This window comes from Ursus maritimus, unplaced genomic scaffold (genome assembly GCF_017311325.1).
Source record: "Ursus maritimus isolate PB19 unplaced genomic scaffold, ASM1731132v1 scaffold_12, whole genome shotgun sequence".
In the NCBI taxonomy this organism is placed as follows: domain Eukaryota; kingdom Metazoa; phylum Chordata; class Mammalia; order Carnivora; family Ursidae; genus Ursus; species Ursus maritimus.
The window spans coordinates 32158914-32231002 of NW_024423564.1; the positions used below are offsets into that span (position 1 = coordinate 32158914).

General features: G+C 41.5%; 1 long non-coding RNA gene and 1 other non-coding gene across 3 annotated transcripts; both read left to right on the top strand.

Moving 5' to 3' along the window:
* The first annotated feature begins 37663 nt into the window (after positions 1–37663).
* Positions 37664–37768, top strand: LOC121102171. Its single transcript, XR_005834259.1, has one exon. It is a non-coding gene; the product is annotated as a U6 spliceosomal RNA (small nuclear RNA).
* Positions 37769–42633: 4865 nt separating this feature from the next.
* On the top strand, positions 42634–53446 carry LOC103662933. 2 transcript variants are annotated; one of them, XR_005833990.1, is made up of 3 exons: positions 42634–43337; positions 44568–44656; positions 53264–53446. It is a non-coding gene; the product is annotated as an uncharacterized LOC103662933 (long non-coding RNA). The 2 variants fall into 2 exon arrangements; XR_568601.2 differs by lacking the exon at positions 53264–53446 and adding an exon at positions 46258–48417.
* Positions 53447–72089: the final 18643 nt, after the last annotated feature.

The following is a 72089-nucleotide window of genomic DNA, read 5'->3' on the forward strand; positions in this document are numbered from 1 at the left end:
GTCTGTTGGAAGCCTTTTTGTTTTCTTTTTCTTACTTTTATCTTCTGCCTTCCCTGTGGCAGCTCTGCTGTTGGGATATGAACAGTAGCCACGTTTCTCACTCTTTAGGCATGTTTTCCTTGGGTCCAAGGTTCATTCTTTAGCCTTAATAACTGGGAGAAGAATTCTTAACCTCGTCCATAAAATTGTATTATTATCCTATGAGGTTAAAGGCCCTTTGTAACTATGCACACTTAACTTCTGACCTTAAAGAGATTTTACATATGTAAAACTCTCGACAGGGGAGTCTGAAATCATCCTCAAACTAATCTATGCTGTTTTAACAAATTGGAATGGATATTTAAAAAGTACAGTGGCAAAATTTCAACTCTGTGGCTATTAAACCTAATTTGTCCTAAATCCCTGCTGATGGGTTTATGCCCCCTGTCTCTTTGGAATCAAAAGCTTCTCCAGAGGATAAACTAAAAGAGGCTAAATAAACATCACCAGACTGAATGGATGGCCTACTGCAATTCGGTCTTTACCGAGGTATCTAGCAACAGTACAAACTCTGAGAATGAAAAGTGAATCGCCGAGTATTACTTCACAGAAGATTATAATAAATTCTCTGTGGTGTATCCTTGCAGTTATTTTATGACAGTAAGAATCACATCGTACAAATATACTGTGGAGAATCAGCGTCTTCTTTAGTATTTAGTGGGGCACCGTATTTGAAGACATGAGGTGAGTTCACCTAAATAGAAAAGTTGGCTCTGTATCAAATGGATGAGAATCTGAGGGGCTGAATTTTCCGGGCTTCTGTTCAATATCTCCCCAGAAGGTGTAGGACTTCGTTTAGGAAAGCCCTGATTGCTCCTAACTTTGGTCGTCCTCTGCAGCGTAAGTACCTAATTACCTTTCAGAGAAGAGAGTGGCAAAAATTCAAGCTTGTTTGGAATAAACAATTTTACTTTCTCACTGAAAGGTTTATGTCCCTCCCCCACCGCAATAAAAATAAAGAAATAAAGAAAAAGGTTTTTGAGGGTCCGAGTAAGTGTCTTTGAGGCATACACAACCTATAAACAATTGTTTTCTTCTAGAAGGGACTTCTCTAACATTGTGTTCAAGGTGAGAATATCAGAAATACCATGACCACAGAGTTCAGTTTTCCATAAAGAGTTGTTGGTTTCTTTTTAGATTTTCTCCCATTGTGGTTCATTATTTATCCAATCTCCATTTAACCCATTTAAAAAATTAAACAGACAAATACAGCTGCATGCCCTGGCTATCCAGAAACTTAAAATTTGTAGACAGGTCCTAGAAAAGTTTTCTTACATTCAGTATGCTTTCTACTGCCTAAAACCGGAATCTGTCACAAGATACGTGACACCACAGTGGCGTCTTTGGTCAAGGAGCTAGACCACAGGACTGGACAGCTGCCCACATGGACAGTGACATTTGACTGATGAAAACACAGCCTTCTTGTTGTCCTTGTGTGGGAAACAGGATCCCGGATGGGAGCCATCCTGAAAGGATCTCTCAGAGGTGCTACTGGCTCCTCAGGAGAAAGTGAAGAATGGCTACTTCACCACGAGAAGGTGGTGTTTGCCCCTTGCACCTGGGATTTGTAAGTTAAGAACTGTGTGGCTACCTCAGCCTAATTCTAAAGAGATCGCTGTGAAAAGGAATGCTTCTGTCTCATTTACTAGACATTCCCAAGTTCTTCTAAGTCAAATTTTCACAGCCAAGTCTTCCTTCAAAAATGTCCCTTAAAAGAAGGAATATATGAAAATCAACTGTATTTATATATGTACTAGAAGCAAAAAACCAAAAAATCAAATTTAAAATTACATTTAAAATAACATTAAAACCCAAAATACTTAGGAATATATTTAACAAAAGATGTGCAAGACCACTATATTGAAAATTATAAAATATTGTTGAGTGAAACTAAAAAAGGCCTAAATAAATGAAGAGATATAACATAGTTGCTATGGGCTGAATTGTCTCCTCCCTACATTCACATGCTGAAGCCCTAACATGCAACGTGACTGTATTTGGAAATCGGGCCTGGAGGAGGTAATTAGGGTTAAATGAAGTCATAAGGGTGGGGCCCTAATCTGATTGGGTTGGTGCCTCAGAAGAGAAATAGGAGATACCAGAGTTCTCTCTCTGCCATGTGACAACATGGCCACAATGGCTGTAGGCAAGCAAGGAAGACAGACTTCAGCCGACACCTTGATCTCGGACTTCCCGGCCTCCAGAGCTGGGAGAAAATACATTTCTATTGTTTAAGCCACCCTGTCTGTGATGTTTTGTTACGTCAGCCTGAGCTAAGACAACAGTCTTGGATTTAAAAATTCAGTATTATTATTAATACTAACAATATTAGGATATTGAATATGAATATTATTTGGATGTCAATTCATCCCAAACCCACTTAGGGACTCAATGAAATCATGGTCAATTAGGTAGGTTTTCATTGGCTTTTTTCCAGAAATTGACAAGTTGATTCTAAAACTTCCCTGATGATAGAACCTAGAAAAGACAAAGCAATCCTGGAAAAGGAGAGTAAAGTTGAAGGACTCCACTTATCTCCTGATTTAAAGATTTTCTCTAAAGCCACAGCAATCAAGACAGCGTGGTATTGATGAAAGGATGGACACATAGGTCAATGCAGCAGAATAGAGGCCCCGAAATAGACCCATACACACCTGGTCAATCGGGTTTTGACAAAGGTGCTAAGGCAGGTCCATGGCAGGGAAAAAGCCTTTGCAGAAATTGATGCTGGAACACTTGGATAGCCACATGAAAAAATAAAACGAACATCGGCCACTCCTTCACACCACACGCAAATAGTAATATGACATAGATCATAGATCTACCATGAAGGCTAAAACTATATACTTTCTAGAAGAAAAGGACATTCATATCCAGAAAATAATTTTTCAAGAGGATGCCAAAAGCACTAATCGTAAAAGAAAAAAATCCTAAATAAAACTTCATCAAAAATCATTAAAAGCACTGTTAAGACAATTATCTTTTCTGTATTTTCTCATTTTCCCCATACCGGTTGTGTGTGTGTGTCTTGCAAAGGACATGTATCCAGCGTATATAAAGAATTCTTACAACTCAGTAATAAGACAAACCGTTCAATTTAAAAAAAGAGGAAGGACTTGAACAGACACATCACAAAAATTCAGTAAGCCATGAAAAGGTGCCCGCGTCACTCACTAACCGTCAAAGAAACGCACAGTAAGTCTTGGTGAGGTTCCTCTCCTCATCCACCACAACGGCCACAATTAAAAAGACTGATAACACTAAATTGGCAAGAATGTGGTGTAACTGGAATTCTCATATATTGCCGATGAGAGCATAAAATGGCACAATAATTCTGGGAAAACGTTTAGGAGTTCTGATGAAGTTAAGCATACGCCTACCCAGCAATCCCACTCTTCGAGATCTACCAGAGAGAAATAAATGCATATGTTTGCAAGAAGTCTTATACATGAATGTTTACAGCTGCTTTATTCATAATAACTGAAAATGGTAAGCAACCCACATGCCATCGCCTAGGAGAACAGATAAAGAGATTGTGGTATATTCACACATTGTAATAGCGTGCAGTAATTAAAGGAACAAACTAGCAACATACAATGATATGGAGGAATCACATAACCATTATGTTGATGCACCGTTAGACACAAATGAATACCTACCATACAGTTCCATTTATAGGAAGGGCAGGAATAGACCAAACTAATCTATGGTATTAGAAATCAGCACTGTGGTTGCCCATAGGGATGAGGATTGATCAGAAGAAAACACAAGGGAAATTTCTGGAGTGTTGAAAATGCTCTATTTCCTGATAAGGATGTTTGTAGCATGTGTATATATATTTGTCAGGATTTGTAGAATTGTACACTTAAGATCTGTGAATTCCAATGCACGTATATTTTATCTCAAAAGAAACGTGAAGAAGAAAAATAGTGAAGGAAAAGTATGCCAGAGGAGACCTGAGCTGCTCCCAACTTTGTAAAATACCCACTACTGCCCTCCAAAGTTCCTCTAAGCTCACTAAATTATTTCTTCTCCCCCACTCCCTTCCCATCTCAGGGGTTTATCTAGTCTCCAAAAGGAGAACCAGTCTATGAAATGGTGAAGTTACAGAGGAAAGACACAAAGGCCAGGCAGGAAGAGTGGACATATTTTATTCTATCACTGCAAATATTTAACACTTTACAGAAAACGTGTTTCTCTTACCGGGTGATGATGACAAATTATAATGATGATAAGTCATTAATATTTGTATAGTGCTTTATAATTGACAGAGTGTTTAATATGTGAAAGGAGATATGCCTTGGTGCTATTTTAAGATCTACACCTTCCATTTGTTCATTTACTTCTGTAAGTGTTTTAGCTTCCTTGGACTACTCATATTTTCAGCTAATGAATGAACATCAAAGGATGATTTGCTTATCCATTTATTTGTACCTAAGAATCCAAAGAGCTGCTTCGGTTTCCACTTTTACAATTACAAAAATCAATTCTGCTTTATTCCTTGGATTCTAAAACTTCAGAACCCCGTGAGTTGGAGTCATACTGGATGGTTCGGTACTTTAGGGTCCTTTTTTAACTCATTCATTCATTATACAATTATGTAAGTACTAAGTACTCTGTGCTGTGTGTTTTCTAGATGTTGGGAGTTTCGTTGTAAATAAATCCGGGGTCTTTGCTCTCAAGGATAATCTTGTAACAGAAATTTAAATAATATAATACAAGGATGAAAGTGTAAGTAAAGACATTTCAAAATGTCATGAGAGTCCAAATGAAGGAGGTCTGTGTAAGCTCCCTACCTTGAATCTCTTTGGAAGGAAGTGAGGTATGTAAAGAGAGAAAATCATGCAGAGGGGGAGAGAGTGCCATAGAAAGCATCAGAGACATTATACACAAGACATTCTTGAAGAAAAGCATGATTTAGCCCCGGGAAGGTGTATGCAAGCTGGAAAGGAGATTAGGGTGAAAAAGACTCGAGGCAGAAGAAGGAACATGAGCGAAGACATGGTAGCATGAAAGACTAGGTGCAGTCCTTTCTCTAAATGCACTGGGTGAGTAGCGGCAAGGTGCCCTGGGCAAGAGAGGATAAGCCCAGCAAAGGGACGGGGCGAGTCACGATGGACTTGGTATGCCAGGCAAAGAGCCTGGAGGCTAAGAGGAGCTGTGGCCAGTTTAAAAAGGACACTGATGTGATCAGATAAGAACTTTAGAAAGATGCCCTGGCCTCGGTGGGTAGTAGTGGTTCTCAGCCGGGGTGTATCCGCGCAGGGAGAGGTGCATCGAAAGCAATTTTGTGTTCACTGAAGTCAAACTGATGCCGTTTTGAGTGGCGTACTACTTTTATATGTATTAGAATAAAGATTATCATTCATTCCCCCGTTTCTCATTCACTCGCTTTGGAACACATATGCTGAGATCTTCCTTGTGTCTCTCTCCACCCTTCTCCCACTACCGTGTACTGGGAACCGTGAACCGCATTCATGTGTTCCCTTGCTTTCCAGCTGTCAGCTGGGTTAGGACAATAGGGGCATGAGCAGGAAATTGGAGGGCAAGATGATAAATCAGGAACTTTCTTCCTTCCCTGTTAGATTGGTGCCCTGTGCAGCTTGGCTGTGCCCCTCTACGGAAGGTCACAGCTCCTCTCAGGTCGTTCTCTCACACAGCTTTCTTTCCAGCTCCCAGCGATTGTTCCAGTAACTGTCCCCTCCTTTACCCACTCGGTCAACAGGTGTAAATGTTCCCAGCTCTTATGAGCCTGAGATCCCATGTGACCTTTTGCTCCTTTTCCTAAACTTTATCCACATCTTAGTAAACTGTCCCTTTATTAAATCTTAACATATCCAGTTTAAGGGTGTCTTCTGCTTCTGCAAGGATGCTGACTGATACTCATACGCTCTCTCGCACTTACCGTGAAGCAGGAGCTCTTCTTAGCCCCGACAAACAGCAGTGAAGATGACAAAGTCCCTCATGTTTTGAAGCTGAAAGTGAAGGAGATATTCAACGGTAAATACATGCATACATATAATATGATGCTTAGTTTAGGTGCTGGAGGAAAAAAAGGTAAAAAGAGTAGGAGGCTGTGAACTACAGGGGCTGGGTTTGGGGGCTGGCTTGGGGTCCTGGTGGATAAAGACCTTGAGCCAAGCTGATGTTGTTTTTCCCACTGATCTTAAGCTCGCACACACTCCTGGTATGTTTTCCTGATTGGGGGCAGAAAATAGAGAGGAAGAGACCCAAGACATATTTAGAAAGAAGATCCGACAGAGCTTGGTGACCCACTTTTGCTGGATGTTGGTTCCCAGTCAGGATTGTGGGATGGCGGCATTCGTAGGTAGGAAGCAAATGGAAAAGTTGATTTGGTGGGAAAGCTAAGTTTACTTGGGATATAATTGAGTGTAACTTGCCTTTGTGATATTCCACCAAATACACCAATTTATCAGTTGAAACTAGAGACATGGTGCTAAGGGCCAGAATCTGGGCTGAAGATATGAATACACATTCATCGTCAGCCCGGAGCCGTAGTTGACTCTTTGGGAAGAAGGAAGATGGTACAGGGAGAGTTTAAATGAGAAATGGGCCAAAACCAAATTAACATTTAAGTGTGTGAAGAAGAAGGACAAACCACTAAAAGAGAGTGAGAAAGAATGATAGGAGAAGGAGGAAGAGAAAGAGGAGAGAAGAGTCCCTGGAAACACAAGGACATTTCCAGGGTGTCAAGGCTGTCTGGAGATCAGGTGAGGTAAGGCCCGCACGGTGTCCAACGGATTGAGTGAGTGGGTTGAGTTCTGGTTGCGTTCACCAGAGCGATTGCAACAGCCTGGGAGCAGAAGGCTGATTAGTTTGTAATTGAAAGAGCCATGGCTTTGGACTCAGAGACCTGGGTGTGAGTTCCTATCCTAGGTCTCCTCTCGGTTTGTGGCTTAAGCAAATCACTTAGTCCCTCAGGGTCTAAATTCCTTCCTCAGGTGAAAACAGAAATAAGACCTTTTCCCCAACCACCCCATGTAGTTTTTTTGAGTCAAATGAATTAGACTGGTAAAAATACATCGTTAACTATAAATTATGTTCTGTAAGGTGAAGTATTGCTGAACTAATAACAGAGATGGCTCACTTTATGCAAATGAGTGATTTCCCAAAAAGTGGCACAAATCAAATAGTAGTCAACGGTTTAAATTAGTTTGCTATTTAAAAAACAAAACAAAACAAAAAAAAAACCAAACCTGCGATGAATCTTTTGAAAAGCGACAAGTCTTTCTTAATGTGAACAGTCATTCCACAATCTCCCTTCCTTCCTCCCTCCCTTCCTTCCTTTTTTTCCTCATTTTACCTGTATGGTTTCTTTAAACTACGAGGTAGGACAGAGCCTATCTTGGGAAATGCAGGACACAAAACAAAATTAGTACTTCTTAGAAAAGAAATTGTAATAAATTGGGATGGGATGGGACCAAGACTATACAGACTGAGGCAGGCTGGAAAAGAGAATACCTGCAACGATGAAGAGAAACAAACCGCCCTTCAAATACCCATCCCTACCAACGCCGCTACTGCGCGGAGGGCCAGCAGCCTTCTGCGCCCGGGGGCCACGGACTGGCTAAGAAACACTCGTAGGCATCTGTAGGGGACCCGAAACATCAGGGGAAAAGCCTAAAGATAGAGGAAAAATAAATCTGGAAAAAAAAATCAGATAAGAGACACATAAAGGGGAAAGAGGACCGAAGGAGAGGAGAGAGGAAGAGTGAAGAAAAGGCAGACAATAAAAGCAGAGAAGGAGAGCATGAACTTCGGCGGTCAACTTGGATGGGAATCCTGACTCTACCAGCTCCGGGCTTTTTGACCTTGAACACATTCTTTAGCCGTTCGGAGCTTCTTTCTTCACCCGCTGATGCAGATAATCACACACGCCGTATAAAGTGGTTGTGAGAATTAAATGCAAAGCTAAGTGTCTAGGAGAGTCTCGGGTCTGTCGTGAGAACTCCCGGAGCGGTAGGTGTGGCCGCTGCTTACGGTGCTTTCCTGGAGGAGCCCTTTGTTTCCCCGGTGGGACTGCGCGCCCCGCACCGACGGACCAGGAGGAGAGCAGTCTCGAGGACGCGGTCCTGCGGGCTCTGGGCTCTGAGGGTGCTTGTCCCGCCCGGAGCGGGGACTCGCTCAGATGTCCCGTGTGCCTTTTTGTCTAGTCTTTTTCTCTACCTTTACTAGAAATGAAGAACGCTTTCCACCGCATCTGGTTGAGAGATGCTGGATACTGTATGCACTGAAAACTACAGCCATAAACCGCTAAAAATTACCACATTATTTATTCAGAGCCATCAGCTTCCCTGCCTCTGATGACCCCATATTATCACACTCTGAAATTAGAAACCCTGCATTTGCAATTTGACTGTGTTGGACCTAGGTTTTCACAACATGTAGTTTGCACAGTAATAATACTTATAGATCTTTCATTTTCCTACAGAAATTAATTGCCTAAACCACAATGATTTATAGTCACACTGAACATGATTATTAATTTTCCTGATGATTATACCTGTGGGCGGCAACGAATCTACTTGTGATAGACCTGGCTTTGAATTGCTGCTAAAACTAAAATGTCCATAAGGTAATAACAACCAATTTTTACCTTAATCAACTTACACTTAAAAGATTTTAATATAGGGCACTTGTGCCTTGTGGGGAAACTTGTTTGAAATATAAGGTGCTGAGTTATTTATGAGAATAATTATATATTTGTTACTCTAGTTTGTACTGGGAAATCAGGATCTGAAATGAGTCTGAGATACATTAAAAATATAATGAACTCAGCGGAATTGTACACACTAAAGAACTTTTGCACTAAGGTAAATATATAACCTGGCATAGCTACTCTGGTTATGGGAAAAAAAAAAAGATTATTAAAGCTCACTAAACCGTACTGCTTTTTTTTTTTCTTTCCTTATCCTGCTAGTGCCTCGAAGTGCTATCACTGTTAACAAGAAAGGTAAGGCATTTGATACCTAAGAGAACAATCTCGTCCTTCCTTCCTCATTACTCGCTCTAAAATTATTTTCAAAAGGCCTTGCTCTTGTATTCCAATCAGTACAGGTCCCTATCAATCATTCATGACGCAGGAAGAGAACGTTGGTCTGGGGAAACTGAACCCAGACCAGGCAGTTTTGGGTCTCACAAGCGCTGCCCCCTTCATTACACGGTGCTGGGTGATTCATTCATTTTTGTGGATTTGTTTCTCTCTATTGGGATACAAGTTACAAAAAAGACAAGGCTCTGATTATTGGTTGATATGCATACCTTCTATAATTCTGTATGTTCATATCCCAGAAATATTTAAGGCTTTTTTCCTGATTGGTGGCATTATGCAGTTATGCAAATAATCTGTTATATCTAGGCACATTATGCCGTTATGTAAATGATCTATTTCATTTATATTTCCCACAGAGTAATGGGGTAGGGAAGAAATGCTCTCCCGCATTTCCCCTGGTTTTTAATGAGTTGTTCAGACATATTCAGCAGGTGATCAGTCTTGGGATTTCTGGGTGGTGTGCGAGGTAGCCTTTCTGATCGCCATGACCTGTCTCTAACTTTCTTAATCAATTCAGCAAATTTTTATCGAGTGCTTATTGTGTGCGAGATGTTTGTGTAGATGGGGATGACCCAAAGGAGCTCAGGTCTTGCTCAGGTCGAGTCCCAGAGGGATGTTATTTACCTTGGGATCGGCCCCCTCTGACCATCTGGACACATGATGAAGGTGGGTTTAGCTCCATCCATTTTAGAACTTCTTAGCCATACCAGAAAAGATTTTTAAAATTCAGAAAAAAATTTTAAAATTAAAAAGGGGAAAATTTAGAATGGCCAATTGCATGTTATGCAATGAAATATACAGAGTACACTAAATCATGTAATTATAGATATGGCCGTAGACAACAGGATACAATTAAGATACAAATCCATCTGCACTATGGGCCTGGGATGAACTAAAGTTCTCTTGCATTTGGAAGTGAGTTAAAGCCGTGCTTATGTGCCTTACACCTCACTTCTGGTCTCTTGCACTATCACACATACTCGTCTACATTCACCAGGAATTTAAACTAAAGCCATCACTTTCTTTTATCAAGACTGATACACTAACAGCAGAGAATATTCAGCCCCTCTGTCGACAACTGCTCCACAGTCATGGACTCATTTGACAAATACTTATTGAGCACCTACCCACCTAGACAGGGCTCCAGCCCCATGGAGAAAGAGTGATCCAAGAACGCACCTGCAGGCTGGGCCGTAGCTTGGGAAGAGAGGTGCCTAGGCTGCAAAGTGCTCCTTGCCTGGTAAGTGAGAGACATGCAGACTTGCCAGTCCTGAGTCTTTTGCAACCACATTTAGCTGTAACGGTGCGTTTTGTTTAGCTGCTGCACTGATCTGCGCGAAGACTGGCTCGTATCCTTCAGGGGTGGACCACTGTAGAGTCATCCTGTTTCTTCCCTCCACGCTAGTTGCAGTGAACAGAATGTTTAAAAAAGAAAGAAAAAACGCCACTGGATCTGGGTGCAAATAGAACAATTTCTGATGTGAGCACTCCACCAAAAATCTTTCCCCGCTGCTTAAAAAAAAATAACCCTATAGTTTCTTCCTGTGTCATATTACCTTTGTTGTTTAATCACTTCAGGATCAATTTCATGCCTGTTGAATCAGTACTAAGTGCCCAATCTGAGGATGTTTTTCAAATCCTCTCGTGAGTAGAGGATTTTGAAGAGGAAGATAAATAAAAAATAATAATTCTTAAAACTCTCATGAGTGTACACATTCTCAATAGAATACATTGGTCATTAAGTGTTTCTCATTATAATTCAATTCAGCAGCATTTATTAGGTATCATAATCATATTATTGTTTCCAGTTATTCACTCCCATTTCCCTGCAAGAATATTCTATTTCCAATCTATTGCCATGAGACTTACAACACCTTTCTGGGGAGAAGTAAATTCTGCCCACCTAGGGTCAGGTTTAGGCCTGTGACTTGCTTGAGCCAATGAAATGAGAGGGAATGTCAGGTGTACTTGCTCTAAGTAGAAAGGAACCGACAGAAAGGAGGAATGCCACACACAACGGCCCGGGAGGGAGGGAAGGAAGAAGAAGCAGATGAAAAGAACAGAGGAAAAGGCATCACTGAAGATGAAGAATGAAGAGGAGAGACACAGCCTGATGCAGTAGAAGCTGGGAGAAAAGGAGAATATGAAAAAAGGGAACGAAGGCTAGACACAAAAGCGGTGCTTCAAAAGCACTCTGCAAACACCGAGAAATAAACAGAAGCTAATGGCAATAATAATAATAATAATAATAATAATAATAATAATGCAGATTATTTAAAAATGCAAAATCTTGAGTGTTTAAAATGAAATCAAGTAATGGAGGGTTTAAAATGAAATTTTTAAAACGTATCATAAATATGAAAACAAGAGGAAGTGTCGGAGGAGTTAAGGTCCTAGATGAATACAGCGACAAGGGGGACAAAATGGAAGTGGGGGTGAAAAGAGAAGGGTGTAAAGCACTCCATTGCTTAACACATACGCGCCAGAGGACGTGTTAGAGAATGAAAAGTTAGAAGTAGGAAACTAGAAAAGCATTGATTTTTTTTTGTTTACTATTATCATTACATTTTGTCTTTTTAACTTTTTATTATTGTAAATGGATTGTACCAACAGTACGAGTATTGCACCTTGTACATCATTCTCTAGGTGATATTACGTATATACATCTGCAACAGTGTTGGATGGAAATGCACCCAAAAGGGAAAGCACACATGAAAGTCAAAGATAAACTATAACTTGACAATGTGCACCCAAAACAAAGATCGTCTATTCCAGATTGTATACCCTTCGCTCTGTAACGCCAACTTTAAATTATGTTCGCCTTTCTCGTGCATTTTCAGACGTGTGAGGCAGAATCACATACTCATATTTGTTTTGTTGCTTATTTGGAGGACAGTCATCTCATTGTGGGTAAGTCAGTGAAGGTGGTGGGATCTCACAAGCACACACTTTCACAGGTGGAGATGCTCTGTCCCCCAGACAGACCAGCTCCTTCAGACGCCTCCATGTGGACTGTCCCTACGTCATCTGGAGAGGTGTGCTTCTTGCTTGCACGTGGTTTCTTTCCGTAGGTTTTTCACACTTTTGTCTCAGGGAATTAAGTTCTTTCCTTTGGGACTAAATTCCGTATTAACTAAGAAAAGGATTGAGGCATCAGTACCATTCATGCAAGAAAGAAAAATCAAGGATTCCCCCACCATATTTGTGCTTGGTCTTTGCCTGGCCAGGCTGAAGTTTGCTGTCTTCAAAAGGAGGAAGTCTTTTGCAGAATAGGCTGCTTGCCAGATTGAGTCTAGGCCTCAGGGGCTTGAGATTTACTGTTTTTAATCTTTTTACTGATGGGCATTCTAAATACCTGTTTCATGCAATGTTTAATTTCAGCACAGCAGGTATTAGTGTTTCCAAAAATGGGAATAAGCTGCCTGTTTCCTTGAATGATGAAATGCCTAAAACACAGCTAGGTTTTTACATCATCCAGCCCTTTATCCCCCTAAAGGCCAATGCCTGTCCCTTTAAAAATGGTACTTTCTCTGGGTTCCCATGACCATTTCTAAGATAATTTTCCACAGTCCATCTTTCCCACTAAGGATATAAAACTCCACATCTGTATTCATTTGGACACTTTCTGAACTGAGATTAACACACAGAAGAAAGGTTGGGGGCTGCTTCTCTTTGACAAGACGGCAGCCTAAGGACATCAAAGAAAAACAGGCTCTCCAAATTTTTCTGAGCAGATGTTGACGACACAAAGAGAAATTATCTTCAAAATCATCGGCAATTCCATTGACAATATTTTTGTGAATATTTGCATAATCTAGAGAAATGTTCAATCCTCAGTGCTCAGCGAAGAATTTCCTTCAATGAGATGTGACTCGTGAAGCTCTTGCAAAATGGTAGGCTAACGTGCTCCGTCCAACATTTAAAGGGAAGGCACTTGCCTTTTCAAGTGCTCCAGGAAGGCAGGCCAAAGGAATCGACCACGTGGTTATATAAACTTACTAAGCACCCCCACATCTCACACAAACACAAGCATGCACATATGCACGTGCGTGCACACACACACACACACACACCCGGCAAAGCAAAGGGGGGAAAGCAGACATTTTCATATAGGAAAAGAATAAGTCATCCAGGCTTTTGAGAGTGAGAGGGCTCCTCAAGTTAACAGAAAAACTATGTCAGTCAACAAGTATTTATTAAGTATGTGCACCTAACTGGCCCAGTGTGAAACGCTTTCCACGTGAGATACGTGATTTTCTATGATCAAAGCTCTTCAATAACATGTCTCCAAGTTTTACCCTTTTCTATTTCCCCAGAGTCCCCTCTTCCCTCTTCCCATTAAATCCATTTCAGTAATAAATAAATACATAGATAAAAGTAACATTTTGTAAAAGATTCTTTGAGAATGAAAGCCTAGAACTAACTGGGCTCAGCGATCTCCAGAAGTAAAGAAATTAAGAACAAAGAGCTCCAATAAAATGTCTTGTCCCTTTCAGTCTACTCTCCAAACTGCAACTAGCAGGATGACTCCACAGATCAAAGCCGATAGGATATTGAGAAACCAAGACTGATAATGATACTGGTATTGATAACTTTCATCAGAGCCGCCGCTGACTGAGTACGTAGCAAGTGCCGGGCATCCTACGAAATACTTTCCATACTTGACCTCTCTAATCATATTGTCCCCTGTTGAGGTGGCTTTCCCTTGCCCTCAGGATGAAGTTCAAACTTTAATAACAACACAGGTAAGGCCTTGCTAAAGCTCATCTCTCTTTCAACCTTCCGGTCTCACTTCTCCCTGCCTTAACGATCTACACACCAGGCTTCAAGGAGTTCTTTCGGTCCTAAGACACTTGCTCTCTCTCACTTTAGTACCAGTCCCACTTCGTTTAATGGTCTCAATGCCCATGCCGCCTCCTGTAGGGAGCTCTTCCTGACCTTCCGCATCTCAGCGAGCTGTCCCTCCTGGTGCACAGAGCACCTGTGCTTGCTGCCATCGGTGCCCTCATCCTGATGCATCATAATGTCCTGCCTCCATAGTCTCCATTAGACCATAAATTCCATATGGATGGAGGACTGAATGCCAGACCTACAGATTGTTCCCAGTAAATATTTATAGAATCCATGAATGGATGAATAAATGCCTATCTCTACGTATTGCTTAAAGGGGGAGGAAGCAGAAGTTTTTGTTCCTTTGTCTGTAATACAATGCTACCTTCCCCCACATGGGAGTAGGGAATTCAGTGCCTCTGGTGTTCGTGTCAGATGAAGTCTGTTCATACCCAGAGAACAGTGGGGCATTTTCCTGTAGTCAAGCGCAGTGTCCTCTAAAATGGGCTGTGCGGGATAATCTTTTGGTGTGCAGGAAAAAGTGCTAGGATGTTCATTTGTACTTGTATTAAAAATAAGCTTTCCGGGGGCGCCAGGGGGGGGGGCTCCAACGGTGAAGCAACTGACTCAATTTCAGCTCAGGTCGTGATCTCAGGGTCGTGAGATCAAGCCCTGCATCGGGCTCCTCGCTGGGTGTGGAGCCTGCTTAAGATTTTTTCTTTCCTTCTGCCTCTGTCCCTCTCCCCCCCAACTCATGGGAGTGTGTTCACACTCTCCCTCTTCCTCTCTCTAATAAATAAATACATACATACATACATACATTAAAAAATAAGGTTTGCAAGTATTTGCCATATGAATTGCCATATGAATCGAAATGCCTGGGCCGGATTCTGAGACAGGCCTCGAGGGCACACACAACGTGCAATCACAGTGGGTTACCCGTACTGATAAGAAGGATTTATGGAGTCTGTTATCTGACTTTAGTTACACTGACCTCACAAAGTAGTCACCTTATGTTTTAAAACTGCTGCAAAACTACAGATTGAAATTAACACAGATTGCGAAACTTACAGCTCAAAACTGATCTGATGATAGAAGCAGGAGCTGCCGCACACATGCTTCCAAGCACGAGTTCTGCAACAGCCACGTTACTGACTAAAATACGGACAATATAATTTTATATGAGAAGGCAACCAAAAATAATTAAAAAAGAATTTAAGTCAGGCACATTCATTATTATAAATGATAAATTTTGCTCTGGGTGTTGTGCTTGAGATATTAACCAATGATGCCCGCACATGTATGTAATTTATAGACGAACGTGTATAGATGTATGCTCAAAGGATTTTTTGTTTTAATTGAAGGCTGTGCAATAAAAAAAAAATCTTGAAGAACATGCCTCCAGGAAGGAGCAAGTCCCTTCCTTCTTGCCCATTCCACTTTCCACCTTCCACTCTCTCCTCCTCTACTCTCTCAAAGCCGAAAGCCTGCTACTCCTTTAAAGGCCACTTTATGGTCCATCCTGTCCTGTGAGAACTACCCAGTTTCCATGTATTTCTCATCCAGGTCAACCCTCTACTGTTGTCGAAGTCAAACCACTGAATTGATGGCCAGCTGTGGCTTTTAAGTCAAAACTGTAAGATGCTGGAGAAATATCACCGTTGGATATTCCCTTAATATCTTTGTCGGTGCAAAACATACACTAGCAACTCCTGAATACAATGAAATATAAGCCATAGCCCCTGGCCTCAAGGAATTGGTTAAAAGAGAGAAGGTGTCAACTGTGGAAAAATTGATGAGTATCACCAGTGTCCAAATCTTCCTTCTTTCTCCTACTTGTAAGACTGGTAAACAGGCTTCTTTCTTTCCCTGGTCTCACGTCTGAGAGGAAGCGTGAGCCCACGAGGAGAACCCACCACTTTCTCCTCTCGATATTCATGAGACCATTGCAAGGGCTTTTACCCCATCACACAAAATGCCCGATGAGGTTTCACAACGTCCCAAACTTTCAACACCTAACGATTTAGACTTTCCTGGGTCTGGAGTGAAACTGCAGGACCTATCAATATACAAGGTTTTGATGATTTTACTGGAAATCCTAGAAATGGAACCATCGTCTTGAAGAATGAGGGCGTTCTTTGAGAGTGGTCCTGGAGGAGATTCTTAAGAACCCGCTTAAAATTTGACATATTAATGATCTCCTGTTCAACCCAACATTTGCTGCTATGAAAATGTTTAAAGGAATTCACTCACCATTGTCCTCGTTAGTTGGAAATGAGTGCTTATCGATCACCGGTATTGATCTGCTACTTTAGATAAAAACAATACTTTTCAAAGTACACTCCAAAGAGTTTAAGGACTAAAGTAAAAATGTAACGTACGTCGGTTACTAGGTGATTGATCACAACTGATTTTGCTGCCACAGAACATAACTTACTGTGACACTGCTTATCTGGGCCCTGGAGTCGGCCCTCATTGAACTGTGCGCTATGTATGAATGACTGATGTGGGTTTGAATATTTCGTTAGATTCAACTTCCAATCCATTTTACATAGTGGACTGACATAAAAGATGAGTCCAACTGAAAAGTTCTTCGGGAGGAATGTAACCGTTATGAATTTCAGTGATCTCTGGTGATTTTGTTCATCTGACGAAGCTAATTCCTGCCTTGTTTAGAATCGGAGGGCCAACGTCAAGCCTGGCTCATGTGGGTGGTATTTTTCCAAGTGAAGTAACTTTTTTGTCCACGTCGGAAACTAAAAAAAAGGAAGAAGAAGAAGAAGAAGAAGAAGAAGAAGAAGCAGCTGGTCAAAACCCCACGAAGGTCAGGGAAAGACAGAATAGTCAGGTACACCTGTCTCTGGGGACCTGTAACATTTGAACTTTATATCCGGACCCGCCTTAATTCGACCTTATTTATTCATATCATTGTGGCTAACTGAAATATATATTTTTAACATTTGCAGGGGATTAGATTAAAGCCCCCACAAATGGCAGTGGACACACAGCGATAGAATGCCTTCTCCGTCAGATTCTGGGATGTGCATTCATGATCTCTTTGTCCACAGAAGGACGGGGTTTGACGCCGGGAAATGACAGCTGTTTTCATCCCAGTCAGTCTAGTCCACACAACAGTCCGTCATTAGAGATCATTACTGTATTACTATTGTTAACAGCCTCTGCCTTCGTCTGTCGGAGATACAATAAGTCTTATGGAACAAGAGTACCCTGAAGGGCCTTCGCTTCTAAAAATGATTAAACTTCATTCAAATCCCAGCCTGTAACCCACTTCTGGGCATAGCATCAAAGTCAGCTCCATAGGTGTGATCCGAGGCGGTATACTATTCCTGCCTCAGGTTTTACACAAGACTGGTTTGCATGCATTATCCTCAAAGAACAGATTGCCTTTTACCAAAATCCTATGCATTTTGGCACTTGGTGAGTGTCTTAGATGGCATTAACTGTAAAACATTTCTTTTTACATAATTATGGCTTTGTTTTGAGTGTGTGCTAAGATGGTTGTAAAAGTTTTAAATGTGAAGGGCTTGGGGAATAAGAGGAAAAATCTTTGAACAAAAATGAAAGCCTGTTGTTAACAATTAAAGTTAAATTTTTTTTTCCTGACAGTCTTTCAAAACTTCAGGAAAAAAACGCCACACGGTTATTTTAATAATTGTTCCCCAAATTACACCATTAGCGGAAATGTATAGAAAATACAAGTTGTGATGATTGCTAAACACCTGGAGAATTAGAGCTATTGTTTTCTGGGCGTATTTATGTAGCAATGCGACCATCTTTGTCAATAACTGATAAAAATAAATGCAGAGAGACTTGGTGCTCGTTCTAATAATGAGAAACCCTTCTCGGCGCTCGGGAAAGGCCTTTGCCTCAGGCAGCACTCAGACGCCTGAATCCACCAACCTCGCCATGAATGTGTTAATTGACATGCTTGTATAAATTTTAGTAAAGCCATAATATTTTTGCATGGCAACTATTAAAAATATTTTTTTCTCTTAATTTCACCAGGGAGGCTGAGACTCTGAATTTTTCCCCCTTGCAGGAGGGAATAATTTAGATTTTCTTCCATCCCTGTCAGAAGTTGAACAGACGAACAAAACAGATTCTTCAGAGACAATTTTACACAGAGTTACATCCATCCAATTCAATTATAAATTAAATTGACTAACGAACCATAGCTCATTATGGGAATCAATTACTCAGAACTGTCTTTGGACCAAAAATGTGGAAAATAAAAAATAATGGTCATACTTCAATATACCAGATTGTCAACGTTTGAAAGCTCTGTTTTTCTCTAGCTTGGCATAGTCCAACGCCAAAAAGAAATGATAATCATTTGTTTTACTGCTCCTAGAGATGTTCTCGTTTTATGAAGACTAGTTAATTCTTGAGTTTTGATCTCTTTGGGACGAGTACCTCAGGCTTTTCTGAGATGACAGGCCAACCCTGGAGTCATGTAATCGCATGGGGATCTTTCAGATCAACTTATGCAAATGTGTTATTAAAAGGAGCCTCGTTTTAGCCTCTAGTGCCACCCAAGCAATGAGAGTCGAAAATCTTGGGAGGTCATGTTAAAAGCATTTTATTAATAAAATGATTCTAGTAACAGAATGGGGTGTGTGGAGGGTGGGGGGGCCATACCTCTCTGGAGCATTTTCAGTCCAATTGTTTGGTAAAAGTAAATCGATGGGGGAATCCGATGGCTGCCTTATTTACCGAGCAGTAGGCCCTGATAAAGAAACACTATTAAAGCAATAACACTCTCGAAAATATCTTCCTCCTTTTGTGGTCCACGGCCCAGAGATTTTCCATCTGTTACAATGAATTAAAAAATGGTTCTGCTTTGAACACATGCAGGTAGAGGTGATCGCACCAGCACATCCGTGTGTCAACGCAGGGGCAGGTCGTAACGCAGCAGGGGAGTCTGTCACCCACAGGACGTATCACAGTGAGACGGTCAGAGAACTGGGCTAAGCCTTTTTTTCAAGGAACCGGACTCCTGAAGGTGCCTTAGTTCTCTTTTTCCTCGTATACTTACTCATGCACACTTGGAGAGTAGCAAGAATAAATATTTCGAACTCAAGTATTCACCTGAAGAACTAAGATCTCTAAAAAAAAACCACTCCTATGTATATTTTTCTCATCCAATGAAGCCAAAAGGAAATTGTTCACCCAGGAAAAGCTGTACTATTCATGAAAACAAGTTAATCCTCATAAATATATAATTCAGCATAATTTTGCTTAGAACCTCATATTTTTAAAACATCCATTTCTTAAAATGGATTGAATCTGTTTGTGTCACTAAAACATTATTTTTTTAAAAACATCAGACATAAAAGAGAAGTGGCTGGAAAATTTCAAATGTGTTTTTGGCTGATACAGTGAGAAGAGGGACAGATCCTCCCTTATTTATTTATTTTTTTACCATTAGAACAAGAGAAAAGAATAGATGCATTTCCCATTTTGTTCAACAGAAAGGAAAAAAGGAAGAATGGACGTGCAATTAGAAATATAAGCGTTTAGTACAGGGTCCCTTGAAAAAATCATCTCAATACATAGGGTCAAAGTTCAGAAATTCAGGTTCAGGGCTCAGAACTCAGAGTTCAAAGCTTCCATATTGCATTTTGGATTGAATCATTTAAGAGGGGGATTGGGTATGTACTACCATAAATAAACCCACCTCACCTTTTCAATGGCTTTCTGTTTTATGAACGGTTCAAGCCTTGGGGTCAGGCTTGGATTCAAATCCTGAAACTGGCCTTTCCTATCTGGGGGACAAGAAACAAGTCAACCTCTCTATGCCTCAGTTTCCCAGTCCTTAAAACTGGAATCATAATAACACCTGTTTCCTAATGTTCCTTGGAGAACCGTGCACACGAAGTACTTAGCACCATGCCTGACATACAGGAAGACTCAATCCACGTTTAGCTATTAATTTCTGTCCTGGTTGGTCTTTTTATTTTGAAATTCCAGAATATGCAACAGCACTATTCCAAACCCAGAGGAAGAGAATATTCTCTTTCACTTTATTTGCAGGCACTTTGTGAAAACTGGACCAGGTCCTGTTGTTGCAGCGGGCCGCCATTACAGCCTTGCCCAGTTTTTAGGTCTGCTTACCAAGGTCAGAATGTGCACCCAGGGTCTGCAGCTGGGCATCCAGGGGACTCCTATAGAGCACCTGGCGCAGCTGTCTTCTGAAACCCTCCTCCCCAAGGGGCTCCAGCACCCCCCAGCTCTGAGCCACATCCGCAAACCAAGAGGCCACCCTTTCGGCAGAAGGCCATCACAGAAGATCGTCACTAAGGGATGGCTGCCCTGCAGGCTACACTCAGGGAAATCTGATGCACATTTCTGATCATCTGTCAGAATTTTGAAAGTATGCTTTGTAAAGGCCGTAAGCATGGCTGAGCAGGGGATTGCGTGAATATTTTGCTCTTGAGCCCACATTCAAATGAATGCTAGCGTTATCAGAAGTAAATACCTTTCTTTTTACTCCTTCATGTAGCGATAGGCAAAGAATCTAAGTTTGAGAAGCTGAGATCAGACTTGCACTATATCGCAGTACTTCTTGGCAAAGCCTTCCGCTGTTTTAATTTTAACCAATTAGAAGAGCCAATCTTCTTTTCGTTCAGAAACGTATTAAAAGATATCACATTCAAAGGCTAGACATGCCCGCAATTAATTACTGGTGTCCAGCTAAAGGTCTACCATTAGCTATTGCCATGACAACCTTTAGAAGGCCTTGGCCCACCTGTTGCAAGATAGAAAGAGCATTAGGCAGTTGGTTCCTGCACTTGGCCTCCCTCTGGCCCATGGGGAATTCGTACTAATTAGAATTAGTTGTCCTTCTGTAGTCCAGCTCCTGACACAAATTGCATTCTGTAGCTTTTTGTTCCACTTGAGTTCACAGACAAAATAGCCCGTGCCATGTTTGAAATGAAGCAAGGCGATATAAAAGGATTTTATGTAATTGGCTAATATACTTGAACATTTTAACTAATATCTTCAGTGTTGGTTTCTTGGAAGGGAGCTTGTTTACTTTCTTCTCCTTTTACTCAATAGTTGTTTACGATCATACAGCCCGTCATTTTAATATGGCTCGTCCGGGTGTCATTGACCCATTGTCGGGCTCAACTGCATGTAGAACAAAACAAGTGACCTTTAAAAGTGATAGTGTGAAATGGCCCCATGGTGATGGTGAAGAGAAGTACACACAGCAAAGAAAACGAAAGGGCCATTTCTCACGTCTCACTAAAGAAAAACTTGATTGAAAACAAGAGCCCATGGAGGAAGAGCCATAATGAAATAGAACAGCCGGGACATGAAAGAAATTGCTGGGATGTGAGCATGTGCAGGTTGCCAGAAAGAGGGGTCCACAGCCTCTGTGAGAGCCAACGAGACACAGCCCGCAGACCCTTAAGAGGAGACTTGAGAAGAGAAAAACTTGTCAGTAGTTCTCAGGTTAAGACTAACTTTGAAGACTAACTTTTAACTTTTAATATCCCAAGATACTGGGAAGGAAGGGAAGAGACGCCATATGTGCTACAGCTTTGTACACGGAAGAGGATGAGGGACTGACAATGGGACACCGTCGTCTAAGAAGCAGAGTCTATGTGGTCTTTCTAATCTCACTGCGGAGTCTTTTCAGTTACTTCTAGACATAGTAAAACTCCAAAACGCAGAGCAAAATCGATGGCCTAAAGAATTCCTGTGTGATTTTTCACAGGGTTGAAAGAGCCTGGAGGCCTCAGTTTGCCCGGCTTACTTGAGTTATGAACTGGGAATAGGGCTTGGTTCCGTGTTTCACCTTTCCAGTCCAGGTACCTATGTTGCCAAGAATTCCTGAGACAAATGATCTCAGGCTTTTTATTGACTTTCTCTCTATACTAGAGGTTTTCTAAGGAAAGTATCTTAATCTTTCCACACACAAAAATAAGATACAGTTTATTTTTATTAAAAAAAAAAAGGACACAGTAAGAGCTAAGAGAGTGTTCCTTTCACAAAAGGTGCGTTCTTAGTTGGGGAAGACAGTTGCAAAAACCACCATTTGCTTGTTCATGAAAGAGGAAATGTAAGTAGTTTTAAAATAAAATCTATACACATCCCAAATTCATTCTCCAAGCGACCCTATCAACCTCCTATGGTTCAGAATGGCACTGCGGCCAAGAACAAATATCTCTCTTCCTTTCCCTGACTTTGAATCTGAATTCTGAAATGATAAGAGGTACTTTAAAATTCTTAAAATAGATGGATTTAGGAATGTCTGAGCCAAGGTAGTGCCGAGTTACTCAGAGATAAGCCAGAACTGCCTTCGTGAGTGTATTAAATTGAAAATGTATAAAATGTGCAAAATGTGCAAGAAAAATCACTAAAAAGTCCAAAGAAATTTTCAAGTCTCAATTTAACTGAGAAAATCACCTATCTTTTCAATCTTTTGTGTTCTATTGTGAAGTATTGTACAACTACTTGGGGACAATAAGAAAGTCGTTCGTTAGGAAACAAGAACCTTCCAAATGAAAACGCCACTGCCTTTAGCAAGGAACAGGCCTCTCCATGTTTTCTATGTGTCGGGAAATTTTAAGTATATTTATTTGTTTGTAAAACTCTCCTTTTCCTTGAGCCACTAGGGAGGCAGCAAGAAAAGGTTTTCACTAGAGCATCGATAGCAGATAATATCTGTAATAATAACATACATGAACATTAACCACAAAACACGGTACAAACCACATTACACCCCGGTTGGGTTGGGTAGGCCACGCTAGTTAATAGACTTGCCCACACGAAAAAGCATGCACAGAAAGTTCCCTGGTGGCTCGCCAGAGTATAAAATGGGCAACCCTGCGAGGCTTTCATTCATCAGAGGGCCCTCGTGGAGAGTGGCTCAGGAACGGCAGAGGTTGCATGGGGAAGATACAGAGTGGGTCCCTCTCCAATATTCTGCTTGTGGAACTGCTTTAAAATGAACTCCTATTTCTAGTGAGATTGGTCCCAGGAACCATCTTTTCCGGCACGCCTTCCGTCGTCCTCCCGCTCCACTCTCAGACATTGATGAGGCACGTTTTCTATGTTCTCCTGTGCCCGCCGCTAGCTTAACTCCATACCTTTTTATTGGTGTTCTCTCCAGTCTACAGACTTCCAAAGTACAGCATCTGGATTTTTCTGTGACTACCAAGTAAGACACAGAAATTAGTTTTACTAAGAGGGACCCAATATAAGAGCTGAAAAAAAATGTCCCTACCAATGTTCTACAGCCTTCTATGTGCATGCCTCCCCTACTGGTCTGTGAGCATTGGAAAGAAAAATATGGGTCCTCCTCATACCTACCTGGCACATACTTGATGCCTAATAACTGATGAGTGACTGCATGAATGAATGAATTTCATTATATTTTGAGGATCATAACAAAATAGCAGTTAAGCTTGACATTTACCTTTCCCCCGTCTGCTTCACAAGATGGGTGAACAAGGCCATTTTGGAGGATTAACATCTTCAGGGAAGAACTCGTGCTTTGGGAAAATGCTGCCAACAGCCAACTCTTCAGAGGAGTTTTGCCTCTCCAGAGAATAAAGTGTTTAAATTAGCAAATAATATGTTCCCTTTGATCCTGACAGAGGCCATTCTCCTATCCAAGCTCTTTTGGCTTCTGAAGGAACCAGAAGAGGGAGACGTAGGATGATTGTAAAGCCCAGGAGAGGAACCGTGGTAAAGTCAGGGAAGTCTGAGGTCTCAGCGGTGACTGATGCAGATTTGCACAGACAATAAAACAACGACCTTTATTCCTGAGTTTGAATGCTTATGGTGACCTGAGAATTTTCTTCTACTTCCTTAAGGGTTGATCTCAACTGTAATGCAACATTGGGGCAGCACTAGGCCTTAAGCCAAAGTCACATTTGAGGTAATCCTGGACTGACAACCCCTGAACCAATCACAGTAACCCCTTAGTCTCTGCTTATAACATTCCAGAATTCTGGAACATTCTTAGAGGAAAACTGAAAGGAAAGATGAGAATCCCTGTGACTGATAGGTAGTTCTAAGATCTGGTGTCTCTCTGAATAGCTTCTGGTGTCTCTCATCCTTTGGTTAAGAACTTGCCTCTCATTTCTTTATTTTTAAGTCACCAAGGCATGTCTACGAAAAAATCATGTGTTGCAAAAGGCCCTAACGCAAGTGTAAAGGAGAGAATAAAATCGTCTATCAAAATTGTATGAGTCTGTAATCCATAATAGGCGAGAGGCAATTTAGGGAGATAGTTTTCCACCATTGACCCTGCTGTCAAAATAAATGTGGGTAAGATAATCACAGTAATTAACGAAAGAGTTAGTTTTACTTTGTCATGACATAAGGCTCAGTTTGATTTCTGATTAAGAGAAGATCGATACCAAATGCTTTGTCTTCGTAGTTGTTGATTATTATAAATTTAGACCAGGGATACGTATCAGTTACTCAGCCATTGACTTCCATCGGGAAAACATTGTACCGACAACCAGATGCTTCAACCACAACCCTCAGCTCTTTCCTCCCAATCTCCAATCCATGGTTCCTTCGCCTACTCAGCAAAGAAGGCTTACATCATATTCCACAAAGCGAAACACCAAAGTGTTAGGCCCTAGAATATACTCTTCAGATAAAGTTACTTGTTTTCTTGCTGGAAAATGATGTTCCTCGAAGAGCTCCTGGGCCTGAGCTCTGTTTGACTACACTCCTCCTAGAATCACATGACCCAGCAGCAAATGAAATGCGTCTAGCAACCAAACCTCAGGAGTAATCATATCCTCTGAGTCAGAGTTTAATAATCATGTGGCCAGTTGAGAAATTGGTGTTTTGTAAGACTAATAAGCTCCAAGCCGAGGGGGCATGCATGAACACACATCTGTCTGTTGGGGAACTCTTGGCATCAGTTTAGCCTGCAGTGAGGGTCCAAAAACATTATAAATGGGGCAGAAGAAAATACACATACTGCATTTCTTTGGTAATTGAAGCAATTAGATAACCTTGTTCTTGGATGCTTATAGTGTTCCTCATTAAGTTTGACTATGTTTATGAACACCTTGTGCCAACTGCACCTTTTAAAAAAAGAAGATAAATGGAAGACTTCAGTTATCAAAGCTTGGTTGGGGGGTGAGAAACGTGTTGTGGATGTGGAGGCCCACAGTTCTCTTCCGGTACTGTGCCAAAATAGACTACAGTTGAATCTGTACTTGGTGAGAGGCTGGGTGACCTTGAGTAAGTTACACCACTTTTCTTGGCTCACTTTCCTTTTCAAGAAATGGAGGGGTGTATGTAAGATGACCGCTAGGTTATTTCCAGCTCTGACACTCAGGTGTTCATGATCTTTACCAGGACTAAGACTGGCAGCCCCTAACCTCAGAAAGATAAAGAACTGACTGCTTTTCCCCAAACAAAATGTTCAACTTTCTAGTCAAGAGTACACACCATCTTTTGTCGTGGTTGTTTAAGTGAAAGAAAAGAAAATTTGTTTTAAAATATCATTGTATCAGTTAGCCAGTGCTGTATAGCAGGTCATACCAGAACCCAGTGGCTTTAGACAATAAGTACTGATTAGTTTTTATGAGTCTGTGGATCAGCTGGACAGTTGGCCAATCTGGGCAAGGCTCCGTTTACCTTAACAGGACATGCTTATATGTCTGTGTTCAGCTGATGAGTTGGCTGAGGGCCGCTGGTACAGAATAGCCTTTCTCATATGTGTGGCATTTGGCTGGCTGTTAGCTGGGGAGACAGAGGTGATGAAGGTATGGGCCTCCCATCACCCACCAGACTAGAGGAGGCTTATTCCTTCTTGAGAAATAAACTCTGAACTGGAATCACTTCTGCCATGCTCTATTGGCCAGAGCAAGTCACAAAGTCAACCCAGATTCCAGGAATTAGGAAATAAGACTGGCCTCTTGATGGAGAGAGCTACAAGGTCATATGACAAAGGCCATGCAGGAAAAGGTGAAGAATCAGTCATTTTTGCCACCAATCTACCACCGTCACAGATAATGTTTTAATGGCAGTGAAAATACAATGATAACCCAGATCCGATCACTGCCTTCGAGAAAATCACTTTAGAGTGGGGAAAGAACTAGACACAGCTAATTAAAATGCAATGTAATAAATAACAGCAGAGATAACATGGGACCTTGATGTGGGGCCACTCCTGCCCAAGAGACTTGGGGAACGCTTCTCAGAGGCAGTGACCTTTGAGCCAGGTCTTGTTCAGGGCCGGATCCCAGTGCCTGACGTGGTTCCCGGCTTACAGTAAGCACTCAGTAAATATTTGATGAATAAATAAACGAAGAACGGGAAGGAGTTGGCATAAAACAGAATGAAAAGAAAATCATTCCAAGGAGAAGAACCAGTATGAGGTATGAAAAAAGAACTTAACATTTCATCTCTGAGACTATTTATTTTTTTCTATGAATATTTGCTAAATGTCCCCTATGTGCTAGACACTGGGGATATGGAACATGAACCCTCAAGGGAGTGGGAGAGAAAATATAGCTGTGTTTATACTCTCCATGGTGTGGGAGAGACTATGTCCGCCTCCCCGAACTCCTTAGGCCCTACTCACACAAACGTCACCACGACCCCTGCTGTTCATGTGACAGAACCAATCCTGCTGAAGAGGATGTGGACTGGTGGCAAATGCTGGGCCGCCCCAGTGCATGAGCCCAAACCTCCAAATGCACTCTTTCAGTCGTGGCCAGGTCCCTTGTTATTGGCTCATCAGAAGCCCTTGTTTTTATTCCTCTTCTAAAGTTAAGTGCTTGAAAAGGATACCGTCCATAAGCAATGGGTTACTAGTTGGAATCTGGGACTATTTTGGAATACTTGTTAGGTTTTATGGAAAGCATCTTTTGGTCCTGGGACATAAACAGGCGTGGCATAGTTTTTGCAGGTTTTGTAAATATGTCAGTGCTCTTCTAAATTGTATGAGCTGGGTCAAGCTCCCTTCCTTTCAATCCACCCCAAGTTATTTAAGGTTAGTTGTCAAAGGTATAATACCATAAGAGGTTTGCAAAGGTGTTTGGTGCAAAAACGTTTGTCAGTGAGTACAAAACCCTGTGACTTTGGTTTTCTCCATGTGTTTCATACCCATCCAAAGTGGAAAACTCATGTGTCCTTATCAAGTATATCCAGAGTAACCTATAAAAGCATAAATGTAAGACATAGATTAAAAGTATTATATGTGCCTAAGTTTGCCTGCTCGAATTCTATTAGGCTTACCTTGATTTCTTGTAAGGACTGCAGACGTAAGTTCATTTCCATGGGCTGAAATACAGCTCTCTATTCTGTCTCCTTAACTTTGTAATACAAAGTAGATATCCACAATATTCTAATACTTAACAACCAGTAGGACATAGGTACTGACCAATCAGAATGGGTACATGGAGTTTTAGTTATTGGGTGGCAGGAGTTCTGGAAGAGGCATGGGGGCTGTTCTGATGGCAGTAATTTGGCAGGGGGAGTAATTTTGGAGCTCCTGGCTGCTGTTCTTGACCAGTCATCATAACCAGCGCTGTGCCGTGAGGCACATAGCTGGGCCACATCTGACCAAGCCCGGCCTTTCCAGTTATGACCAATCGTGGTAAAGCTCATTGCAATATACTTTGTAATTGCTGATTTCTAATGTGGAGGGATCAGGTTGGTAGGCCATGTACAAACTGACAAATATGCTTTGCCTTTGTTTCAAGTGACACCAACAACCCACCTTTTTTATTGTAGGGAAGAAATTCTACATTTGAGAAGACCGGGATGAGTAACAAATAGTTATGTGAAGTCAGCTAGCTGAATGTGGCATAAAAGTGAAAGAGCGGCCAAGCAAATGTGAAAGCAGACCTTGCTTTGGGGTTGGCAATGTCAACATTTCCTTTTCTCCTCCTGCCATCTCTCCCCCCACATTCTTTGATTCTCCCAACCCCACCGTCGTTAACTTGTATGACTGGTCTGGAAGGCTGAGCTCTAGCAGCGCGGGCTTGTAAAGAACTCGTGAAAAATGATCCAGGGATCCAGTCTTTGGTGAGGACACTGGCCTTCCTTTCCATTTTCTTGCTTTTCTGGTCTTTAAAGGCAAATTCTTTACTAGTGCAGTAAGACCAGAGTTTGATAAACAGAACAAATGTTATTTTAAACACCATAATGATAATAATTTAATCAAATGTGATTTGCTTTTAATAACTTTATTGGCCCTTTCATTTTGAAAAGTGGCCATGTGAATGGTTTGCTTTTGCATTTTTAACAAGAGAGGAAATAAATGATCCTGCTTGTGAGAGCAGGAGACTAATGATGCTTATTCCCACACTCTCTGTTTCATGGAATCAGTCAGCAGACCCTGCCTTTATAAGCCATTGGCCTTGAGAAAGCCGGAAACTGGTCCTTTCCCGGAAACTTGAAGGTATCCACCAAGCGGGTTAGCATGAGCATTTGCACTGGGCCCGATCATTCACAAAGCACTTTTGCTAACGTGCACTCCTTTTAAATCCTGTGACTCCCATTTCACTGATGAGACACACGAAGTAACACTGGCTTGCCCAATGCCACACCATAAGTAAGGGGTGACTTTGGGACTTGAACCCTGTCCTTCTCCCTCCACATTCAAGCCCCTGCCTCTACACCATGCCGGGTGGTGTATCACTATAACTAGCTTAGGTGGCCCATGCTGTAATGGTAAAAGCAACTGAATTCTATTCATTCCTAAACCGTACCCCATTATACCACAGGCCACCTCAAAAGAAAATACAAATAAATATACAAGTCATCCTGAAACCTGCAAACTGCTGGAGTGATTCACATTAGAAAACTTCATTCACTCACACCTAAGGCCCTCTCTAATTTAGGTGGTTTCTAGTGGTGGAAGTGCCTATTTCTAGTCCCTCCACCAAGGGGATATTGCTTCTGAACAATCTGCGAATACAAGATGGGGCCATCATTTAAGTGTTTCTGGGCTGTTAAAGAACTTCCATTCTGCTGGAACCCAGAGCTCGTGGAATTAATTGTCCATATTTGATACTCACTCTTCTTTGCAAAACATGCATTACCCAAAGTAAACTTTGCAAACTAACTTAGTGTTGCCGTGAACCCCACCCGGTCAAGCCACACCCCAGGTCAAAAGGACCACAGGTTGGTGATATTGGGTGGTAATGCCGCAACACAGTCCTGATTCCTTAAAACTGAGTACCAAACAAAGAAGAGGGGCAGCAAAGGGCCTGGGGTAGAGACAGGGACCAGAAGGGAACCTAGGTTGCACTGCCTTCCCTCTGCCGGAGTCCCCTAAAAACTGCTTTGAGAAAGAAAAAGGTGACTAGTGAGTTTATTTATGCTTTTTAAAAAGCACTGCCAATGCCAATTTATCAGTTACTGTCTTGTGACAATTTATTCATTGTTCACTGTTAGAAGCCAGAAGTTACATAGAAATGCATGATTGGCGATAGCTTCTCTATTTCAATATGGTATAATAGAGATAACACAGTGCCCAAAAGCTCTGCAGCCGACTTTTTGTCTGCTTTGTCTCTTTTCATTACTCTATCAGAATCTTCATTTAATATAATCCAAAAAAGCAAGGTAATTGCTTCACTTATCGGTTATCATCGCTCTCGCATACTTATCGTGTCAAAATTATTTATGTGGATAGGCCAGGTTGATCTTGCTGCATTCAGAAGCTTAAAATTTGAATAACTGTTCTGCCAGTTAGGTTATCAAAATTGCAGCATAAGCAATGAGCTTCTCTTTTCCGGATGCTGGAGTAAGGAAAAGGAATATCTTCCTAGGTGTGCAGGTGGAGAGGGAAGCCCTGGGCCACGCTGGCACTCGGAACCAGCTCTCCTGGCAAAAGGAGAGAGGAAACGGCCGCAAAATGAAGAGAGTAACTAGAAGATTCGTTGTGCAGGTCTATAACAAAGGAAAAGAGAAATGAAGTCAATTGGACACTTCCTTTCGGTGCTTTTCCTCAACAATTTTCTGCAGAATAATTGATACAATTATTCTGAAAGGCAAGACAGACATCGCAACCTGGGTCTTCATATACCCACCCCTCCCCTTATGAGACCCTCCACAGATGAGCGTTTCAATATGCATTTTCCTACTTGTTAATCATTTTTCAATTGTCGAGTACTTCATCGCTTTAAAGACGTATTAGGCTAATGTGAAATGTGGCAGGTTTTCAGTCAAGAAGTGAACACTTATTTCTACAAAATAATTTTTGTTAGGTAAGTCTTGTTTTGAGGCGTCTAAGACTTTTTCTCTTTCTCTTACAAATGTTGATGGTAAAAAGAAATTACTTTAGAGTGTTCATTCCCAGAGCACCATCAAGGATTGTGGCTAGAGGCAGAGATTGGTCAAGTGAATGTACATTTTGATTCTTGCCAAATTTTGTGAGCCTCTTAGAGCCTCAGAACTAACAGGGACTTTCTATCCCACTTCTTTCAGAGCCACTAACCCTCTCTCGAAATGTCTACGGTGCAGTGAGACCCTCTCAAATGTAGCCAGCCATTCTCAAACTCAGTAAGGGAATGACTAGAACTAATGGATGATATTCTTATGATTGTCTTAATATCATCTTGGGCTAAGTAATGTGTACTTTTTAATATTTCAAATTCTCTCAATGTGACAGATAATTCTTTTTAAACTTATTTACCCAGATCCTGCTGTACTAGTAGCTAGTATCTAATATCAATAAGAAAGATTTATCTAGACTAACTGTCAATTTATTTCTTAAAGTACAGCTGATCTTTTGTTGCAGCTTTCATTCCTCACGTACAGTGGTGAGCCATGGAGCTGGAAGCATGTGAAAGGGAGCAGTAGGTCATACTTGTGGTTTTCTCTTATGGCTGTTTTGGTAAATTTTCTGAGAATGGAGTGAGGAATGAATACATGCTTAAAATCCAGCATTTATATTAATTCTCTGGTAGCTACCACTATTCTAGAAGTTAGAACCAAAAGCTAGGTGGATGACCTTTAAAGATCCTTCCCAATCCTGAAATTTGATTATTATTTAAGAATCTAACAGTGTGGAGGTCCCTTAAAAAGTTAAAAATTGAGCTACCCTATAATCCAGCCATTGCACTACTGGGTATTTACCCCAAAGATACAGATGTAGTGAAGAGAAGGGCCATATGCACCCAATGTTCATAGCAGCATTGTCCACAGTAGCTAAATTGCGGAAGGAACCGAGATGCCCTTCAACAGATGACTGGATTAAGAAGCTCTGGTCCACATATACAATGGAATATTACTCAGCTATCAGAAAGAACGAGTTCTCAACATTTGCAGCAACATAGATGGCACTGGAGGAGATAATGCTAAGTGAAATAAGTCAAGCAGAGAAAGACAATCATCATATGGTTTCACTCGTTTATGGAACATAAGAAATAGCAGGAAGATCGGTAGGAGAAGAAAGGGAAGAATGAAGGGGGGGTAAACAGAAGGGGGAATGAACCATGAGAGACTATGGACTCTGGGAAACAAACTGCGGGCTTCAGAGGGGAGGGGGGTGGGGGAATGGGATAGGCCAGTGATGGGTATTAAGGAGGGCACGTATTGCATGGTGCACTGGGTGTTATACGCAAATAATGAATCATGGAACATTACATCAAAAACTAATGATGTACTGTATGGTGACTAACATAACATAATAAAAAATTATTATATATAAAAAAAGAATCTAACACGATGAGGATGTATTTGAAGAAAGATCCGTATCTGGGAGAACAGTCACTATCCCAGGGCTGGGGAGAGTGTCTGGGATCTAACGTGCATTCAAATATGTGTTGGGTGAATGAATGGATGAGTGAATACTCTTTTCCCCTAAACTTCAACCTTCAAAATGCCGCTCAACATTCAGCAAACATTGAGCACCTCTCCCATCTAAACAGACCCTGTCTAAGGCCTGGCTTGCATATCAACTCTTTAGAGACCCTCCCTTGGTCACTTGGCACATCATCTTCTGACTCTGGAGCACCAGCACACACTTTCTTGGATTGTCATTATGGCTACATGGCTCTTATACGCCTGTCTTATGCTGAAGACAGGGACTGTGTCTATATACTTTATTATTTCCATAATGACTTATACACAGTAAATATAAATAAATATCAAATGAAAAAATGAACTGATCCATTCTTAATATTGTCTGAGGCATTAGAACAAAACCGTTAGCATTGTACTTCTACGTCAAGCACACCTCGTTCCCTTATTTTTTTTTTACTGTCCGTATTTTCATCACTACTCATTATAATGTTTCTACCTAAACCAAAATTAGCATAAAGCGTGGAGGTAGGAATGTTAACGAGTATCTATCAAATGCTTACTTCTAAGGGATGAGAAAGGTAAATTCCTTAAGCCCGGATCCAGCTTGCCTTTAATGCAAGTCCACTACAGTATTTATTCCGTCATGTATTGGTTACATTTTGACTATGTGCCAGGCAGCGTGCAGCTACTGAGACCGAGGGGTAAAGAAGATACTTCTGCCTTGTCCACTGATATAAACAAATAATTATATAGTTTAGAAATCTATTTGCTACCTGCTAGTTGTGTAAACTTGGGCAATTCATGTGTCTTCTCAGGGCCTCAGCTTCCTTAACTGGTTACAGAAAGGTAATCGTACTGAGGTCATGCTCCTGTGATACAATTCTTATTTCCTGATGCAGTGCCTGGTAGGTAGTAGGCACTCAACAAATGTTGCCTGTATCTCAATGTCCAAAATATCAAGGGAACACAGAGGACAGAGAAACTAACTCAAAATGTATAGCCAGAAAGACTTTGCAGTCTTCAGACGGGAAGGACCAGTGGAAAATTTACAAGATAAAGAGGGGAAAGAAATAGATCCCAGCAGTGGAAGCATTATAGACAAAGGCCAGAGGTGTGAAAGATCTCATCAAGTTATAGTCAGTGGGTAATACTGCCTGGGGACTCTGAGAACTCCTAATCTTTTTCTGCTACCCAATTATTGCCTAATAGTTATCCCTTACTTCAAAAATGTGGGGATTCTTTTTTCCTTCTTAATTAAAACAACCTATCTCAGCACTTACTCCGTTTTATTTGGTTTTATTTCAAAATAATGACTTCAGTTATTGAAATCATCTTGAATTTAATTTTAAATTCTAGAGTAAGGCAGCCACCATCAGGTTTCAGTCATATATGCAAAATTTTAACATATACCTTACATATGTTATCAAGGAAGGATTTGGCATCGGAATAAAGGTTCTATTAGTATTTTCGATTTAACATCATACTTCTGTGCTACTAGGAACATTTACATGACAATGCATATCTATGCAAAAATAGAAAAACGTGGCCCAAATCAAGATGTCTTCAATTATCTTGCTTGACAAGATATGGAGTTAATCCTAACAAAATGATAGAAACAAATAAAATAAATAAAAATCTAAGATTTTTACATTAAAAACACTTATCCAGTTTTGGATACTTAATGTTATGTTGATGTAATAGATGAATATATATTTCCTCTACTCATTACTGCCATTACTATGTAAGAGTGTCTAAAACTTATTTGGGTCAAGGTAATCAGTATGCACTGCTTTTTCACTCTATTAAAGGTCATTAATTCTCAAACAACTTTTTATTGCCTTTTAAAAATAGGTATTCCATTGGCTTTTTCCCAGTGATCTGGGGTCCTGCCAATCCTTCACAGATCTTCACATGTTATCATTCTTGGCTCTGTGATTACATCAATTATTTTCTTGGCAAATCCAAGGTAAAGTTGGTCAAGCTCAACTAACATAAAAATATGTAACACCCCAAAGTAAATTGTAGGCTAGTTCAAGTTCTTTTTTAACTTTAATTTTTATCCTAGCCTCTTTAGGTTAGGTACTTCTCTCTAGTTACTTGCTTTTGTGCTCATGCTATTCTGTACACACATGGGACTGCCAAGAGGCTTAGGGAACAATTTAAAGTCATCCAAAGCCCTTAACACTATTAAATCCTACTTGATCCATGAAGAATAATTAGCAAGGTCTGGGGAACTTGTATGGGAATTTACCTATTTACGGTTAGGTCTGCCTGTTTGTGAACAGCCACATGAGCGTGAGCCAGGTTCAGACAAGCATTTAGCACAGTTCTAAGACAGCCGTACAGTCTCTTCATTCGGTAGGATGGACAGGACCTATAGTGCCTCCTTTCCATGCTAAATTCCCATTGAAATGACAATTCATGTATAAAAATAAATAATCCCTGACAGCACTTGAAACAAGCCCCAGAAAAGGAGGAGAAAGGGGACATTAGCCGGCCAGAAAGTCTGACAAAGTCTCGGAAGCTAGGAAGTAGTTTGGATTTTATTGTTGGATAAACTCTAGAAGAGTAAATCACAACCCAAAATGCACACATAAAAAAAGAGGCATAGTGGAGGTGGGGTTCATTTTCTTTAAAATATCTCTGGAGAGGCTCCAAACAGGTACAGATTGAACAAATTGCTTAGGGTAGTAATCAAGTTTTGTTAATGGGAAGACCATTTTCAGAACAGTTGTGCTAGGGAGGCCCTCTTCTTCTTCTGTATATGGAACAGTTGGCTTATTTGGCAGTGGTGATACCCCATGCCTGTTAATGTACTAAAAGAAAAAGCCATTTGTCAGTAGGGTTCACCCTTTCGACACAGCGTAAGGCAGTCCCCTCATTCAGAACACTGGCCTTTTGGGTAAAATGGTTCATTCGACCTCAAAAGATATGAGGTCCAGCTATTATAAATGTAAATATAATATATTTATAATATAGTCCTTTACGTCCCCAAATTAGTGATGAACCAAGGATTTCCAGATATTTAAGAGAAATGAAGTGGAAGAAAAAGAAAGACAAAGGTAAATAAACCAAAAATGATCACAGAAGAGACAGTGGTAGTGGAAGGAATAAAAGAGAACAATAAAATGTTCTAATTATTACCTTTAAAATATCAGGAATATATTGTATTTGTAATATAAAAAGAGGCTGCTATGCTTTCTCGAAAATTAAAAATATATATATAATTACATAAAAATGAATTAAACTACAAGCTGAATCATAGCAGACAGAAGTAAAGACTGAAATTTAATTTGGGAGGAATTAATAAAACATTCCATAACGGAAAGGGAAAAAAAAAAAAGAAAAGATGCACAAAAAGTTATTTTGAGAAATATAAAGCCTCAGTGTTCAAAATGTGGTTTACATAACAGCAGGATCAACATCATCTGTCTCATTAGAAATGCAAAGTCGGGGCGCCTGGGTGGCACAGCGGTTAAGCGTCTGCCTTCGGCTCAGGGCGTGATCCCAGCGTTCCAGGATCGAGCCCCACATCAGGCTCCTCTGCTATGAGCCTGCTTCTTCCTCTCCCACTCCCCCTGCTTGTGTTCCCTCTCTCGCTGGCTGTCTCTCTCTGTCGAATAAATAAATAAAATCTTTAAAAAAAAAAAAGAAAGACAGAAATGCAAAGTCACAGGCCTCACTTAAGACTTAGTGACCCAGATTCTTTATTTTGAAAAAACCTGCAGGTAATTCACATGCATTAAAACTTGAAAAGCACTGACATAAAGCACATATTCAGAAGGTCTTATGTGTATCTAAAAGGTGGTTTAGAAGAAGACAACATATACAATGAAGGAGTTGAAATAATCAAAGAAATAACAAAAGAAAATAGATGAAGAAAATTTTCTGGAGCTGGGAAAATATCAAATCAACAGTTGGCAGACCCACCAAATGGCAAGTGGACAAAAATGCATTAGATGCATACTTGTAAAATTTCAGAACTAAGTTTGAAGAGAAAAATTCTAAAAGATTTCAAAAAAAGAGAAATAAAAAGTGCTCAAAAAGAAATGACCATCAGGAGCGCCTGGGTGGCACAGCGGTTAAGCGGCTGCCTTCGACTCCGGGCGTGATCCCGGCGTTGTGGGATCGAGCCCCACATCGGGCTCCTCCGCTGTGAGCCTGCTTCTTCCTCTCCCACTCCCCCTGCTTGTGTTCCCTCTCTCGCTGGCTGTCTCTATCTCTGTCGAATAAATAAATAAAATCTTAAAAAAAAAAAAAAAAAAGAAATGACCATCAGATCGACATCAAAGCCTTAACAACCACACCAGACCTAAAAGCCCATAAAGCAAATTTAAACCTAGAATACCTTATAAAGTGCAATTATAAATAACATTTAAGTGAAGAATAAAGGCATTTTAAATATTAAGAACCCAAATAGTCTACTTCACATCTACCTTTTTTTATTATTTTTAAAAAGATTTTATTTATTTATGTATTTTAGAAAGAAAGAGAGAGAGCACATGTGAGCAGGGGCAGTGGCAAAGGGGGAGAGAGAGAGGGAGAATCTTAAGCAGGCTCCACACTGAGGAGGGAGCTTGACACAGAGCTCAGTCTCATGACCCTGAGATCATGACCTGAGCCAAAACCAAGAGTCAGATGTTTCACCAACTGAGCCACCCAGGCACCCCCATCCACCTTTTTTAAAGAAAATATTATGTGGATGTACTCCAGTAATATGAAAAAATAATCTAAGAAAGAAGAAGAAAAGGAGTCTGAGAAACAGTTTAATCTAATCTAGCGGTACAATGAGAGAAATCTCGGAATGAATAGTACGCCCAAAAAGTAATGATTAGAAATTAGAAGGAAACCAGAGGACTTTATGGAAAACAAAAAACAAAAACAAAAAACAAAAAAACCTGGAGATGGGTTGAGGATGGTAGTGTGCATATGAAAATAAATGTAAAAGAAAGTCATGGTAAAATATGAAGCAAACTAAAACATGACATTATTTTGAGTATTATTTTGATATATATTTAACATATTAATATTTAATTGCATTATATTTATTCAATGTATATTAATAATAAATAATGTATAATATTAATTATATTATTTCTATGTCCATCTTTGACTTTGGTGTTTGGGACTATGTGGGATTACACTGCTTTCTCCATGTGTCTAACCATACTACGTGGTTATAGAAAGAGTAATATTCATAATGTTTATATGTTGATTATTTCAGATGTTCTTATTTTTAAATCAAACTATAGACAATGTTTGAAAGACACTGGATACAGAAGGAAATGTAATGGCACAATATATAAGCATAAATTATTAAAATAATGTTTGCATACAAATTGCTTTAAACTAAAAAAATGTAAAATATAATATTTTAGCTGACACAAGTCAGCAGGGAGGAAGAAAAGAAAGTATAGGCACACTGATGTCCTTGTCTCACCTAGTATGGGGAAAATAGAGCCAGTGTGAGGCTGTGATTGAAAAACATAGGTTAAGTATAATGTCAAGTATCAAAGATAACCAATAGGAAAATGAAAACAATAAACAACAAAAACCCTGAACTTAGAGGAGAATAGGGGAGAGGGAGAAAGTAAAGTATAAGTGTAGGAACTTTTGCATCTTTCATCTGGAAAGCCATAGATACCACCTGAAGTCTTAAGAAAATCAAGAATACAATGTATCCTTTAGAAATATGATGGTTAAATACCAGAAGAGCTAAAAAGTGAAGCAATTAAAGTCATTAACTTTGGAAATCTTTAGAGATCAGTAAAGGGCAGTGCTTTTCATCCACTTCCTGTCTATACAAGTTTGAATATTTGAACCATTACATACACACACACACACACACACGCACGCACGCACACATATACATATATATATATATATATGTACATATATGTTATCGGACACACAGGAAATGCCCAGTAAGAGACAATTGTTTAACTAAAAGCAACTACTGCTCTCTTTGGCAGCGCATGCGCTAAAATCAGAATGCCATAGAGAAGACTAGCATGGTCCCTGCACAAGGATGACATGCAAATTCATGAAACATTCCATATTTAAAAAAAATAAAAACAACTAAACTAGTTCCTACAGAAGCAAAGTTCTGTCCCTTATTCTACAGAACTCAAAAGGCATTTACAGATTTCCATGGTTTTAAGTTTTTGGAGCTTGAGAAATCTTTCCCCCAAATGAATCAACTCACTTCATTTTTGTTTTCAAAAAATAATATATCGAAAGCTGACAATCTGGCAATCTGCTGTAAGGCTAGGTAAAGATCAACCCACTTTAACATGTAAAAAAAGAAAAAGCCTAATATTTCCAGAGCTGTCAAGAACTTCAAGTTGTAAAGGAAGTAATTTGATCTCCTGCACTTAAAAACTATTTACTTACCCATTTCCATCAGCATTCACTCATATAAACTAAGTGTGAGGACCAGAAAGCATATTTTTATTCAGCCTGTATCCAACTGGGATACAGAATAGAATGTGAGAAAGCAGTAGGTCTTCTGATACGGTCAGAGGGTTAGTCAGTCAGGGAGGCCTGTCCTGAACAGAAGAGTTTTGGGGATACACCAAAAAGAATTTTGGTTAAATAACTTTATAATTTAATAATAGTGTCATGACCGGCCCTTAAAGTAGTCTGGGCTTTCTCATGTGCCATGTCAAAACTGACATGGTAAAGCCAATCATCAACTGCCAAGACCCCCCAACGGGCCACCTCAATGACAATGAACCTGTACCCTTGTTCACATCTACCTGACTCTGAGATTCCTAGGGCCATGCTGTCTGCACCCACACATACCACTTCTGATACTTCCGTTTTGGCAATCTGTTAATCATTTGATGAGACTAGAAGGGCAGATCAGGACACTTTGTTGCTGGTTGTTCCTTTGGAAAGAATCAATGAATGTCTATTCCAAGCCCACAGCTCCATATGCACAGATGCACTGGGTAGGATACATGGAGTTCATTTTTGTGCAAACCGAACAAAGTCCTAACAAGCAAACATTTTCTTTCCCACAAATGAGAAAGTTACACTTCAACTTGTTGACTACGGTTCTTAAAATGACAAATACAATAATAGATAACTCAAAGCCTTTTAACATGGAAAAGTCAACAGACCCTAGGTTGCTGATTGTCTCTACATGCAACTCAATCTTGGAAGTTTTGCCAAACCCCTAGGAAAACTGAAATTAGGAAAATAATTTCAAAGAAGTTTAAATTTCGGATTGACTTCCTTGGGAAACCCAAAAAGCCAGCATCATTCGTTCCTCAATGTTCCTTTGTTTTATTTTGTTTTCTTTCTTTTGGGGGCTAGGGAAGGAATATTTTGCTTTTGTTAAATCACACTAATAATCCCTGCTTTGAAGAATACCTGATACTCTGTAATATCTTATTCCAGAATCATCTTAGAAACATGTATATAGCATTTACTGCATGCCACAATGCTAAGTGCTTTATATATATTAACTCATGTAATACTTACACAGCCCTAGAGGGTTGGTATTCAGAGAGGTTGTGTAACTTATCCAAAGTCACACAGCTAAATAGGTGGTGGAGCTGGCATTTGAACCCAAGCAGTCTGCCTGCGCGGGCCCTGGTATATAAAGCATAAGTTGGAAATAAATATCTTCCATTATTTTTTCATCAACGTTCATCTTGAGCCTTGACAAGCCTCAAGGGTGTCCGCTGAATTCCTCTGCCTCCTGAACATTCTCTCCCTTCCCCCACTGGTTCTCTACCTGCATTTCCGGCCTGCCTGTCAGATAGTTAACGATCTGCACACAAACACTTACATGAACTAGTGGAGCCAAGCCTTTAAAAGAATCCTAGGGGAATCCTTAAAGACTCTTTTACAATATGAATAATCACCCCTTAATTTATTCATCTGTAAATTGTTGTTTCCATAGAAGAGGTTTTCCACAGGCAGGGCCGGACTGATGCATGCTTTTGTAGCTCTTCTCCGATGCACCAGCTTTGCTTTGCCATTTTGTGATTCAAGAAACCCGATTACTTTCACGTCCACAACAACCGTTCTCCTTTTAGAGTTTATAAAAGTGAAAGATATGTAGCACAAAAACTCTTTGTCAGGGAATATTTCTCGTGAAATGGAAATTCTAGCTCCTCTTACTTACTTGGAATGCTTATTTGTTCAGACATGGGACAGTGAAAATAAAATTTAAGTGTCCAGAATATTATTTCTATCCATTTTAATTTTGTCAGGCCAGACCCAGTTTCCATAGCAGATGAAATTAAATTTTTATATCAACTCACTTCTCACTTTAATGTCAAGAAATTTGCTGTCCTATATGCTTAGACTTTCGAGTAAATACCAGCCAACCCTGATTGCTGCAATCGCGTCTTCGACTGATCTAGCACCTCTGTGAGTCCCACCCTCTGGCAGATGTGGTTTTTGGAGATCAGCAACAAAAACCAGACCAAAGCCAATCCCCATGTACTTCAGAAGAAACTAAGGAGACTCGGGATAAGCAGACATTGCAAACTTGCCACCAGCTCGATCATGGGATGAATGCAGAACTTCGCATTGGGAGCATATAGTGGTTTTGGTCTCCCTTGCTGAACCCCACATTTTTGATTTGAAGTACTTCCCTTCAAGCTCGAGGTTCAAATCTTGCTCTTCTGTTGTAATATGATAACTTCCACAATGAGTGGCAAGGGATGGAGATCGCCATTAACGGGGATAGCCTAGTGGCTTTTCCCTGAGGTCTCTGAAACACATTTTCTAAATTCTTCCATGTGGTCCAGACCATGTTATGGATTTGTTAACTTTGCAATACATGTGATTGAAACATCATAATTCTTTCCATGACGATAGTGTCTGATGTTACAGATGCCCAACGAGCAAGGTCAATAGTTGACAGATGGAAGTCGGAGCGAAGCAATTACATTTCCCAAACCATTATAAAGAATGTAACCGAACAAAGGTGGAACCGGGCCTAAAATGCACCAAACAATAAAAAGCAGAAAAATAATTGCCTCAAATTTAACGACCCTTTCTTTGATATGACAACCAATCCGAGAATCTCTGAATTCTCTTTCTCTGGTAAAAGTCAAAACATTTTTGAGGCGGTGGCAGTTTATCTACATTATTGTTTTTCCTCCATCAGTCTTTAGGCTTAATCTCATTTGCTTTTATGGATATGGTAACCCTTCTGAATAGCTTTTAACCTTTTAAAAGTTGCCTTGACCCGGAGAGCCTAAAAAATTTTTAATACAATATTGAATAATAAAAATTGAACAATTGAGTGCTTTTCTTACCAGCGGTCTGCATGCAGTGCTCCAGGCCCCAGAGCAGACTTTCGGTCTGAATAACAAAATTAAAATACCTGTATATAGCTTGCTTCTAGCAGAAACCTTCAGCTCTGACCTCTGTTTCATTGGCTCCATTGTTCCTTCTGCCACCACGATATACTGGCTTTCTCTTTTCCGAAGAAAGAGCGTGCTTGCTCCCGCAGCACGTCAGCTTCAAAGGGCTCTTACTTCAAGTGTCCAGCGCATCATTATGGTAAATTTAAGAAATCCTCAGCCTAAGATTGTCTCTTTCAATTGTGTATAATGTAGATAACTTCATGCCTAAATGTTATAAACCAAGCCTTTTGTTGGCTTTGTTGGGTTTTTTTCTCACCATAGTCTCTAGGACATTTTCTATGTTGTGTTTAGTAAGATTCAGGACAAGATGATGATTCACAAACACAGCTCAATTTTTTTTTTAAATCTTTGTGTTGTGGAACTTAATTACCAAATTAAAGACAAGATGGCAGTGGAGAAAGGGGTGGGGGGGCCCTCCGGCCCAATGCTAGCGCCACCCCCCCCCCCCCCCCCCCGGGGAGGATCGTGGTGAAAGAGGGGATAGAAGGGCCTTCCCTGGGAAGAGCTACCCCCCACCTGGCAGATCCGGCTAGGAGCCACACTCCAGCATCCAGAGCTTGGGAAGCCCTATTGTGCGGGATGTCAGTCAGCTGACATCCTGCCTCCTGCTCTATCTGAGAGGGGGATCTGCATTTTCTAAGCCAGTTGGCAGCATGCACCACCAACAGCAACGCACCGCAGGCCTGCGGTATAGACTGTCACCCCATGATAAGTGTACCAGCTCAGTGGTGCAAAGGTTTTCAGATACCCTCCCTTGGGCCATCATTCTCCTCCTCCTCCTCCCCTCTCCCTCACACACACTGAGCATCGGCTCTCAAGTGCCCTTCTCCACATAGTTACAATAACCCATCCCGGCCAGTGATGCTTAAAATTGAACCATGGTTCAGGGGAGCAGTAGGCTCTCCCTGCAAGCACCCTAATGTGTTAAACAGCCATGCCAGGTAGCTCTCTCCCTTCTCAGAATCAACTACTTATAGAGACCATCTGTCAGTGGAAGTTAGTTTTTATGCAAGTTCCCGAACCTAGCGTCTGAAGGATGAACAAACTCGTACGCATATAGTTTTCCTCCAAGAGCAGCATCTCCCTAATGGTCCTCTCAAGCTGCCTGCTTCCACCGTGGGCCTAGAAACGGGAGAGGAGGCCAGGTTTTGGAACCTGTCTGGTGACCGAGCATGTCCCTCCAACATGACCACGTTTGTACAGCTGAGGCTTGACATGCGGGGCTCTTTAGACGGTTGGAATTATTTCATTTGGCACCACGATCGCCTCAAATGATACATATTTTCAGGGAAAGAAACACTGCGAAAGTAAACTTGAACCAATAGGGACATTTATTCTCCAGGTTTAAAATTAATTTCCTGTATTTCTCTGGCTTTAAAAAAATTCTATTGGAACTGCAACTTTATGAGAAGAAAAATCAGAAACTATTTCTTTTACATGGAGCCCAGTATCAGATGAAATGGAAATGTAAGGATTTCCTTAGCGTTAACCCACTGGAATTCTCCAGCTGAGAACTGAGGTCTGCAGGCTGTTTTAGGTTAAGACCTTGCTCCACTCCATGTTAGGTAATCAGATGTCATTTAGGCAAAATAAATGAGAAGTACTCAAGGAATCAGAAGAGGTGAAAGAGCAGAATCTGGTTTGGATAAAAGTTTAATTCTTCAGTTCCAAGAGGCATAGCCCTCGAAGATGCTGCGCAAAGTCAGACAGGAGTGGCCGAGTAATGAAGATGGATGCAGCTTGTTATCAGCAAGCCGTTTACTAGGGCTTGACGTAACCTTAAACATTGCAGATAGCTCCATGGCACTTGCCACTAAACCCCTAATTAATGAATAGCAGGCCCTAAATTAACAATGTGCATTTACAGATGAATTCTGGGCACTCATTAAAGGATGTTCGCATACCAGGCAGCAACTGTTGGCTTCTCCCTGCTGCCTTGCTCCGTCACGGGGCGTCTGGGGAGGCGTTGCCACCGGGCTTTCCTGTCTGCTAGGCCTCGAGCCCAGCCTGGAGCAGAAAGGGACACCGTTCTCAGGACGGATGCGGGGCAAGGGGATGCGAGCTCAGCTTTGAGCCGGAACACCTGTGCTGCCATTTTTAGGCGCTCCGAAACAATCTCATACGGAGCCGGTGCTGCCAATAAAAGTTAAAAAAAAAGGAAAAAGAAAAAAAAGTTTGAATCCTAACCAACGCTGCCAGGGAAGGAATGAGACTCCTCGGAGAGCAGCCCCACAGTCCAGGTTCGTGGGCGGGCTGGAATGCACTCCGGGGCGGAGGGTTTAGACAATGTGTAGATTTGTTTGGCCAAAGCTTCATTAATAAACAATTAAGAGCTTGTGGGGAGGGAGCCGGGGTCTGGCTGCAGCCAGCCCGAGGGCCGGGAGCCGGGGCGCTGTGGCCGGAGCCAACCCAAAAGGCTTTCTGCAGCAAACGGTAGCCAAGCTAATTATCTAGCACCTTCTGTGGGGGGTTTGCCTCTGGATTTCGAGGAATAAAATGGGGAGCGGCGGGCTTGTAATGTAACAAGGATGTAGCCCCCGTGTGGGAAGGTGTATATATGACTATTAAATAATACTACCTTCAAGTCGCGCAGAAGTAAAATAAAGATGGAAGCCAAGTATGAGTAAGGAATTGGAAAGTAAATTAAGTGGAAAAGAAGCATTTTTTCAACTTTCGTGGGAGGCAGCAATAAAAAAAAAAAAAGGTTCTTGCAAAGCTAGGGTGAGGAGGAGAATGGATTTAAGGGGAGAGGGTGTTCAGCAAACGTCTCCCTTCCAGTCATGTCGGCTCTGGCTACAGTCCTGAGGCGGGGCCCTTCTGTTGGGAAGGGAAAGCATCTGAGGTTTCTGAGCGGTCACTCTCCGGAAGCATCCACGCTAAAGAGAGCACAGCTGCCTGCCCGCCGAGGGCACAGGGCAGACGCTGTGGAACAGCCCGGGCAGAGTCCCCTCGCTGCAGTGCCAAGGTCCATGTATGGTCAAAAGCAAAGGCATTCTCTTGTTTCTATGGATCATTCCCACATCGGGCTTTTCAGATTTGGGTTTGTGTACGTTTGAGGACTGGTATTCCTATGGCCCCGTGGAGGCGGTATAAAAGCAAACCGGTTGCCAAAGCAGAAAACAAAAACAAAACCCAAAACACCCAAATTCTTAATTTGAAAATGCCAAAGGGACTTGTGTTGGGGTGGGGGCCAGGGGATGGGGGTGCAGTACTCTCCACGACTGCCACTAAGTATTCCTAAGTAATTACTGGGTAGGAATTGAACTGAAGGGTGGGGGGGAACAGGTGTTTCCCTTTTCCCAAGGGCATTTCTCATTTATTATATATCTAGTCAAAAGTTTCTTTTTGAGCAGACTTTGTCACATCCAGCCAAACAGCCGCTGTGTGAAAAAAGCACCTTAAGCAATCATTTTAAGAGCTGCCCTCATTCCACATTGTGTGACTGAATACAAATCCTTTATTCTTCCCAGTTTGATGATGAAATGGAGATTTAACCTCTGCTTGCCATCATTATCAGTTCACTGAGTTCCTGAGTATAAACCACAAAGCTCCTGAAAATGTAAGTTACTGGATGTTTGCCCTCGCCCCATTCCCCCCCACGCCCAAAGCAATCCAAATACAGAGCTTACTGGGAGGGGAGAAGATCAATAGGGAACACTTTCTTATTACAACATTCCCCTGGATTTCTCAGAACTCTATCCATAGTGGATTTCTAGTCCCAGTGGTCATACAATTAGGAAAAAAAAGTAGACTTCAGACAATAAAAGAGAATGAGCAAAGGACAGACACGAATCACAGTATCTTTTCCTACCTCCATTATAAGCTGTATAACCCAGCGCATCATGGCATATGTGTGTAGGCCACATTTCCTCGGGTTTCAAAAGCCTGATGGCTCAATCAAAAATGTATGTCACAATAAAGCAACAAAAGACCTGTCCTTTACATAACCCTCACTGGCAACATCTCGAGATTCCCTTGTCCGTTTTCTGATTCAAGGGGTCCCTGGAGTATGTCTCACGTGTGTCCCAGATCACTGCCAGTGTCCTCTGCTTCCATTTTATGGCATTTCCTCAACTTTCTGTCACTCCGGACTCCTAGAATGACACTCCAGATGTTAAAATTGACATCAGTCTTCTAGCCAAATATTTCCATCCCGACATAATCTCTTTTAAGAGTGTGACCTTGGCCTGGGGAAGCTTTTCTGGACCTAAATAAAAGGAGCCCATTCTTCCTCCATCCAACATATTATCTAGGAAGTTAAAGGCTGGCCATTTATTCTTGGGAAGGTCTACTCCTTGGGGGGCAAGTCATCAACTTCAGCCTAACAGCTATCAGTCCTTTCCTCTGTCCAAAGAAAGCTTCACCAGCTAATTTCACAAACCCAGAAAAACATGTCTAGGTATGCCCATATATACAGTGGAGACCCTCACTCTGTGATCCTCGAATACACGTGATTAGGTGAAATAATTTTTCTAAGAATGTTGTTACGACATATAGGATATTATATTGACCCAGTTGTCAGCCTTATCCTGTAAGACCAGTGTTTTTGTAGGACTGCCTCTTGTATTAAGGAAATTCTATTTGCTATAACAAAAGAACCCCAAAAGGCATTAGTTGATAAAATATAACAGTTTATTTCTCACTCGAAAAACCCCAGAATGGGAGCTTTTTCAGGAAAATAATCCAGGGTCCCAGACTCATTCCACATTATAGTTCCACTGTCTTTAACACATGGCCCCCAAGGTCACCATGCTCTTTGACATCAAACAGAGAAGGGCAAAGAGAGGCACACTGTTTCTTAATGCCCTTGACTCAGCATCAATACACTGCATACAATCATTGGTGAAAACCAATTACATAATCCCTCCTTGATATAAGGGGTGGGGAGCTAAAAATATAATCCATGGCTGGGAAATCATTTGCAGTTGATAACTCTACACCATGTAAGAGGAGCACAAATGTTGAGCAAAGCCAAGCACTTCTGCCAGAATACTAGGCTGATTTTATACACACACACACACACACACACACACACACGCACACATGCATATGTATTTGCATATATATACTACATATTGTTCATATGCATATAAACAAAAGAACTATGGCAGTATATATTCAATTTCAATTTTCCCTTATTTTGAACTTTTTGTGTTCCAGGTGTATTACCCTATTTAGTTCTTGCCATAAGCCTAAAATGAGACAGGTGCACTTTCCAAAAAGAGGAAGTATGGACTCTTGAGAAAACTGTTGAAGGATAAACATGAGTTGGAGAAGATGATATCAATGGGAAAGATAGAGTGAGGCCTCCAAAACTCTGCTCCATCATAAAGCAAAAACAATACCAGCAAAAAATTGTCAGAATCAAATTTTTCAAAACTCTGGAAATTAACCAAAGGCTTGGAATAAAGAGTGTTTCCTAAAAAAAAAGAAAGAAAGAAAGAAAGAAAGAAAGAAAGAAAGAAGAAAAGAAAAGAAAAGAAAAAGAAAACAGCTGAATCTCCATAAGAAAAAGAAGCTTTGTGGTATGATAACTTGTCCTATTCCCATCCCACTCTCCTCAGTGCTGATGTAAACTTGAAAACCAACAACCCCACAATTAGAGTAAAAACCAGCAGCCTAGCAGCCACTGAAGGGGTCCCAGTGAACTGTCATTATTTTACCAGTCTGCCAGTTTCCTGAAAACCCCCACTTGAAGGATTATCTTTGTTGGACCTGACTCAGAGCTCACTTAGGGTGAAAAGCCTTGTGTTTGTCAAAAACAATCAACAGCAATTGTATAACATTGCAGTTACCTGAGGTAGTGATAATAATTGGGACACATTTTCAGAAGGTAAACAAAAAAACTTAAAAATCTTGGAAGTGAAATGTTCATTGCAGCTTTAAAAATGCTGACATTTTTCTGGATATCTGGAAATTCGTGTGCATGTATAGAGCTGTTCACATCTCTAGATAAGAGCTGAGAAGGCCCTAAACTCACATGTCTGGCTAATCCTGAGGCTCTCTGGAAGTAAGATGCAAAGACTAATGTAGAGTTGTAGACCTCTAACCTGAGTGTTGAAGATGGATCCCAATATACATGCAAAGCCCTTCAGCAAAGGCTGGGAGACTTACTGGTTCCAGGTATTTAAGAAAATCTCTTCCTAATCATTAAGTTTCTACTAAGCTAACTGAACAGAGGCTGCCAGTGGCTAAACATGAAAAATAAAACAAATTTTAAAAATCAGTTCAAGAGGGTCACTAAGTAGACAAACAACAACGAATTCTGGGTCTGATTTCCAGAGTTGCAATGTTGTATTATTTTTAAACGTCTATTTTTCAACAAAGTTGTGAAACACGCAAAAGAAAAAATATCAAGAGAAACTGTCCCTGAGGAAGTCCAGATGTTAGACTTAGCAGACAAAGACTTTAAATCAGATATTTTAAATATATTCAAAAAACTAAAGGACACCACATCAAAAGAACTAAAGAAAAGTATGAGAATGATGGTCTCACCATACAGAAAATATCAATAAAGAGATATTTCTACTTTGAAAGCACAAATAGAAATTCTGCAGTTGAAAAGTGCAATAATTGAAATAAAAAATTCACTAAAAGGGGATCAATATCATATTTGAATTGGCAGAAGAAAGCATCAGTGGACTTGATGATTGAGATTATCCAGTCTGAAGAACAGAAAGAAAAAAGAAGGGAGGAAAATGAGCAGTCTCAGATACTTAGTCGCACACTGAAAAGGGTATCAACATATGCAAAATGGGAGTCTAGTAGGAGAGAGAAAGGAGCAGAAAAAAATATTTGAAGAAATAATGGCCCAAACTCCCCAAATATGATGAAAAACATTAACCCATGCATCCTAGAAGCTCAATCCCACAAATAGGATAAAACTCAAAGGGATCCACACCTAGATATACTGCAATGAAATTTTTGAAACACCTTGAGAAAATCTTGAAAGCAGTAAGAGTGAAGTGATGCATCATGTATAAGGAATCACCATTTAGATGTACATCTGATTTTTTAAATAAAATACCATGGAGGCCAGAAGGAAGTGAGATAACATATTCAAAGTGCTGGGGGGGGGGGAGACTTACCAAGCAATAATTCTATATCCAGGAAGATATTCCTTCAGAAATAAAGGAAAAACTAAAACATTCCCAAATGAACAAAGCAGAATTTGTCACTAGCTGACATGTCCTACAAGAAATACTAAAGAGAATCCTTTATGACAAAAAAAAAGAGGACACTAGACAGTAAAACAAATCCACATGAAAAAATGGAGAGCACTGGTAAGGGTAACTACATAGATAAATATAAAAAAAACAGTATAAGTTTATTTTCTGTTTGTAACTCTTTTCTTCTATAAGATTTAAAAGAAAACTGCATAAGGAAATAATTATAGCTGTTATTAGAGAAATAATATATAAAGATATCATTTGTATGACAATAATATGACAAAGGAGAGGGCCAGAAATGTAGCTAGGAATAAAGATTTTGTATACTGTTGAAATTAAGTTGGTATTCATACAAACTAAATTGTGATAAATTATGATGTTAGTTGTAATCCTCATGGCAACCATTAGGAAAATAACTAAAAATATAGTAAAAGAAACAACAAGGGGATTAAGATGCCTTACCAGAAAATATTTAACACAGACATCATTGATGGAAAAACTGGGAACAAAAAAGACATGATATATAGAAAACAAATAGAAAAATGGCAGACATCAATCTTACCTTATTGGTAATTACATTAAATGCAAATAGATTAAACACTCCAATAAAAAAAAAGATCAGAATAGATTTTATAAAGCATGATCCAACTATATGCTGTCTACAAGTGACAGACGTTAGATTCAAAGATGGAAATAGGTTAAAAGTAAAAATATGAAGAAAGATATTACATACAAATAGCAACCAGAAGAGAGTTTGTGTGGCAATGCTAATATCAGACAAAATAGACTTTAAGACAAAAGTCATTCCTACAGACAAAGAAGCACACTTTAAAATAACAAAAACATCAATCCATCAAGATGACATAATTTTAAACATTATATACCTAACAATAGAAAACCAAAATCTATAAAGCAAAAATATATTTCATTCTTTGTTGTGGCTGAATAATATCCACTGCATGGATATGACACATTTTGCTTATTATGTAACACATGAATCTTGAAACCATTATGCTCAGTGAAAGAAGCCAGACACAAAAGGCCTTGTATTGTATAATTCCATGAATATGAAGTGTCCACATTAGGCAAATCCATAGAGATAGAAAACAGATTTGTGATCACAGGAGTTGTAGAGGGGGGAAATGGGTAGTGATTTCTAAGGGGTACAGGTTTGCAAAAATCTTGGAACTATATCAGTGCTTTCCTTTTTATGTATTTTAGGTGAAAAAGAACCATGTAGTGAAAAAAACAAAAAACAAGCAAACCAACTTCAGTGTCAGACATACTTGCAATCAAATCTCCACTCACCTCTAACCCATGATGTGTCTATGAGAAATATTATGTTAAAATGCATTATAATTTTTAAATTGATAAAACCCACATACTTCAAAATCTTTATTTGGACTTTGATATTTGTATTAGTATTCTTTGTTGCTGCAAAAGAAATTACCACAGACTTAGAGGCTTAAAACCACACAAAGTTGTTATCTCACAGTTTCTGTAGGGTCAGGGGTCAAGCATTGGTGAGGTGGGTCTTCTGCTCAGGGTGTCACCAGGCTAGAATCAAGGTGTCAACAGGAGCTGCAGATCTCATTCGGGGCTCAGAGTCCTCTTCCACGTTAACTGGAAGAATTCAGTTCCTTGAGATTCTAGAACTGAGGCCTTCAACTCCTAGAGGCTCCACCCTTCTCTACCATGTGGCCTGCTCCACAACATGGAAGTTCCTTTTTTCACAGTTAATAGAAAAGCATCTCTTGCTTTTTCTGATCCTGATTTCTAGACTCCATTTTAAATGACTCCTATAATTAGGTCAGGTCCATCCACGATAATCCTTCTCTTGATGAACTTAGAATCAACTGACTGGGGATCTTAATCACAACTGTAAAATCCATTAATCTTTACCATACCATGTAACCAGTCAAGGGAGTGACTATCTCATCATCTTCACAGGTCCAGCCCGCACTCAAGGGGAGAGGAATATACCAGGTATGGGTTGCTGGGGTTATCTTAGAATTCTACCTACTACGAGTAGACTGTTCCATGTATGTCAACCATGTATGGGGCTTGCTAAGTTACGAGTATATGCAAGCATGGTCACTGTTTGGACACCATTTAGGGAGACTTAGTCGAGCCATACACCATCAGAGCTAGACTCTGCCTAAGTATGGGACCTAATTGTAGCTTCTAAAGCTGACTGCCCATCAGAACAACCTGGAAATTTTCTCCTAGAAGTTCTGATTGAATATCAAAGCTGATACCCCTCTCTAAACACACACACACACACACACACACACACGCGCATCCATGTTTTTGAGAATTTCCAGATAAACAGTAAGGTTGAGAGTCTAACACTCTAGAAGCCGCAATTAATGGAGAAAAATAAAAACAGTACTATGAGTAAAGCCTATGTGGGCTTGTTAAATAATTAAATTTATACACATACATAACTAGTTATAATATTTAATTTAATCACCAATTCTTCCTCACTTTTTATTCATGGGGAAAACAAATTATAGCATAGAAGAGGAAACTTGTGGTTTAAATGCCAAACGTACTTGAATTCAAAGGTCCACTCCACTTGCAACTCATTTATAATCTCCATAAATCACTCAAGCTCTCAGTTTCAAGTTCCTCACCAATAATGTGGGGATATCAGTACCTGTGTCACTCAGATCTCAGGAGATGGAAAGGATGAAAGGGTCTGGCAAACCTTCTAAACACATGTTGCTAGAGGAAAATCGGAGTCTTTGTTCTACAGTCTCCTTGACTTTGGGCCACAGCAATTCCTTGGGTCCTTCCTGGGAGCATCCTGGGAGAGCTGGTCCTCCTGTCCCCATATTTTGGGAAAGGCAAGGAAAGCTTTCCAAAACAGGACTGCCCCTTTCTCTCAGGCTGCCTTCCATTCCCACTGTTCAGCCTCCCCTCTGTGGGATCTGCCTGACGGGCAAAGAGCCGTCTGTACATCTTTGCCCAGTAAAGGTTGTCTGGAGGTGGACGGTGTATGTTCCCTAGAAATTTTTAATACCGTATAACACTCCTCCCTCACGTTGCACAATACATAAATTGGGCACGCATGGCCAATTGCAGCACAAAATACCACCCCAGCACCCACCACATCATACTACCCTTTGCACCCACCCACCTGGTGAGTCGTGATCCGCAACACCTCAGAACCAGCTCACTGCCCCTGGCTTGCCCAGGGCTTTGCACCCAATACTTCACTTCTCCTGCCAGCGGGAGGGTTAGGAAAGGCAGGACAAGGGGTCTGGCCTGATGGAAAGGGAAATACAGACTTCCTCATAAAATCAGGACCATTAACATTTAAACGTTCATTTTCTCAAACTTTCAAATAATAATACCTATTTTATCTAACTTAAAGGATTGTTCAGAGCATGAAGTGAGATAGTAGATGTCAGATGCAGTTTGTAATCTCTGAGGCACTCGATAGTCACATTTTAAGGGCATGATCTCAAAGTAGGTCAAATAACATTCGGAGGGACTGAGTCTCATTCCCTCAAACCTGTTCCATGTGTCATACTATGCAGTTATCGTTAATTGTGCATGTGTCACACTATTGGACTAGAAGCTCCTTCAGATCAGGGATGTCTTGTTTGTGCAGAATTCTGGCTTTGAGTAGAGCAGGACCATGATCTGAGGGACAGGAGGGGAGATGCGTATTTGTCTATAATGTATCGCCCAGAGCCGTGACATAGCATAAGAATGAAAACCCCAGGAGGGCAGGGAATTTTATCTCTTTAGTTTATTGCTGTATCTCCAGTACTTTACAACAGTGACTGATACAGTTAACATTCAATAACTATTTGTTGAGCAAATGAATAAGCCAGTGTTTGCTGGATTGAGTTACAATAAGGTAAGTTTTGATAGAATAAAATGGCAGCTGCCTTCCTCTCTAGGAGGGGAGCAAGCAAGGCTGGATGAGGCAAAGGTCAGAGTCTTAGAGGTGTTCTCTGTGTGTGCTCTTCTCTCATCCTCTCAGAATGGCTCTCTTTCACCCGGTCTGCCCCTTTACATCTCTCTAATATTCCTCACCCCCCACACTTCATCCTGTCCTGTGACTGCTCAAAACCCTTGCTCGGACCCTAGCCTGGGCCTCCCCATTTATGCTCCCAAATTGCCTTCACTCTCCAGTTCCTTCCATTCACCACTTCCGCATCAGCCTTCCTGCCCTGATAGGTCACAGCAGCCTGAGAAGTTGCACTCATACATTGTAAGAAGAGTGTAGCTGCTTCTGTGTTTTTGTCTCCTGTTTCTTGAGTCGCCTCTCTGCCAGGGCCCCAGGGCCCCTCCCCCAAACTTCCATAGTAAACTCACTTCTGCCTCATCATTTGCTACTTACCACCTACCTCATTGGAGGTATATTATATTAGTCAGGGTTCTCCAAAGAAACAGAAGCAACAGGGTATAGATATATAGAGTTAGATAGATAGATAGATAGATAGATAGATAGATAGATAGATAAAGAGATTTATTATAAGGAATTGGCTCACATGATAGTGGAGGCCCAGAAGTCCCAAGATCTGCAGTCAGCACCTGGGGACCCAGGAGAGCCAATGGTAAAGTTCCAGTCTGAAGGTTAGAAGGCTTGAGACCCAGGAAGGGCTGATGTTTCACTTTGAGTCTGAAGGCTGGCAAAAGCTGGTGTCTCAGTTCAAAAGGGGGTCAGGCAGAAAGAATTCTCTCTTACTCAAGGAGGGCTTAGCCTTTTTGCTCTATTGGTGCCTTCAACTGATTGGATATGGCCCACCCACATTAGAAAGAGCAATCTGCTTTACTCAGTCTTATGAGTCAAATGTTAATTCCAAAACACCCACACAGACACACCCAGAATAGTGTTTGACCGAATATGTAGGTACCCCACGGCCCAGTGAAGTTGACTCATAAAATGAACCATCACAGTTGTACAATTGTCACCTTAGTCACATACTAAGCCCTAAAATAAGCTTCTCTGAAGCATATATTTTCTTTCTGTCTTCTAGAATTAAAGGACGGCCCTCACAGGGCAAGTGCTGTGAAAAGGAAGAGGTTCACCACCCCCAGCCTCCGCCTTGTCTCACTTCCCAAGCCTGGGGCACCAAAACTGACTTGAGGCAGAATTGCACCTTCCCTAAAATGAACCTCCTAAAGCCTGCCAGGAAGAACTGCTGGAGCTACAGCCTCTTTTGTTCTCCTTCCGGCTCACTCCGCAGCCACTCTTATGAATGCTGACATCGTACCTAAAGTATACTCACTCTTTGCTTTGATGTAACTTACCATGGCTGCCTGATGGCCAGCCAGCCCAGTCACCAATATTCATGTCATTAAATGTGCCAAATAAATATCATTGTAAGTCTGATTTAGTACTAAACCCTGTGATCAAGTTGAAAAGACATGGGACAAATCATCAGAAGACTTGAGTTTGAATTCTGACACCACCCCTGACTAGAAATTTAAAAAATGAACAAAACACTTCAATTCATGGAGCCCAGTGTTCTGATGTGTTTCTTTATCTACCATGCGGCACCATTGTGAGCGTCAATGAAATCGGGGTCAGTCTTGGTAATGGAAGTTCTTGCTAAGCGATAATATTATGTATTGTTACGTACTATTTTTTAATACTATGATGTACTGTTAAATGCTAATAGTATGTGCTGTTAAATTATTTTCCATCTTCACAATTTGCTGTTTTTTATAACCTTCCACTCATTACTTTAAAAATAAATAAATAAAAAGCTTTAAAAGGCCTCTGAAAGACAGGAGCTTCAAACAAACTCTGCTATAACGCCCCAGGAATCAAATCGAAAAGGACGGAAGGAAATATACCCAAACTTCAGGAGATGCAAAAATCAAAGAGCAGAAAGGGCTGTGCATAACTGCAACTAATAGGAAGTGCATTGTCCTTGGAGGAGGCATTTCGTTCACCATAGCAGGACAGAGATACTGTGCTTTAAGAAAGGCCTTCATTTATCATAAAAATGATATCCGGTATCATGCGGACCAGCTGTGAGGCTCTCCAAGGGTGAAAAAGACAGGACAAATTGTATCCAAGTGTCGAGGGAGAGAGGGTCACAACTCTTCCAGGGCAGCCGCGGCGCCGTTGGGCAGCAACAACAAAACGGCCTTGACTCAAATGCCGGCAAAGCAAAGGTGGGGTCATGTCAGAAGGTGTATACAGGGAAAATTCATATCGCTGCTTTATAATGGATGTTCTCTTATACTCAAAAAGCTTTGGTGAATTATGAAAGACATTTATCAGATATTAGAAAAATTCCAACATTGGAAAAATTTATCACCATTTATCAGAGGCTTGAAGCTACAATGTATTTTTCACTATGTGATATGGAAACACATGTGCAGTGAGTGGGTGGGTTTCCGGTGCAACACCAAACCCACACTGTCCTACGAGTAATTGGATTCAGCCGAATACAGGACAGTGCATTCCAGGTCACTGAGCATCTTAAAGCTAGAAACAAAACTCGTTCCAAATGGTGCTTAAACCCAACAATGAGGACTGAAGCCCTCATACCAGATAACTTAACCTTTGGTATCACAGTGTGATGGGGCAACAGGCGTGAACATGACCAAGCCAGATGTACCTAACATTCAACCATAAGCGTGATTGACTCCATCTTAGACCTGTTCTCTCAATCTAAACTCGTAGAGACTTTTCACTCTTAATTGCATCTGCTTCTCCATGGCCTGATCAGTCCTTAATTATGTCTAATTGATCTCCATTTGTACCTTTGAATTGCTGAATCACAACCTAATTTAGAAATGCAACAGTGCTCTACATCTCACTGCCTCCTCCAATGCTCCCAAGAGTCTTGTGGAAGTGTCGGGCATATCTGGAAAAATACTTTCGATCTCCTCCTCCAAATGAAAAAACTAGGTCAGAGAACAGCTACCCCGGGGTCTAACCACTGCTAAATATCAGAGCTGATAAGGCAGTCCAGTTTTCGTGACTCCCTCGTCAGTGCTCCTTAAATACAGAAAAGAACTTCTTGGATCTTAGGGCTCTGAGACCCTCACAATGTGCTCCTCTGGGACATCTTGTAATTTCCTCTTCAGGAGCTCCTTAAGAATAGCATAAAGACATATCCAGCTGGAACCATTTACACAAACTGTACAGCCTGGAGGCAGGGGATGGACTTAATGACCCTAGGCTAATCAATTCCTGCTTCCTAACACAAGGAGTGATTGCAAAGTAATGATCCACCAGCCCCAGACAAACATCACAGTTATACGTTAAATGAAGTTTCTGATTCCTCATTCCATGATAAATGTATGGTTAATCCTGATTCCTGATCCATCATAAATTGCTCTTCTCTTCAGGGTCACTAAGTGACATTTGACTGTGAGTTGTAGAGGAAGTTGAGCACAAGAGCTTCAGCCGGAGTGGGTGCAATCTTGTAGGTACTGTAAGTGTTCGCATTAATCTGTTGCCATCTGTCTTTATTTTGCTAACCCACTCAATCGGACACCATAAATGTTAACAGACATAAAAATGCTTTTCTTCAACATTAGGCACACATATCTTTTTGCCTCACCTCCTGAATGTCAGACAGCCCCTTATTACCGTAGGCAATGCCACGATGATCCCCTAGCTCCCTGAAGGGGCTCTGAACAACGATGCCATATAAGGCATTGTTCCAAATCCGCCACCGGTTTTTGGAGTCCATTTCAAGGCTCCAGTGCTCCTGTACTTGGCAACAGATTTCTCCCCTTCTTTCAAAGAAAAATCCAGAATGCAACCTTTAGCTCATCCTCTAAGAATGTGGACTCAAGCTGGGGTGGTGAAGGTTAAGCCAAATGCTTTTTATTCTGTCAAGCAGATCGTGATGGAGACGGCTTATACTCCTACCTCTGTCCCCCACCATCCTACACATCAAAAATCAGAAAAGACCCTGTGTTCTTGCTACTATCTAGTATATGGAAAAGCCATTCATTTGATGATTTGAGTAAAAAGGTTCTGAACAAGAGCCTTGCCCTATAATTTCTAAGAAATCTGCCATCTCTGGGCCATTCAGGGCTCTCTTTGAAGTCTTTATCACCCTAATTTACTTTGGCAACTTTTGAAAGGACTGAATAATCTTAGAAGTCTATTTTGCGGAGACCTTTTATCTGCATTGTAGTGGATGCTGTGGTGTACCGCCCAAACCTACCCTCTGGGACTGAGACACTCATTCCCTCAACCGCTGACGGTGTTGACCACCTACAACTCTCAGCTGAGTGTCTCTCTAGGACTCACTCTAGAAAGTCACCTCACCCAGGGTCATACCCTATCCCTAGGGCCACCCACATCCCATGACTGGTCACTACAATGCTATAAAGGCCCTGTCCCCTAGTCCCAGTTGAGGACAACTCTGCAGAGGTTGCCCAGCTTCAGAGATCTCCAAAGGGCCCTGTGATGCGGGTCACAGCACTCTGAGCCCTTTGTTGGGATTGTATCACAGTTGGACTTCTCTCTTTCCCCCATCCTATTCCCTTCCGTCCCCACCAAGGCGAGCACTACCCAGCACACCCTCTGAGTCTGCTTCCTGAAGAGCCTGACTTCCAACACGAACGTTTGAAAGACAATGGATTTCTGAACTGGAATCAAACATGCAGCAGTTTGTTGGCTTGTTTTTACTCTTCTCTTCAATAATGACTGATAATTTTGAGCTTTGGGCTAAGAGGGAACCGTCATTCTAGAAAATAGTTTTTGCAGGTGACAAAAGAACATTGTTAAGGCTAGTAAAGAATATGTAAGCGTTACTCTTTCAAACGGAAATAATTTTGTAGTATTAAACACTCTATCATTATGAGTCAATTGCCAAACCTGTTCAGCTGAAATGCAGTTCTCTGTGTGGAAGAAGGTAAAGAAACAACTAATACTCCCCGAGTACACATACTCTTTGTCTGAATTTCCTATCACCTCCAAAGGTCATTACATTGGGGTTTTCTCTCTCCCACCCTTCTCCTCCTATCTTTGGGGACCAAATCCTGACTGCTGGAGCCAAGTATTTTGATTTTTTTTTTTGGTAGTAATACAATCAGAAGGGAGGGCAAGCACATCATGCTTGAAAAGCCCAAGAAGTAGCATCTTGCTCCTTAGTCTACTGGCTGTCGGTTATATCTCAGCCGCCAGTCCTCCTGCAAATTGCTCTGGGATCAGAGTGCCTTATTTCTCTTCCCTATTTCCCTCTATCCTATACAATTTGTCATGCCTCTAGACCTATGTTTCTTGCCTCTCTTGGTTGCCTCCATTTATCTCTAGGGATGTTATGAAAACCAAAAATGATTAAAATAGAGGGGGTTTTAATTTTTTTAACCGGAAAACATATATTTCCAATATCACCATTAGAAGGAAGGGAAAGTGATATGAAACTAAGATAATATCCCTAAGTTTCACAACTCCCAAGCTGTTATGAGATATTTTATCACTCTGACCCACAATTACTGTCTGTGTCTATCTGGTTCCTTCAAGAATCCAGTCGGAAGACAAGAAGACTACAGGCCGATTCCAGAATGGTATACTTTTGAAATCATGAACTGTATCAGTGCCCGTTCCTAGATAAAGTAGGAAAGGCCTGAATAAATTGGCACCATTTAGCCAAAATACTTACATATCTCTTTGGTGACCATGGTATGTTACTTCAGTTTTTGTAAATGGTTGCTTAGTTATAAGTCCATAATTTTAAAATTTACCCATAAAGACAAGGTAGAGCAAGAATCTGACATAAATGTTGGCCAAAATTAAGAGTGTGATTATAAGAGAAAGGAGATTGACCATACTAGCCAAAGCTACAAATTCAATGCAATCCCTATCAAAATTCCTGGCATTTTTTCACAAAAAATTTTCCAAAAATCCTGAAATTTGTATGGAACCACTTAAGAACCCAAATGGCCAAAGCAATCCTGAGAAAGAACGAATTCGAAGACATCACACTTCCTGATTTTAAACTATATTACAAAGCTACAGTAATAAAACAATATGGTACTGGCATAAACACATAGACCAACAAACCAGAATCTAGAACCCAGAAATAAACCCACCCATATATGGTCAACTAATATTTGACAAGGGAGCCAAGAATACTCAATGGGGAAATGATAGTATCTTCAATAAATAATGCTTAGAAAATTGGATATTCATAGTGAAAGATTTCAACTGAGTCCCTATCTTACACCACACACAAAAATTAAATTGAAATGAATTAAAGACTTAAACATAAGACCTGAAACCATAAAATTCCTAAAGCAGAACATAGGGAAAAATCTCCTTGACATTGTTCTTGGCAACAAGTTTATTGGATGTGATACCAAAAGCATAAGCAACAGAGGCAAAAAATTAATAAGAGGGCCTATATCAAACTAAAAAGCTTCTACACAGCAAAAGAAACAGTCAACAAGATGAAAGGCCAATTCAGGAAATGGAGAAACTATTTGCAAATCATGTATCTCATAAGGACTTAATATCCAAAATATATAAGGAACTCATACAATTCAGTAGAAAAAAATCAAACATTCTGATTAAAAAATGGGGAGGACCTGAATACACATTTTTCCAAAGAAGATATATAAATGACCAGTGTGCGCATGAAAAAGTACTCCACATCACTCATCATCAGGGAAATGCAAATCAGAACCACAGTGAGATATCACTTCACACCTTTCAAAATGGCTGTTCTCAAAAGGACAAGAGATATAGTGTTGGCGAGGTTGAGGAGACAAGGGGACCCTTGTGCCCTGTTGGTTGGAGTGTTAATTGGTGCAGCCACTGTAGAAAACTGGTATACAGGTTCTTCAAAAAATTAAAAATACACCGACCCTACGATTTGGCAATCCCACTTCTGGGTGTGTATTGAAGGAAATGGAATCGTTATCTTGAAGAGACAGATGCGCTCCCATGTTCGCTGCAGCATGATTCATAATAGCCAGGGTATGGAAACAACCTTAGTGTCCCCCAGGGGGTGAATGGATAAAAAAAAATGATATGGATATGGGTGCAGATAGAGATACCTAGATAATGGAATATTACTCAGCCATTAAAAAGGACGTTCTGCTGTTTGCAACAACACAGATGGTCTTGGAGGGCGTTGTGGTAAGTGAAATATGTCAGACACAGGAAGATAATTATTGCATGATCTCACTTATATGTGGCCTCTAGAAAAGCTGAACCCAGAGAAACAGAGAGCAAAATGGTGGTGGCCAGGTGCTGGAGGGATAGGGAAAATGGAGAGATGTTAGTCAAAGGGTAAGAACTTCCGGTTATAAGATGAATAAATTCTGGGGGTCTAATGAGCAGCATGGTGACTCTAGTTAACAATACTGTATTATATACTAGAAAGTTGCTAATCGAGTAAACCTTAAATGTTCTCACTATTTAAAAATTTGGTAATTATGCGAGGAGACAGAGGTAACTTACTACAGTGATCCTTTTGCTACATACACATGCATATCAAATCGTTATGCTGCATACCTTACACTGACGCAATGTCACGTGTCAATTACCTCTCCATAAAGCTGGGGGGGAAATCAGAGAAAGGGGACTGAGGTGTGGGAAAAGTAATCATACAATGACTGGATGTTCTCTCTTTTTCAAAGGCTTTCATTGAAGCGTTTCTCCCAGGAATGCTGCTTTTGCAATTACATAGCAACAAAGCGTTTGAAATAACTTTTTGACACTCTAAGCATAAAAACTTACACTGAGCTGAGGGGTTTATAGAAAGCAACTCCCTTCCAAGGCTTTCTGCTCAAATGCTAACGGCTGTTGCAAACAACATGGAACGTATAACCCAAAGTTAGAATGGGCTATGTCACCGCTGAGAAAGGGTTAAAAAAAAGAGAATCAGATTCCAGCCAGACAGGGTCTGAACACCAATGAGAATTTCTTTAGATGATGTAATGCTTGAATCCTGATATCCTTTTGAAAAGAGCTTGTGGTTGGAGTTTCTCTAAACCAGACTGAACTGGCATTTCCTCCCATTCCGAGAGTCTCCTTCTCTGCCTCCTACACAATTTTCTTAGGTAGGTTTGTTCAGATGTATTAATGTTCTTTCCTAATGTTTGACCAAAAGCACTTTTTGTAATTTGCATTTGGATTCTTTCAAGGATTCTAGTCCACAGCTCTCCGTGGGCCCCTTCCGTGCTCATTGGTAACAACACAAGACAACGTGATTATAGAGAATTCGGAAAGACACCAGCTCCTCTTGGTCATCTCACTGACTAAATGGGGCTCTTTCCACATATGCTCTTTCCCACATCTCCAGGGTGGGGAGGCTGTGACCCACGAGGACAGAGACCCACACCTTCAGCTACACAGCAGGCTGGAGAGTTGCTGAGGGCTGGGTGGTGGCTGTGGTTGCATTGCCCCTTTTCCACTAGGGTGCTGCTGATGACTAAATAAGTGGGACAATTCCAGGTGACAGCAAGTCTGGTGAACTCAGGAAACCTCCAGAGGGACACGCCAAAGCTGCTCCCTCTCTAAAAGCCCTCACGACTGATCTCGGGACAGATAACACACGTGAAGAGACTGTACACTCTGGATTTTGTTGTAAGGCACCTTTTTAACTTAAATCCTGGAGCTGTCAAGACTGTGAGCCCCATAAAATGGCAGGAAAGTTGGTAAGGATTCTTAGAGCACAGCAAAACTTGGCACATCTCCCAACTTGGCTGAGAAACAATTTCCTTTACACCAACTATTTTTAGATTCAAAAAACCTTCTGAAAGAATTAATTCATCATTTACCACCCCATCAAATCAAACTTTAAAATCTTGGTTAACCCATAACTTCTCCCAACTTGTTCCATTTGGAACAAACTAGAACACAGCCATTAGTTTTCAAAAGTAACGTACACCAAACGTCATGGCACTAAACGAGCTAATACACAGAACATTCTTGGGAAACAAAAAACTATAAAAATAGAAGACATGACTATTTTTAAGATCATCAGCTCTTATCATCGTTATTATCTACCTAGAGCATAGTCTCTGAGAGAACAGGAAACACATTTCTTCTCCTCCCCATTGTGTCCTTTTATAACCCTTTGCACAGTGCCTGGAACATTGCAAACATCTGATAAAGATTTGCTACGTTGAATTGAAACCGGAACCTACAAATATTCCTTAAGCACCTAGTATAGAAGGCATCTTGCCATTAGGTGATGGCAGAAAGGAGCACAGAGACATGTTTCTACCTTCTTGAGGAGAGAACTCAGTCTCAACACTCTCCAGAACTCTGTCACCCCACACTGCAAGCGCAGTCCTGCAACCACAAATGCCTTGGGAGCCAGGCAGGGGACATCAATGAGCGGAAGTAAGTTACTGATTGTTAAGACAACAGAAGATTGGGGCGCCTGGGTGGCTCATTTGGTTAAGCGCCCGACTCTTGATTTCGTCTCAGGTCATGATCTCAGGGCTATGAGATTCTTAAGATTCTGTCTTTCCCTCTCCTCCTGCCCCTCTCCCTCTCCAAGAAAAAAACAACAACAGAAGATTATAAGGACAGTGAAAACTAGAGAATGCAAAGCTAACTTAAAATTATACTTTTTCAACCTAAAATATTTTGTCATCACTGTACTAACAAAAATAGTTTTGTCAAAAAGCTGGCAGATTATTCACCCAGGAAAAGGAATGGAGTTCTAACCCATGCCACAGCATAGATGAAACTGGAAAACATTATGCTAAGTGAAGCAAGCATAAAATAAAGTAAGACACAAGAGAACAAATACTGTATGACTCCACTTGCATACAATATGTAGAATAGGCAGATTCATGACACAGAGAGTCAGTAAGAGGTTACCAGAGGCTGGGGGGGAGAGGACAGCGGGGAGCGATTGTTTAATGGTTACAGTTTCTGTCTGAGATGATGCAAACCTTTTGGAAGTAGGTAGGGGGATGGTTGCACAGCATTGTGTATGTAATTAATGCCACTGAATTTTACACTTAAAAATGGTTTAAGTAGCAAATTTTTACATTATATATATTTTATCACAATTTTTTTTTTTTTTAAATTCTGGCAGATGGCTAGCCAGTTGAGACTCCTGAGTCTTGGCACAAGACTCTATTCAGTAATTGTTTGCCAAATAAATAGACAGTTTCCACTGCCCCCACGATATTCCAGAGTTTAGTGGAAATAACACAATACTGCAATTCGGGCAGCTTTTGGTCTTGCTATTTTACTAGCTGCATCACCTTGGGTAAGTTACTTAAGCTCTCCAGACCTCAGCTTCTCCATCAGTGATATGGTGTAATAGTGGGACTTACCTCCTAGGAGTATAGTGAAGATTATAGAAAATAATGCTTGGAAAGCTCTGTCCAGAGTGGCTGGCTCATTACTATTATTAACAGTAGATAGACTAATAGGAATTAACTGTTGCTATTATTATTAGGAACACTAAAAATATAATTATTTGTATTTTTGTTGCTAACCTAATGATTTATTTACCTGACAATGGTTGTCTTCTTAGGAACTACAGACATAGGAACACCAAGATGGAGTTCATAACGCTGTTTTTAAACATCTCATTGTAATCTCGTGACATTACTGACTTGCTGAAAGTCCTTTAACGATCCCTGATGGTTTTTATGAGCCCCAAGCCCTACAGCACAGGCCTATCTTGACCTCTCTGGCCTTGTAGCAGACACTGTGGCCTCCCCACCGTCTATTCTGTGCTTGCCAGCGGCCCTGACTTCTGTTTCATAATCTCAGTGTTTCCAGGAAGCTGACTCGTCCCTTGGCTCCAGGGACAGTCCACCTGCTCCCAGCCAAACTCAGCAGGCCATTCCTGCCGCCTCAACACCTGTGTGGTGCCGGGCTGGCCATGCGACAGCCACTGCTCCAATCACGGTGAACCTTCAGGCTTCTTATTAGGAATGCTCGAACAAATTTCTGTCTCTTCTGGGTGGTGTAGGAGGCAGGCGTGTGAGGACTGCGGCTGTCGCAGTTTCTTTGCTCCCTTGGGAGACACGTGTCTACATGTGGGGGAGATTAGGGCCAAGGAAATCGGAGAGGAATGAAGAGCCCTGATGAAGTTATGACTCTGATGAGGTCATGAGCCTACCTCTGGAGTTTTCTGTTTACTGAGCTGATAGATTCCCCTTATTATCTCATCAAAAAGTTTTAATTGGTTAAAAAAAAAAAAGTCTCATTTTGCTGCCCTGCTCCCCAGCACACCACCCCCCATTCCAGCCAGATAGATCTGGTTTCTGTTTCAGAATACTACTGAGCTGCTTCTGAGCAAAGGGGGCTCACCCATGAGAGTGAAAGACTCGCTCTCTCCCTGGATTATTTATTTAACCCCCTGCCTCTTATCATTTCCCTACTCTGCTTGCCCCGGTTCATTCTCATCCAGCCTTAATAGTTCAGCTCAAACATCATTTCTCCAAGAAAGCATTCCTAGATCCCCCAGTCTGGGCCAAGTTCTCCTAGTAGGGGCACCCGTAACATTTTATACCTTCACTTTTTACTGAAGTCTTATACCGTAAGACTTGTCACCATGATAATTAAATAATTGTTTCGTCAGTTGACTGACATCAATCTCCCACATTGGTCTGCCTTGTTCAGTGCTGCTGTGTCCCCTAGTGCCTCCCGCAGAGCCTTGTCCATAACAGTAACAGTAAGTAAACATCAGTGAAACAAATGACTACCTTTTACGGCCAAGGCTAATTGTTAAGGAGTTGGTGTGGATCCCCCAGTAAAAACAAAAACACTTTATAAACAAATCAACAGTTGAAAGGATTGGGCTTAAGTTATGAATAAGCTGCTGATCTCTGGCCGCGGATGAACAACCACACTGAGCGAATATCGGGCAGGCCCCCGTTCCACACACTACAGAGACCGAGGTACAGAAGACGTTGACCCTGCCCACCGGGAGCCCTTTGCTGAACTTGAATTAGCTGGGCATCGAAAATGCTGCTGTGAAGGATTCCGAGTCACATCCATTACTCATTGCTCTGGAGTTAGTTCCAGCAGGGGCAAACCTACACTTAGCCGTTTCAAAAATCGAGTTTCGCCTGTGTCCTAACTAGCAGCAAACGTGTCGCTCTCAAGTGCTCCTTTCTTGCACTTCCATTTGACTCTGCCTTTCATCTCTAAAGCTTGCAGACAAAGAAAAAGTGCTGGCTGCCTCCAAGCCTTTCCTCGCTAGGAGTATGAAAGCATTTCGTAAACCCCAGCCGACAGTCCACATTCAGTCGCTACCAGATGGGCATCCGGCCGCTGGAGATGGTGAAGGCTTGGAAGTGAAGCAGTCTTCTGGTAGAAAGTCCGGCTGAGCTGGACGCCAGAATCAACCAGACTCCCAAAAAAGCACGCAGAACACCGCCGGCCTTGGTGTCTCAGCAGAACCAAGCACTGATCCGTTCAAACCCGGCCCCGCCGCTCACTAGCGTTGCGACCTCGGGCATGTTCTGTAGTCTTTGCAAAGCTCGGTTTTCTCATCTATGAATCAGACATACAAGGACCGCACCTCCCGGATGGAATGAGGTGAAATACGTGATACAGGGTCTGGCACGTAGAAAGCACTCCATACATTTTAACTCCGATTATGTTTTAATCCCCTGGCAGAAAGGTAACAGATTAGAGTGAGGACTTTCTCGCCCGGCGTTTGTTTTGCACTCAGGCGGCTTTATTCGGTGATGACCTGTATTGACTCCATCAGCAGACGCCTCCTTGGAGATTTGAGCTGTATTTTCCCCCTGGGCCCACTTTCCCCTGAACAGCAACATGGAAGGCGAGACAGTTCAATGCCATTGCCTTACGTCGTGATAACAGCGTTGTTGACATATCAGCCCTCCGTGTCAAAATGTTATGACAACCATAATAAGTAAAATAATTTTAAAACATTTATCGATTTTAAGGGTTATCATTCCCCTCTACTATCAGTGACATACCATGTCAAATGTGATCTATTTGAAGTATATTTTAAGCAAGATAATTAATGAATTGGATTTAGGAGTTGGGTATTTAACATATTTTATGAGGCAGTTTGATGAAAAATCCCCATATGGAGCCACCTATCAATAGAAGCTCCAGGCCGAGCGTCCAACACAATCCCGACGACATCCTTCCTGCCAAGGCTGCCTGTCCACACCCATGAGACAACGAGAGAAGAGATCAAAGTGCACCGTTGAAGTCGCTCACAGCATCCTGGTAGACATCAATAACCAACCCAGCCTTTGTAAAACCAAGCCAAACCAAACTGGAAGAATTTGGGCTTATGGTCATTTGCTCTTCACTTTATCCCAATCGACCTATCTTCTCTCAACTGATGATTTCTTCAGCAAAGATGGAGGCGGGGGTGGGACAGAAGGTGCTCGGCCAAACCGCCACCCTCCGGGCCTCATCGGGCGCGACATCACATTGTCATGGGCAGAGGCTGTGACGGTGACCAAATGCAGGTGCTACCGAAGACGAAAGGCCCAGTGCCATTCTGCCCCGAGAGTGGTCTTCAGGACAACAGTGTGGAAAAGAGGGAGGAGGGAAACGGGGAACAGAAGCGGCCGTGACAATGAGCGATTTCCTGACAGGGCGTATGCTAAGCGAGTTATAGAGGCAATCACCCTAAAAATTTTGAAGCGGCCATTTGCTCAGTAACCTAGGCCGACCTGACACCCACGCAGAGATTGCCGTAAGCGGGAATTTATGGTGTTGGGATGCTAGTTTAGCATAAATTACCTCGGGGAACAGATTTAAACCACTTGCGTTTTTAAAAATTATGCAACAACAACAACAACAACAAAATGAGTTTATACAAACTCCGTACCGATGGCAGGACGGGGCCCTCTAAGTCTTTATCCCCAAAGACACGGCAGTCCTTCTCGCCTGTTCGTTTTCTCTCGTTGGATGAAGATTCACGGCATTGATACCTAATAACTGTATCTCACTCCATTACAGGTAGTTCAAGGCTGCTTCACAAAACCGTATGCACGGCTTTGCGTCTTCATCTTCAAAACCACCAGGTATCTCGCTAGCAGACATATGTTAGGTTTAATGCATCCCCTGCCATAAAAGTGTTGCTTAAGACTAATGAACAAACGAATGTTTGTTCAAACCTCTTTGTGAAAATCAAACAAGCTTTCAACAGCTATTCATATATTTATTGTCAGATGTGAATCATCACTTAGGTGCTTTGCCCTGAACTATTACCAGCTAATGCTTGTAGGTTCACGGCGCTAATTCACTTGCTGTGGTTTTGTTGTGAGTTGTTTTTTTTTCCCTCTCTCTCTCCCTCCCTCTTCTTCCTTTCTGTCAGTGCCACCTCCAGAGGGGCTCTGTCGTGCAAGTTCCTTATTGGCACCGGCAGGACCAACAACACATGTGGCCCACGTAGCCACGGTGCTGTTTCCAGAAGGGCCGCGGCCTGCCGGGACTGTCCGGCGCCCGCTGGGTCTCGGCCAGCACCTGCCTGGCCTGGACGGAGCACTGAAACCCTCCCCGAGCCGCCGAGCGCCAAGCGGGGCCCGTGCCCTGCCCCCGCCCCTTCTCTCAAAGTAGATGGTTTTTTCAGACTCAGCAGCACCTGAAAAGCTCCCACAAGATTTACCCATTATATTAAATAACAGGTTTTAGAAGCTGGGAACTGTTATTCTAGTGTTGCTGGGTGTCATTAAGGTTGCACGTCTATGCTTGTTTAATTTTTCTTCTGCCATTAAGCAAACTAAATGCTCGGAGATTTTTTTCTGTCTCAGTGGGGTCCACCCAGAATAGAAAAGAGAATAAGTGTTCCAGGGTTGTGTAACTGGGTTTTTTTGTTGCTTTCATTATGAGGAAGGAATTAAAAATCCCTCCTAGTCAGTACTTAAAATATCAAAGTCATTGTTTAATGCCTTTGAGTCACTGTACAACTAATTCAATTGCACAGTGCAGCGCCGTTTCACGGTGTGTGAAACACAGATAGTACGTAGAAGTGATTGCAAAGTTGAATAAACACCAAATTAGTTTTAAAAGTCTGCAACTTCCCGGTGGAGTCTTTCAAACTGAACTGCACGCACTATTGTCTGACAAAGTCAATGGTCACCAAAAGGTTACGTTGCCTCTCCCTTGTGTTCACGTGAGTGGGTAGCCCTTGACCCTGTGGTGTCTGGAGGAGGTGGCTGTCCTCGGGGAGGTGTGCACGCTGACATCACAACATAACCTGCCTGCCTGTCACTCAGGGGGACGTCACAGCACAGCCTGGTGTGAGCACATAAGGGGCAAGCAGGGTGGGTGACAGAAAGGCTGTGGTCAAATGAGAGACCCCAGGGTGGTTTTCAAAGCCATTGGGTATGGATAAAAGACTGCGATTTGAGAGTTGGAAAATCAACGTGAAGGCCCCAGCCCTGCTGCTTCCCGGCGATGGGACCGTGCTTGAGCCACTTCACGAGTCTCCGTCTCCATACCTGAGCCCATAGTCAATAATTATTCCATGTGTTCCAGGCCCGGTGCTAAGTGCTGAAGTGCTGGGACACAACAGCAAACAAAACGAGTAAGCCCATATCCACAGTGACATTTGTCATCCGTTATTCACAATCATAGGACTGAAGAAACAAGACTTTCTGATGGCTAAGGATGTGTCAAACACTGCACTAAGGACAGGAGGCATAACTGCACGCAGAGCATAGTCTCCATTCCCAGTCATTCACTCATTGACCCAACAAATACTTTTGAGGACCTAATAAGCAGCAGCTGTTGGGAATATAACAAATTAAATCTCTGGCTTCATAAAGCTTTCATTCTGATAAGGACATTTGAGCAATAAGCCAGTACATGGCTCACCTTCTTCAAGTCTTTGCTCAACTATCCATTTCCCAGAAAGGATACATGACCACCCTGTTCAAAATTTTAACCATGACCCAGTATCCATTTCCATTTATCTTTCTGTGCTGGCTGATTTTATGTGTCATCTTAATTGGGCCATGAGGTGGCCACATGTTTGCTCAAACATTATTCTGGTGGTAAAGATATTTTTAGCTGAGATTAACGTTTGAGTCAGTAGACCAAGCAGAACAGATTGCTCTCCCCAATGGAGGTGAGCCTCATCCAATCAGTTGAAGGCCTGACCCTCCCAACACAAAGAGGGAGCTCCTCCTTCCTGACCCCCTTGGAACTGGGACGTCAGCGTTTGACTGCCTTGACTGCCTTTGGACTTGAACTGAAACAGTGACTCCTCATGGGTCTTGAGGCTGTCAGCTTTCAGATTAGAACTTTTGCCATCAACTCTTATGCTTCCCCAGTCTTTGGACTTGGACTGGAACTCTACCATTACTCTCCTGGGTCTAGAGCTTGCCAATTGCATGTGTTAGGACTTCCCAGCCTCCGTTAACATATGTGCCAATTTCTTGTAACAAATACTTATACAGATCCTGTTGGTTCCATTTTTCTGAAGAACCCTGGCTAATAAATACATCTATTCTATATTCCTTCTCCAATACACTTATCACTTTTCAACATGCTAAATAATTTATCAATTACTTTTTTGGCTTATTACTTATTTCCTCCAGTAGAATATAAGCTTCACAAGGAGTTTCATTGAAACATTGTTCATTGGCACATTGTAGGTATTGTCGTAAACATTCAAAACAGAGCTGTTGAAAGAGGAGACAAATAAATACAGTATGTCAAGTGGAAGTAAGTACTATGAATAAAAATAAAACCCAGTAAAGGAAATAGAAGGAACCAATGGCAGGTCTTTTCATAAAAGGTGGTCATGTCTTGGTGGGACAATGAATATCGTTTCTAGGATGACCATACGATTATTTATCTTTCACACTGGGACTTGTTTTCTTCTTCTTTTAATTTTTTTTTAAAGATTTTATTTATTTATTTATTTGACAGAGAGAGAGAGACAGCCAGCGAGAGAGGGAACACAAGCAGGGGGACTGGGAGACAAAGAAGCAGGCTCCCAGCAGAGAAGCCTGATGTGGGGCTCGATCCCAGGACTCCGGGATCACGCCCTGAGCCGAAGGCAGACACTTAACAACTCCAAGTCCATCACTTACAAGCTCTGCTTTTCACACAGCTGTAGGACACAATTCAACTACGTTTACCCCTCTGTGGTTTTTTTTTTTTTTTTTGGATTTTATTTTATTTATATGACAGAGAGAGAGACAGCCAGTGAGAAAGGGAACACAAGGGAGTGGGAGAGGAAGAAACAGGCTCCCAGCAGAGCAGGGAGCCCAATGCGGGGCTCGATCCCAGGACCCTGGGATCATGACCTCAGCCAAAGGCAGATGCTTAACGACTGAGCCACCCAGGCGCCCCTTTCTTCTTCTTTTAACAAAACTTTTTATTTCGAAATCCTTATAGATCTACATGGAATTGTAAGAGGTAACACAGAGAGATGCTGTGTACTTCCTCCCCAATGTTCCTCAACACTAACAGCTTGTAAAACGGTAGCACGATACCACAACCAAGATGCAGACATTGATACTGACCACTAACCTTATTCAGATTTTCCCAGTTTCCCTTCCCTCACCCAGGCAACCACTAATCAGTCCCACCATTTCTATAGTGTTTCCAAATGGGGGCACTTTTGAGAGCACAGGGGGACACTATTAATAATTACGGCAAGGTGACTGGCAAATCAGGACCGTCCCTGGCAACCCCTGACAGGTGGCCATCTATTTATTATGGAGCAAGAACATCCTAACAACTGCTGGCAGTTGGGTCATGCTTGCCGTGTCCCAGGCACTGTACTGAGCCCCGCTCACACGATCACTTTTAAAACTCAGAACAATCCTGTGAAGCCAATACTGTCATTGTTCACATTCTACAGATGAGGAAACGAGGCAGGGAGGCATTAAGATATCTTCCCAGGGTCACGGAGCATACAGGTTTCAGAACCAGGAATCCTAACAAAGTCGGTCTGGGTCAAGAGCTTGCCTTTTCAACTCCGGCACGTTGAACAAATAGTTCCAACAGCTGAGTTGTTAAATCATTGCAAATGAGCACAGTGTCTTAAAGGGAAGTGGAAGGTGCTACATACGGAAGCATAAAACGGAAATTGGAAAAATACCTGCCTCACACTGAGTTATTGTGATGATTGAGAACTATTCGTTGGAGGGTTTGTATACCAAAAAACAAAATAAAACAAAAAACCCAAACTTTAGAATGGGTCAGCATTATCAACCCATATACCAGAAGAAATGGCCTTAAGTGGACATTCGTCATCTTGAATTTCCAACATTTGAAGAGCAATCTCCTTCAAAGTGCAGTAGCTTCCCATAGATTCCTTGAGATGCTGACCTCGAACATTGGGTTTTAAGCTTTTTAAATTGTACAGTTTCCAGCTGCAACCCAAAGGAAGAGTCCCACCCAGCCTGACACCGTAAGCAGAGCTCCCGACAGAGGAAATCACCTCTGAGTTCCCCCAGATGCTAGAGGAGCCATCGCTGAGGGATCAAGTCTTTCAGCTTCAGAATCAAGGGCAATGTCCTGCAAGAAAACAAAAACGAACAGTCCCCTAGGCAGCGCGGGACTGATCCAGGAACAAGTATGTCAAATTTCACTTCATGTTTTCTCAAAAGGAGGACAATTAAGGGTCAGCTCCCTTAGCACATACTTAAATGTAATTATTACTTGTAAGAAAATTCTTGGTGATTTTAATACAGCAGTGAGAAAACCCAGTCAAGAGTACAGCACCCGGACTAAGCTGGAATACTGAAGACCGAATCTCTTGAAAGGGTTATCCTCGGACTTCGCAGTTATAAACCTCTGGGTTTCGTGGCCCCTGGCTGGCTCAGTCAGGGGAGCGTGTGACTCTTGATCTCAGGGTTGTGAGTTCGAGACCCACGTTGGGCACAGAGATTACTTAAAAATCAAGTCTTCTAGAAAAAAAAAATGAAAAAAAGAAACCTCTGGGTTTACTGAGACCTGCTGGTAAGTGAGAATGACAGGATCCTATAGAAGGAGGAACTCACCAGCCCGTGCGCGTCAGCCGCCATGGGGGCGGGCAGGTGGAGGTGGCAGAGGAAGGGGTCAAAATCAGTTAAGTGGCTCGTGGACTCAGCATTGAAACAAATATCGGGTTGGAGCCAAACGACTGAGTGTGAGTTCAGTCTCGGACATAGCTGAGTGGTCCGAAGCCAGATCCCAGGTCCCAGTTCCCTCATCTATAAAATAAGGATGAGAGCACTTAATGGACAAAGTTGTGTGAGAATTAAGTGAGACAAGGCATGCTCTGTATGTCCCCTAACATTGTATATTAATAAGGGCATTCTTTTTATTTAAGACATTGGAAAGAAGGACACAGCGAACCGGAGTCAGGAGAGAAGACCGAAGGCTGCAGGGGCCCTGCGGAATTCCGGCAGGAAGGGCTTCACAAGAGCTGCAGGCCGAGTTCCGGTCTTCAGGGCCTTTTGGAAGCAGCCCAGCACTCTGCTTGGAAGACTGCACCCTGAGAAGTCTCCGTGCCCCATTTTTCCTAACCAGCAGGAATTGGATCCTGTCTTATCGCCCCATCCACAGGCTAGAAAACATTCGTTTTCCGCTTTCACTCCAAAAGACAGTAGGCAGTGGACAAAAGGTGGGCCACTCTCACTCTTGCTGGGTCTCCGTTCAAGTGTCACTTTCCCAAACAGGCCTTGATTCATTTTAAATAAATCACACTGTGTAACATGGCAGCTCTCCTGCACACAGCCTAAGTCTTACCTTGCCTTTTCTCCCTTCGGAACTGCTATCGCTCCTTGACATGATTTTGCACGCTGATCCATTTATTGCACGTCCCTCCCTACGTTGTAAATGCCGCGGGGGCCAAATGACCCTATCTGTCGTGCCACCTACTAGGTGCTCGATACACATTTTTTTGAATAAATGAATGAGTGAATTCCATTCTTGGCTTTGTTCTATTGACATTCTCCTGTCAT